The sequence below is a fragment of the Amphiura filiformis genome, chromosome 5, assembly GCF_039555335.1.
Source record: "Amphiura filiformis chromosome 5, Afil_fr2py, whole genome shotgun sequence".
Classification (NCBI taxonomy): domain Eukaryota; kingdom Metazoa; phylum Echinodermata; class Ophiuroidea; order Amphilepidida; family Amphiuridae; genus Amphiura; species Amphiura filiformis.
In genome coordinates, this window is record NC_092632.1 from 70,798,454 (window position 1) to 70,870,542 (window position 72,089).

At 36.7% G+C, this 72,089-nt stretch overlaps 5 protein-coding genes across 5 annotated transcripts; all 5 read right to left on the bottom strand.

The window, feature by feature from the left end:
• Positions 1-23,862: 23,862 nt before the first annotated feature.
• Positions 23,863-26,045, bottom strand: LOC140151958 (allatostatin-A receptor-like). The gene has a single exon (XM_072174261.1). The coding sequence runs from the start codon at positions 25,511-25,513 to the stop codon at positions 24,428-24,430; it is 1,086 nt and encodes a 361-aa protein (XP_072030362.1). The 5' UTR covers positions 25,514-26,045; the 3' UTR covers positions 23,863-24,427.
• Positions 26,046-28,764: 2,719 nt separating this feature from the next.
• On the bottom strand, positions 28,765-32,562 carry LOC140151959 (D-glutamate cyclase, mitochondrial-like). The gene is made up of 6 exons (XM_072174262.1): positions 32,373-32,562; positions 31,998-32,201; positions 31,093-31,347; positions 30,550-30,756; positions 29,882-30,048; positions 28,765-29,388 (listed from the first exon to the last, which is right to left on the bottom strand). Exons 1-6 carry the CDS (start codon positions 32,476-32,478, stop codon positions 29,266-29,268), a joined length of 1,062 nt encoding a protein of 353 aa, XP_072030363.1. The 5' UTR covers positions 32,479-32,562; the 3' UTR covers positions 28,765-29,265.
• A 1,258-nt stretch (positions 32,563-33,820) lies between these two features.
• LOC140152367 (putative hydro-lyase PST_2764) lies at positions 33,821-37,166 on the bottom strand. The gene is made up of 4 exons (XM_072174671.1): positions 36,765-37,166; positions 36,252-36,405; positions 35,194-35,395; positions 33,821-33,976 (listed from the first exon to the last, which is right to left on the bottom strand). The coding sequence occupies exons 1-4, from the start codon at positions 36,892-36,894 to the stop codon at positions 33,821-33,823; spliced, it is 642 nt and encodes a 213-aa protein (XP_072030772.1). The 5' UTR covers positions 36,895-37,166.
• A 6,429-nt stretch (positions 37,167-43,595) lies between these two features.
• Positions 43,596-52,603, bottom strand: LOC140151960 (isatin hydrolase-like). The gene is made up of 3 exons (XM_072174263.1): positions 52,363-52,603; positions 47,930-48,071; positions 43,596-45,294 (listed from the first exon to the last, which is right to left on the bottom strand). Exons 1-3 carry the CDS (start codon positions 52,569-52,571, stop codon positions 44,776-44,778), a joined length of 870 nt encoding a protein of 289 aa, XP_072030364.1. The 5' UTR covers positions 52,572-52,603; the 3' UTR covers positions 43,596-44,775.
• An 8,283-nt stretch (positions 52,604-60,886) lies between these two features.
• Positions 60,887-64,372, bottom strand: LOC140152368 (isatin hydrolase-like). The gene is given in 4 exon segments (XM_072174672.1): positions 60,887-61,297; positions 61,300-61,479; positions 62,563-62,704; positions 64,218-64,372. Coding segments are annotated over 4 exon segments (810 nt in total). The 3' UTR covers positions 60,887-60,964.
• Positions 64,373-72,089: the final 7,717 nt, after the last annotated feature.

The window sequence follows — 72,089 nt, forward strand, 5'->3', positions numbered from 1 at the left end:
ATATCAAATTTTAATAATTTGTCATAAAATTTGTATTATATCGTAATTTCAAAAATGAAAATTATTTGATATCAGAAAGACATTCTTCGTATTCAGAATGCAATTGATATGTCTGATGTGCTCTCATGTCCCACAAAAATACTGTCAAACGCTCATTCCAGATCCCTTAAGGGATCTAAAATGAGCGTTTATTGCGTTTCGATAGTATTTTTTGTGGCACATGAGAGCACCTCAGACCTATCGAATTGTATTCTGAATCTGAAGCATGTCTTTCTGATATCAAATAATTTTCATTTTTGAAAATCACAATATAATACAAATTTTATGACAAATTATAAAAATTGATATTTTTCAATTTTTGATATATAACAGTCCTCAAGTAAATTATATAAATCTAATGATATATTCTTAAAGTGTATGTAGCAGGGGAGGAAAAGCCGACGGTCAATTGAAAATTTTGACCTTTCATATTGAAAATATGGATTTTTTCCCAAAAAGACCTAATTTTTTTTTGTGTTTTGGGAACAAAAATCCATATCTTCAATACGAAAGGTCAAAACTTTCAATTGATCGTCGGCTTTTCAACCCACCTACATACACTTTAAGTATAAATCATCAGATTTATAAAGTTTACTTCAAATACTGTTAAATATCAAAATATCAATTTTAATGATTTGCCATAAAATGTGTATTAAATTGCAATTTCAAAAAATCAAAATTATTTGATATCAGAATGACATTCTTCGTATTCAGAATGCAATTCGATATGTCTGATGTGCTCTAATGTCCCAAAATAAATACTGTCCAAACGTTCATACCCCAGCCCTTAATGGAATACTCTGAAAATGAAATGTAGGCCTACATTATACATATGTATTTAAGTATTTTGATAAAATAGTGTTGAAAACTTCAGTTAAAGAAAACATGTATTTTAGGATATTTGTTCTGATTGTACATTAAGGTGGTACTACACCACTTGATAAATTTGTGACTAATTTTGCATTTTTCTCAAAAAATAATAACACACTGGTAACAAAATGTATACATGTATATTATAGGGGCAAGGAATCCAGATACTACACTGGAATTTCAGTGACTCAAAATAGATAGATAGATAGACAGATAACAATCTTTATTCGGGGTATTTCATTCAGTTTACAAAAACTGGTCTCCCATGAGACCCTGATATTATTATTAATACATTGATTACTGCGAACATCAGAAGACAGTCCGTTCCACACTGAGACACCTCTGTAAGAAAAAGTTCGTTTGCCTGAATTATTATTCCAAGATGGCAAGACAAGTGTATTACAAGATTGACTTCTGGTATTTAACTTCTTGACTCAAGGCAAGTGGTACGTTATTTATGATAAGAAAAGAGGTACCGCTAGAATGTACCTCATTTCTTAACATACATAATGAACCACTTGTCTTGAATCACTGAAATTTCAGTGAAGTAATTGGATTCCTTGCCCCTATAATATACACAATTTTTGTTACCAGTATGCAGTTAATTTTTGAGAAAAATGCAAAATTAGTCAAAACATTTATCAGGGGGTGTAGTACCTCCTTAAGGAATGTGACTATTATGTGTCTATATATATCAGCTCGTAATCGGCGGGGATTGTTAAGTTTTTACTACATGTACTACGCCAAAAAGTAGACGCAAGTTAAGAGTGTTATAGTTGACCGGTCGGGTCTATATTGTGTTTGTTAAAGAAAGAAGACAATGAATGTATTGGGCTTGAATTAATAATTTGCATCATTCTGGGGAGATGTCACAAGACAATGCTCAAAATTAAATATATTGATATTAATCCACGATGTTATTATAAGGCCCGCCGATTACGAGCTAATCAAACTATATGTGGTATACGGTACATGGTATTCAAACTGTAATAATTGTACGTATACATGCATACTTTACAAATTTATGTATGTCAAATGTATGATATAGTGACACCATTTAGCCTGTATTAAAATATTATTTTCATATATATATACATGTATTATGTTGTATTCCACAAGCCACAACAAATTTTGTGTAATACATTTGTATAAGTAGCAGCAAGTACAGTGTAGATCAGTATTGGTAAATTAAAAAATGTTGAAGGCTTCCATTTACATATACAGTTCAACCTCTTACACAGACACCTCTTTTACATTATGCTATGCAGATTACTCTCAGAAAATTTTCAAAGAAAAAATATCACTTTTTTTTTCTTTGTCTGTATTACTAATACATTGGAGCATAACCAGTATTTTGGTTCTATTATAACCAGGACAAATACTCTCAGTTTTAATTTGCTGTAATTTCAGTAATGCAGAATGATATGGCGATTAACACAGGACTTGCCAGAAACAAGATTCTTAGGTACATACTCATATACGGTACATGTCATGTAATTACTTTACCAGATTTTTTGTTTAATTGGTCATTCATGAGACCCATCAGGTTTCGAATTGGATGAAAGAGGTTGGACTGTAGGCCTATATAGCAAATCTATCACTTAAGGGAGTACTACACCCCTGTGGTAAATTTGTGACTATTTTTGCATTTTCTCAAAAAATAATGACACACTGGTAACAAGTTATGTATATTATTGGGGCAAGGAATCCAATTACTACACTGAAATTTCAGTGACTCAAGACAAGCGGTTCAGTATATATGATGGGAAATGAGGTACAGCCTAGCGGTACCTTGTTTTTTTATCATAAATAATGAACCGCTTGTCTTGGGTCACTGAAAACCCAGTGTAGTAATTGGATTCCTTGCCCCTATATAAATATGCATAACTTTTGTTACCACTGTGTTATTAGTATTTGAGAAAAATGCAAAAATAGACACAAATTTATCGAGGGGTGTAGTACCCCATTAATGTTAGTTCTTTTAAAACGAGCACACATTACCTATTCATGTAGATGCTTCCACTATGACCCGGGGGTGCACTTGCAAACGGACATAAGTTGTAAGCATGTGTGTGAATGAAGACATGAATTATGATTGGTTTTGAAAAGCAAAACACAGATTCATGTGGATGCTTGATTTCATAGGGGGTGGGGCATTTGCTAAGGGTGTTTTTAAAATTTCCTAATGAGAGGTGGGCTGATGCCGCTTTTCAGAACCTGACTTTTGTATAGTACTGATAAATTCAGAATTTTTGTTTGTTTTTTTAAATCAGAAAATATGCTAAGGGTTTTTTTGTGTGTGTCAAATCCTTGTTAAGGGTCAATTTGACAATTTTTTTTTTTAAATTCTTGCCAAAAGTCATTTTTGAATGTCAATTCATACAGATGCTTACAACATTTATGATGAGTGCTCCCCCCACGCATCATAACATACTATCGTACCTAATACAATGTACAGAAAACATGTATTTTAGCATGTTTGTTCTGATTGAAATGATATGTTGTGCATTTGTTGATGAAATAGTGTTTGCTTGTAAGAAATTTGATCATACTGAAATTGATACATATGCCATTACCTTGCAAAATTTGTAACAGATGGATGATATGTAATATGTTCTACCCTCTTCCAAAAAAATCCAAAAGCCATTTGGCTAGAGGTACTTACACTAAATATGAAACAAGCAGTACGACAACAATGTGTATGTTTAACAGTGGTGTGGCAGCACCAGGAATTGGGGGGGAGGCAAGTGAATTTCGGGGGAATCAACTAAATTGCTGCAAAATTGGAAATTTTCGTAATTTTGTGTTTTTACTGGGGAAATAGGGGAAAGAGTTCTGCCCCACAGATGTTTAAAGCTCTTATTTTATAATTATATCGACAACATAATTTCTTGCAGCAAGGTGATGTATCCTCACTATAATTTTGTGCAATGACTTAATACCAGTTGAACATTTCATATGTACATAATCCTTAACTGGTACCACTCTAGTATTTTGGAAGCATACAATCAAATTATGTTTTATATCTCCTATCTGTTCATGATTTTCACTTTTATAAAGAAATATTAGTTACCTAATAGTATTTATCATGTTTATGGTGTTGGCTTCTGCTATTCCTTAAGTTTAGATGAGACGACAGCAAATTTTTTTTTTGTACACACAGGCAAGGAACTGGTTAATTTCAGGGGGGGGGGGTGCTGCAAAAAGTGGAAATGTTTGTAATTGTGGGGTTTTGCCTTAAAAATGGGGGTGGAGGGCAAAAAATATTGGGATGGGGGAAATGCTCCCGTAGCCACTGGCTGTCGGGACGGGAAGAGAATATGACCACTTCCTTTCTCAATAGCAATTTGTCCTTTGTCTGATTCAGTATTGAGAATGTGAGATAAGCACCCATTGTGCCAAGTAAAGAACAATTACACACTGTCAGGCAATGTTTGGTATGTCACATGTCAACTCATCTACTGTAAAAGTCAATATTTTCGCGAGAAGATATTTTCGCGATTTTGAAGATTTTGTCAATTGCGCGGGAATTAAATTTCGCGGTTTTGATATTGATACAATAGAAACCTAATGCAAAAGGTTATTTTCGCGAGTTTTTATTTTCGCGATTTTATGTCCACTCGCGAAATTTGCGAAAATAAAAACCTCGCGAAAATCTCTACTTTTACAGTATATTTCCATATTGTTCAGCTCGTCAACTTCCATCGGCGTATTGGGGGTACCTAGCCATGGCAGCACAAAACATCTTACTCTCTAATGGACCACAACTGTGCTCAACACAAACAATTATACTCATTTATCTGCTAACAAGAACTGCTACGAGCAATCTTTTCTACCACCAAGAAATGTAGTAGAACAAGAAAGAAGTATTAATAATGGTGATATTTGAATCAAATGTTTCAAGAAAATGTGACCTAAATCAGGGGTTCTCAATTATATTTGCTTGCAGGCCATGGCGGGCCAAATTGATTTCAAAGATTAATATTTGAGGCAGGGGTAGCGCTAGGCTGCATTTGGGGTCCCGGACTGGCGGACTCACCAAAATACAGTTCGGACCCCCTATTTTTACATTTTCTGCAAGTTCAAGGGTTCCTGCAGATCCCCAGTTTTTCAATCCAGCACTACCGCAGACATACTATTTATGCTGCATTTGTGCAAATGTGACTCACCAAACTCTACTACGGATCTCCTACTTTTTTATTTTCTGCAAGTTCGGGGGTCCCTGCGGACTCTAGTGCTATCCCTGATTTGAGGGCCAATACACTTATTTTTGCTATGTTTACTGTACATGAATGTACATTTCACTTGAGCTGCTCAAGGGCCAATTACTATTAGCCCATGAGCCAGATCTGGCCCGCAGGCCACCTACTGAGAACCTCTGACCTAAATGTAAATGGTACAAGCAGGCCCGTATCCAGGATTTATTTTGGGGGTGGAGTGATTTTGAAAAAGTGGACCTTTTTTCAAAATTTGGACCTCTTTTGACCACTACACTCTCAAATGGGACTTTTTTTGGCCTTTGGTGATTTTTTTTTGGGGGGGGGTCCACAGGGCTGTAGCAAGGTTGAAAAATGCGGGGCAGCCATCACAAATGTGGGGCAGCCAAATTACAAATATATGCCCAAATTGATATAAAGATATAAAGAAAAACATAACAAATTTCTCAAAAAGTGGGGCGGGCATGGCATCCCCGGCCGCCCGCTTGCTACGGCCCTGGGGTCCACCCCTCACCCCCCTGGTTATGGGCCTGAGTATAAGAATTTACTTGTCAATGACTGAGCTCTATGAATTACACTTGTAAGTAAATGAAAGGTACAGGATCACATATGCTCTTATTTGAAAGCAGCAGTGTTTTCCTGACCACCACTGGTGTTTTTTTTACAGATACAATGAGAGGGGACCCAGGGACCACTCCCGGGGGGGTTCTCAGTACAAATGACCATACGGGGACGTGCCGCAAATATGGGTAGCATTTTCAGCCTTTTGGTATATCAATGACCCCTTTTTCAAAGCCTATTTTGGTATATAAATGGGTCCTTTTTTCAAAATTTTCTCAATTTTGTCGGAAAATAGCCCAATTTTTCCGTAATCTAGCCAAAATTTTCAAAATTTTCCCAAAATTTTGGGAAAATTTGTTTAAATTGTTAAATTTGGCCGAAAATTTTGACCTTTGGTATATAAATGGGTCCAAATTTCTTGAAAAATTGGTATATTTATGGGTCCACTTTCAAATTCTCAGCGGCACGTCCCTACCAAAACCAAACTTGAGTACCCCCCCGGGGACCACTCAAGTTTGATAATGTACACTGTACACATGCGTGACCAGAAAAACACAAAAATGGTCTTTTTCTGAGCATGAATACAAATTGCATTTAGGGGGTCAAATCCACCTATTTTCTAGAGAAAAGGTTGTTTGTACATGCATTGATGGGTCATTTGTAATAAGGGATGTCCTGTAATGGTCGTGCCTTTCGGAAAAAATCCTGCTTATAGGCATACTTTTTCGATACATTTGTTCAATTCTGTTTAGGGGGTAACATTTATTGCACAATTTCACTAGATTCCTGTTCAGGGTAATTTTTTTTTTTTTTTTCAAAATCAAATCCTGTTCGGAGTATGTTTTTGAAAATCTGATTGTGCATGTGTATAGGCCTACTATAAAACTTGAATGTCCCCTGTTAGGATCATGCAGATTTGTAGTGAAATATTTACACAGCTTCATCAATCTTTTGATTTTTCCCTCCCCACGGACGTGCATTGGATGATGGATCCTTCTCATAGGCATAGATCCTGGGGGATGGGGGGGGGGGGGATAAATCTCCCCCCAATATTTTGCCAGGGGGGATGGCCCATACAATCACCGGTACCCCCGCCAATGTTGATGCCTGTATGTGGGTTTCTGACCAAATTAACCTCATATTTGGCCATTGTAGCTCCAAAAGTGCAACATTTTTCGCGCTTCACACAAATTTATTCCATTTGCACCATAAATTTATTATGTCACCAAATGGTGCTGAATTCACTATACTTCAAGAAATTTATTCCAACCCCAACCCCCATGTCAAAAAGAAATCTATGCCACTGATCCTTCGATATGGACTTGTCACTATGAATGGAGAATGTAGGCCTACTATTGTTTCACATTCGCAATAAAGAATACAATTTCATAATAGTACATTGTGTTGTGGGTTGTTTGTAATTAGTATGTGTTATGTTCATTGATGCAATTGATTGATCACAATTATTTATAACAAGATTCTGTTATGCAATTTTACATATCGGTGAACTCCCCATATCCTTCATTGCCACAGCTATTCAGGAGTTCACTTTAAAATTAAATTAAGTAGCTGTACCAACAAAAAAATAAGCTTTATGTCTTTACTATTGAGAGCATACGGGGTAACCTCCTGGATTACATCATATCGAAATAATAAAAAGACTTTTGAATCGGGGTTTTTTCGGGGGATTTTAAAAAATATTATTGTATGAATTTTCATGGGGCTGGCAATTATTGTGATACATATTTTCGGAAATACTAGGTCATTGTCATGTTGCACATTGAAGATTTTTAAACAAATTTCGTTATAATATATTTTCCCAAAAAGTGAACTGAATCATTAAGGGATCTAAAATGAGCGTTCATTGCGTTTCGACAGTATTTTTTGTGGGACATGAGAGCACCTCAGACCTATCGAATTGCATTCTGAATACGAAGCATGTCTTTCTGATATCACATAATTTTCATTTTTTGAAAATCACAATATAATACACATTTTATGACAAATTATAAAAATTTGATATTTTTCAAATTTTTGATATATAACAGTCCTCGAAGCAAACTATATAAATCTAATGATATATTCTTAAAGTGTATGTAGCAGGAGGAAAAGCCGACAGTCAATTGAAAATTTTGACCTTTCATATTGAAGATATGGATTTTTCCCAAAAGACCTAAATTTTGTTGGTGTTTTGGGAAAAAAAATCCATATCTTCAATACGAAAGGTCAAAATTTTCAATTGATCGTCGGCTTTTCATCCCATCTACATACACTTTAAGTATTATATCATCAGATTTATAAAGTTTACTTCAAGTACTGTTAAATATCAAAATATCAATTTTAATGATTTGCCATAAAATGTGTATTAAATTGCGAATTTCAAAAATCAAAATTATTTGATATCAGAAGGACATTCTTCGTATTCAGAATGCAATTCGATATGTCTGATGTGCTCTAATGTCCCAAAATAAATACTGTCCAAACGTTCATACCCCAGCCCTTAAAACACCAGATTGATACTGCTTTCAGCTGTATATTGCCATTATCATCAACAGCTGTGGTATAATTGTGAAGCAATTCAGTTTAATTTCAGTAGTCTGGAACCTGGATAGTCATATAGTTTTTGTTACAGCTACTAAACTCATATTGTGATAAAAAGGGCATTGGACATGATATATAATTATGACAATTTTTTGTCAATTTTGTCTCAGTATTTTGAGCCAGATGTTCCCCCCCCCCCCTGTTATTATGCCCCTTGGTGAATTCTCATAAATGGTCTGCCAAAAGGCCCCTGCATCCCCCCTTTTGCAGTGCCAAAATAAATATCTGCTCCACATGCCATATTGTTGGAAGCCCAAACTTATATCGGATAGCAACGTTTGCAAAGTATTTTGTTGTGGGACATGAGAGCACATCAGACACATCAAATTGCATTCTGAATACGAGGAATGTCTGTCCTGATGATATCAAATATTTTTTTTGATTTTTTGAAATTCTTGATATAATACAAATGTTATAGCAAATTATTAAAAATTAATTCTCTCGGAGCCCACAAAAATAATAGTGCAAACGTTGGTATCGGATACCTTAAAAATATCTAATTGTCATGTGGAGCAAGCAGGACATTTTGCATAATTATTTCAACATTCCCTGATATCATCTGTGCCAAAAATTGCTTGCCCCCTCTTTCGTGTCTAAAATCCCCTCCTCCACCCACTTTTTGGGTTCAAGCATTCTGGCACCAAAAAAAAAAAAGGTCAACAATTCACAATTTTAGCATCGAGCAGTCGTGGTAATCGCCTGTGGGACCCCACTTTTGAAAACCTGCACACGACACTGCCTGAACTTGGGGGATGGGGAGGTTTGGCCCCAACTTTTTTCATGCACTGTTACTGAAATGACCGCATCATTCTCACCTCATTTATGCATGTGATTGCGGGTGTGATTGATTGTGTATGTGACCCCTTTTCCCCTGAAAATCTGTTGCCAATTTATCCCTTTTGAAATTCTGGCCGATCAGGATAAATTAAGGCCCCATGTCACAAAATGGGAGATCACACAAAAACAGTCAGATTTCCTAAAATAACGACAAAATCTGTTAAAACAGGCTGCTGAATTCTGCAAAATTGTGATAAATGAGGAGAAATAATGCTAAATATGTGTGATTTACCTTTTCCCCCATGTGACATGGGGCCTGATAATTTGTGGATTTGTTTTTATTGATAAAATTGCAAATTACCACAGACATTCAGTTGTGAATATGCTATTTGAGCTGTGTTGAATTGAGCAATTCACATCGATATTTTTATTTTGAAAAATAATAGGAACAGTCCCTGGCGTATTTTTGCTCCGTGAGATCATTTACTCAAAGTTGTTAGTTGGTTGCTCATCAATCCAGCAGCTGACCATGCACGATCGACTCAACATGCTCAATGTTGCTCAGGGGCGTAGCCAGCACTTTTTCAGAGGGTGGGCGAAAGGGGGAGGCCAGTTTCAAAGTGGGAAAACTTGAACGAAAATGGGCTAAGATGTACAAAAGGCCTAAAAACCGATTTACTACAGGTAACTGATTCATATAATACTATAGTACCACTAGGGTACACACCGGTAAATAGCCTCCATTGACTTTCTGTACAAATAGGGTCCGGGAAAACGTCATTTTCTTGACTTCAGAGCGACTCAGCTCTTCAAAACTTTCTGCAAGTTGAAGGTCAGCTGAAGAGTGAAGACATCCCGCCCAGAGAAATCTTACGGAGTCCAGCGTTTTTTTTCAGAAAATTGCTGACTAGATAACCCTATAATAATCATGATAATATACAGCTTACGCCGGCTCACAAATAGCTTGGTGTTTCTGAAATGTAACACATTTTGAAAGCTTAGCCAAATCTTCATAAAAAGTCGGATCCTGCTCATTTATTACAGACATTTCCCAGGCCTAAATGAGGATTAAATATGAATCAGGGCCTAATTATTTGTTTTTAAGCCTTTCCTAATGTATTATATTCAGTCGTATTGTGACTTTTCAAACAAGGATTATAGGAGATTCCTATTTACTGGTGTGCACTCACTAGCAATTCAACTCGCTGATAAATGTACAGTATAGGCTTATACGGCACCTCGGTTACGTACCATTTGTCTCGAGCTATCTTCAGTAGATAGCACAAATTAACATCAGATTACATCAAAAATCAGCCAGTTGGTCTCACACACCACAAGTATTGGCTATATATGAACGACCATACCATTGAAATAAAAACAGACTTTAAACATACAGGTGCAATCTAATTTTAATTTACGCTCATCCAACGGCTTAGCTACGCGCATGACGTGTACGTGTAGGCCTAGTGGTACATTACTTGCACGCGTCTACTGTAGATGTGTATTGATCATTGATGAAGTAGTGCATTGCTCACATTAATTGTAGGTCTATGTGTGAAATAATATGTTATTTGATATTTAAAATAAACTTGTTAATTAACCATTTACTACTGCTATTAAAAACGGGAATAAAATGCAGTAGACAAAATATTATATAGAATGTCCCACCGTAACATTTGTAGCTGTTCCCCCTGGTAAGTTGTATGTTTCTTGTCAGGGAGAGCTCATACATATGATATACCTCTGCTAACTCAGTGCACACAAGAAATGTCTTTAATGCAGACAGGTGTTGTCAACATGCTTTATACTGTTCAACTTCTGCAAGGATAATCTATTCTAGTGTTCTACTTTAATTATATTAATCCATCTGAAGTGTACTGGAAGATGAGCAATTAACAAAGCCTCAATTGATGTGAATATTTTAATGTCAACAATGTACCCTTTATGACAAGAGTGGTGCCCACAGGGCTAAAAATTTGCGACTTGTCAGGGGGGATGGCTACTTACCAAAAGTGGGTTAACCAAAAGTTTCAAGTTTCTCTTGTGTGGAAGGCAAATAATTAAGTTACAATAAATTACTGATATATGAATGAATGAATGAATGAATGAATGAATGATATATCAAATAAATCGATCTATATAAATAAAATAAAATGAAATAAAATAAATAAATGTTGATAATGATCATTTTGATAAAAGCATCCGTTTATAATGGACATGCCGAAGAAGAAAATAATCGTATCCAACAGCGCGTTCTGAGCAGGTCATAGGCCTACTGGACAATTGGAATGTAACATCATATTTAATATACCAAAAGACGAAAAAGTAGGGAAACATCCACCATCTAGACAACTCATAAAACAAACACCCCCTTGACATACACTCAAACAAACAAATAAACAAACAAACAAAATCGTAATTTTACATTTTGCAGAAGCACAGATAACACAAAATAATGTCAACATGCGAATACGGTTTTTTGTTTGCACCTGAATAGCAATCATAGGGATAGCAATGTTGTTGTGAGCCATCATCAAGCGCGTCGACGTCAGGGCGTGGTATGCGCGTGAAAAAATGGTTTAAGTTTACTCGTACGCATTACACACGTGATACGCGTTTCATTGACAATATTGTCGCCTAACAACAATCAAAACAATCGCAGATAGCAGTTTGATGATACGTATTTTTAAATTACGGCACTTGTTCTGTTCAGCTTCTAGCAAGAGTTGTGAAGACTCTGAGATTTTACCGTGTCGCCTATTTAGGCCTACGCCTTTTTTTTACCAAAAGAAAATGTGTCTTATTACTCTATTTTGTGAAAGGAGGAATTTCTACTTGAAAATGCCTGAGATCTTAAGCACACGCTCTCATTGTCAGTCTCTCTACCGCGCCGTAGGTCAACTCCGTAAAAATAGTAAGTTTCAGTAGGATGATATGCCCCTGTCACATGGGGGGAAATGGGAGATCATTTACCATTTTCCCCCATGTGACATGGGGCCTACATACCTGTATGGGAAACAACAATATTCATATGACATAAAATTATTAAATATTGGGAGTTTTCATTTAAATGCTGAACCGTCTTGATCCTAGCCATTCAGTGATTCGCTCATCCAAACGATCCTAAAATTCATCAAAATTCACATTTTGGTACCTTTGTCATTGTCATAGATTTGCTAACATAGCCTGCGAGTGGTTATGCCGAAAGCCGTGTATTTAAGACAAACTAAGGCCTTCTGTAGGGGAGAGCGGGGAGTGTTCGCCCTAGGGGCAGGTTCGCCCACCCCTTGTTTCTCAGCACTACGGCTATCGGGGGATTTGGTGATGGCAAAATTAGGTGACATATGTCATTATAAACTTCTCATATTAGCTACGCGACATATAGGGACGTGTTCATCGAACTGCAGCCAAAACAAAAAAATTACACCAAAACGTAATTTTTTGTTGAATTAATAATGTTGTATTATCATTGATACATAAATATAGATGGTTTTAATGGAAATCTGTGTTGGGAACACATGGGATTTCTCAAAGATTTAATGCAGTTATAAACTCCTTATTCGATTTGTATTTTGCATACCCTGAAGAAAATACAAAAATGTGCACAAGGGGCACGTTCGCCCCTTTGAGGATGGGGCATGTTCGCCCTATATCTTCCCCGGGCGGACTTACCCCAAACTGGAGGGCGGACCTGCCCCATCAGCGTATTATGCAAAATATTGATTATTATACCGTTAAACAAGGTAAAACTACTGAAAAGCATGTTTTTTAAAGTTATGTGATATCAGTATTACTCATACCACCGTTTAGGTCCTAATCCATAATCTCCCCGAAGTTGTAAACATGATACGTTTAAGCTCACTTAGGACCCCTACATTTTACCATGACCCAACCCCTGCAACAAATTTAGTGACTCCCCAGAAGAGAATGAATGCCCTGTATACTCTTGCTAAATGTTTGCATTGAATATGTTATTGTTATGCAATGTTTAAATCTTTTTTTTTTTTTAGGGTGAACTTACCCCACCATATGGGCGAACCTGCCCCAATATGGGGCAAGTTCGCCACTTTGCAAAACTTTTTTGTTTGCTCTATCCTGTTGCTATTGTAAGGCCTATAGTTTTGGGATTGTGGCCGTATATAGCTAAGACATAGGGCTTTCACATGAGCTAATCAGGTCATCCCTAACCTTAAAATTGACATCGCTAGGCTGGTCAGAAAAAAATAGGGCGAACACTCCCCGCTCTCCCCTAATTTATATACTGACAGTATATAAATTAGTTATACACCAGGCACAAAAAGAAACTCGTCAGTTATATTCATCCTTGCTGTTCAATAACTTGATAATGTTGGATTATTCTGAAATATACATTTTGTTAATTGGACCTTGCTTTCTCATTAATTTTGACACCCTGTTCGTGAAAAACGAACAAGAATTGATCAAGATATGCGGATATGCGCCTCCAAAGCCTCAAACCCCAAAATCAAAAGTTGCATTTTCAACGATTTTCAATGGGAACGCATCGTTGTATTGCACACAAGCACCACGGGCTAATCAATAAAGCACACAGTGTAACAGGCACAATTGAATCGTTAAACTGCAACTTTTCATTTTGGGGTTTGAGAGTTTGGAGGCGCATATCTTGGTCAATTCTTGCTCAATGTTCACGAACAGGGTGTCAAATGAGCCGGGCAAATGAGAAAGCAAAGTCCCATTAACAAAATGTACTAGATTTCGCGGTTCTCGGGTCGGGCGCTTCTCGTGATAGGCCTATTTCTAATTACCCAAACTCGTTACCCATATACCTGCCCTGACTTTTTAAACTACTAAGAAATGCGTCTCTCAATGATCAAGACCCAAGACACAACTTAATCAACTCTGTTTGTTTTAAAGGTGTGATGCTTACTTCGGTAGGCCTACCCATAATCTGGAACCAATCATTCGCCTCTTCCAAGCCCTGCCCTGTTACCACATTTAGAGAAACCGAAATTAATATCTGGACGTGGATATAGGCCGTTACTAAAGTAATGAAATCAATCGCGAGAAACGTGAACGCAAAAACGGTTCATAGGCCTTCCGGAAATAGTCATGTTCTCAAAAAATAGGCCTACATGCACGTGTTTGGTGTGTGCACGTGTTCGGTATCTTAACGTGTTCGGTATCTTATATGTGTTGAAAATAAGGCCTATAATTATTGGTCCGATGAGATGCACCTGTTAGTCACACTGTAATGCTTCAAGTTCCGATGCGCGGACTGTACTCCGCGCACACTCCCGTTGATACTCAGCGACAGCGCAGCGCGAGCACGCGATAGTGCAGCGCGAGCACGCGATAGTGCACCGCGTGAACGCGAAACTCGCGGACCGCGAACGCGATAGCGCGCGGACAGAGGACGGACGGACGGACACGCCGTAATTAGTATTAAGATATTTCAGAATAATCCAAAATTATCAAGTTAGTGAACAGCAAGCATGAATATAACTGACGAGTTTCTTTTTGTGCCTGGTGTATGTTGAATGGGGCTTCAACTACTGCTGTTTTCTTAATTTTTGCCAAAGTTTTCATTAAAAAAATGGCAATTTGAATGACTTATCCTTCACTTTTGGGCAATTTATAAATAATTTTAATTTGTTTACACTTGCGCTGGGATCACTGAATATGAATGGGTCGTTAACATCACACTTTTAGATAAATTATAGTGGTCCATTCTGGTCAAAAGCAAGCCCCGCCCCGCCAAAAAAAATATATCTTAAAAAATTAAGTATTTAAGTCACCTGATTCTGTGGCGAATTCATTCGGTCGCGACGTAGAAATGGGTTGTACACGTCCTGAGAATCAGTAGCGTAGCCAGCGGGGGGGCAGGTGGGGCAGAGTGCCCCCTGACAAAAAATGAAAGAAAAAGTGCCCCTCTGACAAAAAATGAGAGAGAAAATCAGGAGGGCAAAGGAAAAGAAAAGGGGCAAGGAGCCCCTTTTCTAGCAAAATTCAGGGCCAAAATAGTGTAAAATACAAAAATTTTCCGCGCTACGCGCGCAAATTGTAACAATAAAGCCCTTTTTTAGCCGGATAATGGGCGAAAATAGTGTAAAATACCATTTTTTTTGCGCTACGCGCGCACATCATCCCAATAAGGCCCTTTTCGGAAAGCTCGAAGACATACAGTCTCTATGTATTGTATGATGCAACTGCAATTTTTTTTGTCTGTGCCCCCAAAATTTTATTTTGCCCCCCCTGACCAAGAAAGCTGGCTACGCCCCTGCTGAGAATCCAGGCCAGTTGAATTCTGAGTTTAATCTGCCTTTTCTTGGACGTTGAACATGTTGCAATCTAACGACATATAAATTCGATATTCTGCTACTGCAAGCAGTTTTAGAATTTACTCCATTCCAAAGTATCCACCCAGAGCGCAGCATTTGTGTGGTGAACTGGTTATATGGTGACCAAAGGTTTGTTAACGCGGCTGTGTACTCTAGCCATTGTTTCTTTCTCAAAATTGAGGTTTTATGATATGTTTGTACCTTGTTATGTTTTTTATAAATACAAGGAATGAAAATCCAGATTTGTAAACTCCAACTGAAATATTTTAAGGATTTTATTTCACTATTCCACTCGTGTTTGAAATTGAAAAGGAAAGAAAATCTTTGTTGTACCAGCAAGGTACACGCGCGCAACAACTCATCGCGTTGCGTATCGCGCAATTTGTTAACGCACAAATACGCGACGCATACGCGACGCTTATCTACATGCGCGGCGCATCTGATGGAAACACCACGGAAGCACTGATTTCACAAAAACCTAGTGGTCAAATGGCTCCGTTTTAGCTGATAAAATGTGGGTTTTTCAAGTTCTCTCCCCGATTTAAATATCAAGTTATGAATGGATTTCGCTCAAACTTCTCAAGGGGCTGTGGATTTACCCGATGTTCACGTAATATAAGTTTCAAAAACGAAAACTGTCGCATTCTCCTGTGAGATTCGATGAAAGTGCAAAATGTGACCACTTTAAACTTCAACGGCCATTATTTCAATGTTCATTTTCTCGGTAAAATGACGATTTAGGTACACGATAACTCAATAAATACAGCATCTATAGGTAAGCAAATATGATCATCGTAAAAAGCATGATCGACTCAAGAAACGGTTTTCTCATTTTTTATATTTTGGTCTATTTCCGATTTTGGGCATCATTTTGTGCAAATAGGCGTTTTTGAATTTTAAAAAGTTCATTTTGATGCCTTATATGGTCAATATCTCAAAAAATAAGGCCAATATCAAAAAATAAAAAACCGTTTTTGGAATGGAGCCTCAAGATTGAGCTAAAAACAAAATAAAATATTTTGGAAAGAGTTTTTTTTTGTTATGATGTACCTAACAAATATTGCCAAAAACTCACTTTTTTGTGATTTTCTTCAAAATTGTTGTTTTTACCCCAAATCTGTATTTGTATTAAGATTTATTGATGTCTTGCCTTCATAAAAATGTATACTTTTATATGTTTTGCGCGAATAATTACAAAGTTATTGCACTTTTACTACACGCATGTCTGAGAGTACACAGCCACCTTAAGTTAAATTACGTTGATGCAGTACTGTTTTTTGCCTATATTGTGTGTATCAGACTAGAGTGTGGCCGGTAAAATCTGTAAATTATAGGAAAAATGCAACAATAACACTACAACAACAACTGTTAAACTGTTATTTTAAAATTTATTTTTGCAAATATTTTGTCAAGACTCAAATAACACATGTTAGAATGTTTGCAGCAGAGATGCTTTACATCATGGCTATACCAAAATGCGTGATAGCAAGAGAATAATTTTTTGTATACCAGATGCATTGTGGGTAACAGCTCAAAAAGGGTCAACACCAAATTCATCCTGCTGACCTTGATCTATTTAACCTATGTTATGGCGCTATTTTCTTTCTATTTATCAATTATTTAAATACCGTATTCACTCGATAGTTAGCACATGTGCCTTCTATCGAGGGCTTTTGAAAACGTGCAAAAATATTTAAAAAATGAACAGCGCCATGGCACAAAAGTGACAAAAGTGTAAAAGGTTTTGAGCAAATCATCGATACACATAGCTATATTTGAACAATTAAACGTACAAATTGGTGTGTTAACGCGGCTGTGTACTCTAGCCATTGTTTCTTTCTCAAAATTGAGTTTTTATGATATGTTTGTACCTTGTTATGTTTTTTATAAATACAAGGAATGAAAATCCAGATTTGTAAACTCCAACTGCAATATTTTAAGGATTTTATTTCACTATTCCACTCGTGTTTGAAATTGAAAAGGAAAGAAAATCTTTGTTGTACCAGCAAGTTACACGCGCGCAACAACTCATCGCGTTGCGTATCGCGCAATTTGTTAACGCACAAATACGCGACGCATACGCGACGCTTATCTACATGCGCGGCGCATCTTATGGAAACACCACGGAAGCACTGATTTCACAAAAACCTAGTGGTCAAATGGCTCCGTTTTAGCTGATAAAATGTGGGTTTTTTCAAGTTCTTTCCCCGATTTAAATATCAAGTTATGAATGGATTTCGCTCAAACTTCTCAAGGGGCTGTGGATTTACCCGATGTTCACGTAATATAAGTTACAAAAACGAAAACTGTCGCATTCTCCTGTGAGATTCGATGAAAGTGCAAAATGTGACCACTTTAAACTTCACCGGCCATTATTTCAATGTTCATTTTCTCGGTAAAATGACGATTTAGGTACACGATAACTCAATAAATACAGCATCTATAGGTAAGCAAATATGATCATCGTAAAAAGCATGATCGACTCAAGAAACGGTTTTCTCATTTTTTTATATTTTGGTCTATTTCCGATTTTGGGCATCATTTTGTGCAAATAGGCGTTTTTGAATTTTAAAAAGTTCATTTTGATGCCTTATATGGTCAATATCTCAAAAAATAAGGCCAATATCAAAAAAATAAAAAAACCGTTTTTGGAATGGAGCCTCAAGATTGAGCTAAAAACAAAATAAAATATTTTGGAAAGAGTGTTTTTTTGTTATGATGTACCTAACAAATATTGCCAAAAACTCACTTTTTGTGATTTTCTTCAAAATTGTTGTTTTACCCCAAATCTGTATTTATATTAAGATTTATTGATGTCTTGCCTTCATAAAAATGTATACTTTTATATGTTTTGCGCGAATAATTACAAAGTTATTGCACTTTTACTACATGCATGTCTGAGAGTACACAGCCACCTTAACCACATTAGCTCAGTAGGTAAAGCGACAGACTTTGAATCACCTTAAGAAAAGCGGACGGAGCGTGATTTCGAGACTCGTCATAAACTTTTCCGTTGCTTTATTTTTATTTTGAGCATTTTTCTTTTCTTTTCTTTTCTTTTCTTTTCTTTTCTTTTCTTTTCTTTTCTTTTCTTTTCTTTTCTTTTCTTTTCTTTTCTTTTCTTTTCTTTTCTTTTCTTTTCTTTTCTTTTCTTTTCTTTTTTTCTTTTCTTTTTTTCTTTCTTTCTTTTTGTTCTATTCATACTGGGGTCATGGGCTATTTATTCCACAATGTAGTTGGGTATGCCCTCAATGTTAATGAGGTGGTCCTCTTTGCCATTATGCATTACACGCTACAGAAACTCCATATTTTTCAAAGACTCTGATGATGGTTCCCTTCTATCAAATGACTATCATTGAAGAATGAGTTCCGCGGTCTATTTCAAAATACTGACTTCGTTTTACATCAAGAAGGACACAATAACTGCGACTTAAACGTGATATGGACATGCTTATTAACCGCAAAGAAATCTTTTGCATTTTATAATTTTTTTTCTTATCGAGAGTGACATGGTCTTTCAATTCGTGCAGAGTGTCCTTGGCAGACTTGACTATGCTTCAGTGGTCATGAAAGGATTCAATAGATAACCTCTGCCCCACTAATCCCAAGCTATTGTCTGAAATTGCTCCTCGGAAGATGTATCAGGGCTACGACACTCAGCTCATTTGCATGGCAAAATTACCCGTCTCCTCCGCAGCCAATTTGGTTTCGCTCCATCGAAATCAAGCTGGCCACGGAGGAGACTGCCCTCCTTTGTGTTTGTTCATTTGTGTATGGAGAGCCATTATTGGAGTCTATAATGACTTAGGCTACGCTCTCAGCTAGAGTCCGACGCTGCATTGTACTAGAAATACCTTTTCTGTGAAATCGCTATAGAGCCAACCGGGAACACGTATTCGTTTTGAAAATATAGCATTAAAATTAGTATCACCCCTGTGGCCCCCGTGCAGTGGAAAACCTTAATTCTTTCATTAAAAAGAAATCAAAATTAAAAACAACACGGATCTAAAATGGGCACAGCAATTTGTCTCACATATGAGTGAATTTTAAGAAACATACGGGATATGATGACATTGACCTGACGCCATGATAGCAGGATCTATTAGTCGTTTTATATTCAATGTATATACCGTATTTTCATAATACCAATATTTGTCATAATATATAATGAGTAATATTTAGCAACGTAAACGTGCAGTTCATATGCACAAACGAATACTGATCTTTATGATATTCAGGTTTTTGTACATCACATATAACATGTCACATAGGAGGTCATACGTGTTGACCTCAATCTATTGTATTTGTTCAAATGTGTATGGAGAGGAGAAACGCCATTAAAACTCTAGGCCTATCAGTATTAGGGCGTAGTTCAGTGAACTCACCGGATTGCTATTCCAAGTACTTTGATAATACAGATAATATGCATTAATGGGTCGAGGCGATTGCATTGAAAAACCTAATAAATTATTCATAACAGTTACGTAATCAATCGATAGTGCGGACACTTTTCATTTGCAAACCACCAAAATTCGTGATCTTTTAGCGTTGGAAAAGAACCCACGTGAATAGAGTGCCCTCTCAAGAATAGGTTCTCTGTGGATGTATCATAAGAACTCAGTCATGACTCAGTCCTCAAATGATAGTCATATAGACGAATCCAAGTAGCCAAGTCATGGTCAGGATTTGGTCGGACATCTTTGGGTAGCCGCTTGCACCAACCTGGTGTTTTGAGCGTCCGATTGTGCAAATAAAAGCCGCCTAACACCTAGAGAAGATGCAAGGACGAGGAGGATTAATAGAATAATAGCTAATAATATATATAATGGAGATAATTCCGCAGATAATCCCGTCGCATCTATTCATATACATAGTCCTTTTGTTCGCAAATACATCAATGCATAGATACCGCGTATAGTTAATCCGATTATTATGTCACTTCAACAACGAATAGACCATGCTGTGTGTTTTGTCGAAGGGAACTGTATTGTGTTATTCTTTTGTCTACCTGTGTTTTCGCGGTAGGTGTAAAACGGGTGATGGAATGCAGTTTAAAATTTCCGCCAAGGTCGAATCATTTCACATTTTGAGTGCATTGTAGCCGACGGCTACCCAACTAAAGGCTGCTAGTCAGGTGTAGGAATGCGTGTATTTAGATTCGTCTATAGAGGAATCCAAATTCACGCATTACTACACCTGACTAGCAGCCTTTAGTTGGGTCCCCGTCGGCTACAATGCATCCAAAATGTGAAATGATTCGGCCTTGGCGGAAATTTTAAACTGCATTCCATCACCCGTTTTACACCTTCCGCGAAAACACAGGTAGACAAAATAATGATTACAACACAATACAGTTCTAACAGTTGTGCAATAAAAGCCGCCTTACACCTGGAGAAGGTCGAAGAGGGTTAATAGAATAATACAATAGAGATAATTCTGCAGGTAATCCCGTCGCATCTATTCATAGATGTACAAATGGATCAACAAAAGGACTATGTATGAATAAATGCGACAGGATTACCTCTATTGTATATATTATTCTATTAACCCTCCTCGGCTTTGCCTCTTCTCTACGTGTTAGGCGGCTTTTATTTGCACAATCGGGTGCTCAAAACACCAGGTTGGTGCTAGCGGAAACCAAAGATGGCCGACCAAATCCTGACCATGACTTGGCTCGTTGGATTCGTCTATAACGACCAAAAGATAACTGACTGCAATCTAGGTGAAGCTGAGTCCTATCAAAATCAAAAATCAAACAGAAAACAATTTCATGCCTTATTTTAACACCGGGATTTTTTTTCAAATGTATATCCAAGAACTATGTTTTTATTCAACTTTACTGAAATATTTTTTATTTGACCGATAATTTTCAAAGCAAAAGGCGTATTTCTGAATTGTGCAACATATATCGACCGACTTTTAGCACGACTATGGGTAACAATTCGCAAGGGAAATGTTACGTGTAATCCGATTATCACTATGTCAGCTGGATCACGCTTTTGAGTTCTGCACCACGATCGATATGATCGCAACAAAAAGTCTATGGCATGCAACGCACTGCAGGGTTTATTGTTATTTTGTGTCCCAGCTATGTCTGCCATTGAGGTGTAGCATGGGTGTAGGAATGCATGAAATTGGATGTAGGAGTGAAATTTTAAAGTGGATCCAATTATTCGCCAGCAAAGTGTTACGTGTAATCTGATTATCACCATGTCTATTAGACACGCTAAATGAGCGTATTTATTTGCCTTCAAAAAGGTGCGTGATCCAGTTACCAAGGAGTTATGTAACCACTCCACTTTTAATCCAACTGATCTCTAATTGTTCCTTTGGTATAAATAAATAATAAATAAAAGCCCACAAAAAAACCTTCAAGAATTGTCAAATGTAGGCCTATATTCGTAGTTAAAAAAAGACCTGTACATGTAAAACAAACATGGCAGAGAAAAAAATCTAAATAGTGAAATACTGAACAGATTTGAACTTCATCGAGTCTCAAAGTCCGGGGTTTTCCAAACTGAGCTAATGGGGTTCAGACATACATTTGCAGGTTGAATTGTTCGTATATAGGTATGTGTTGAATAAATAACCCATGACCCCAGTATGAATAAAACAAAAAAGAAACAAAATAAAGCAAATAAAAAACAAAAAAGAATCAAAAAAGAAATAATAAAGAAACAAAAAAGAAACAAAATGAAAAACAAAGCAAAAAAATAAAGAAAGAATAAGTAATTGAAAAAAATGAGTGTTAGATTAAATTTATCAAGAAAAGCTCAAACCCCAAAATAAAAATAAAGCAACGGAAAAGTTTACAACGAGCCTCGAACTCCTGCTCAGTTCGCTATTCTTAAGATGATTCAAAGTCTGTCGCTTTACCAACTGAGCTAATGTGGTTAACACACCAATTTGCAGGTTTAATTGTTCGTATATAGCCCTATGTGTATCGATGATTTGCTCAAAACCCTTTACACTTTTGTCACTTTTGTGGATGGCGCTGTTCATTTTTTTTTCCATTTTTGCACGTTTTTAAAAGCCCTCGATAGAAGGCACATGTGCTAACTATCGAGTGAATACGGTATATCGATACGCGGTCTTTCTCTCATCAATCTCGCTGGCCTATGATCCTTTGTAGTCGATAGCCAGCTCTAGAAGGAGACACACCGCAAGCGTACTCAATCCGTAATCTATGTTGTGATACTTTGTTGATATTTGATGATGCGGAATCAAAGATTATTATGAAGTTATATTTTGTTATCCAGCTTTTTCTCTTCGTGTATTCAGCGAGTCTTTCACCAGAATAAATAATTGATAGATCTCGGGTAAGTTTCAAGTTATAGCCAGGATAAAAAAATGTTATTATTGTGATGTACCGTGAGTAACTTAATTTTGATATTTGTTTACATTTAAAAGCTATTTCATGAGAGATGGGAATCCCCTCGCATGTAATCAAGTAGCAAAGTCAGACAGACATATCTATGACTGTTATGTTGTCATTCCATTGCATCGTGTGAAACAACCCTAAATGTGTCTTTTCTAAATGTGAAGTCCCGGTGTGAAGTAGCGAGCTAATGATGTATAACAAGCATGATTTATTTCGTGGCAGAATCATGAATGAGTTCCGCAGGTTAATGCTATGTGCCTTCAAAGAAAGGTACCTGTGAGCCAGTCAATTTGTATCGTCAATAATGTGCAATTTATCCAGCAAATATGAAGGAGATTTGGAGTACGCCAAAAAGGTACAAAAAAACAAAAAAGGGAATATATTTTTATTCAACTGTCAACTTGCTGAAGTCTGGTTTACGAAACAACACATCTGTCAATGTAGGTGTTTTCCGAAAGAAAGTGAACCGTATTAAAACGGTGGAAGCAGCACCGTTTTGGAAATTATCATTTTTGCAAGGATTTTGTACGCAAAGGATATATATTACGCAAGTCAACAGTGGTTTTCGTTGAATAAGTATGAATCAGGATATACACCAGTCGTACAGGACATTGAGTGTAACGGAACATTATAATCAGCAAGAATAAGACTGCCGGATAAGGCCGTATAAAATTAATGTTTTGGTTCTCGTCCAGAGGATTTTCATGAATTGATGAGGGAGGGAGGTGTTTTTTTTTTTTTTTTTCAATGTAAAATTAGCATTGTCAGTAGTTTTCGGTCTTCTCCAACAGTGCTCGAGGAAACGATGAGGCCCTTTTTTTTTTTTTCAAATGTGAGATTCTGAGGATAAACCCCTAGAGTAGGCCTACCACAAAAAGACTTGGAAGTGATGCTTGTTCTCTAATAAACTTATTTATATGTATGAAGATTTCATAAATCATTCCAAAGTCTACAAAATTGAAAAATCTAAAAAAAAAAAAAAAAAATCTGACAAATCCCAGAAATTGAGGAGGGAGGGACGAGAACCAAAATATTAATTTTACACGGCCTAAGTAATTGTAAGTCTTGATTGTTCCTATATTATCTAATATAATACATCTAAAGTGGATTTATCTATTCAAACATCTAGTTATCACCGCCATTATCCCCATAAGTTCGGACATGTTGGAGGGGATTTCCCCAAGAAAAGGGTAAAAGTTGTATTTGATAATCGCTTGACTATTATCAAAAAAAACCAACAACTTCCTAACTGACACTTTCTACGTATCATGATGACAACATACATATAGTAATAAATCTTGCACATCAACTGTTAAGTTTAATCAAACTGTCAAACTAAACTCAGAAACTTATTTCATCATATGAACGTAAAAACAAATTAGTATAGGTATGACCATGATATGATAGATTATCGTATTTACGAGCGTATGTACATTATTATAGTCAATTAGCAGGTAACTCTTCATAGCCACATCGGATTCAACTCGGGACAGCTACTTTTCAAAAATCCTGGACCGTTTACTGCAGCCCAGTCCATATCCAGAGCAGACCATCCAACATTGGTTGTCATGGTTGTTGACATCACGAAATGGTCTGCTAACAATTCGGACAGTTTTATTTAACATTATGCATATTGTACAAACTGACAAAGTGATACATTTTGATCACATACTTAACTGAGTCTTTATCGTAGATAAAGGAATTAATGTTTGATGAGGAACCACCGTTTTCCTGTAATTTCGAGAACATTTAAGAAAAGTATATTTTATTTGGCGACGAAATTCCTTGTAGTTAAAACTGTAAATAATGGGATTCACAACCATGTTCATCAGGACGAGGGTTAAAAATACCGCGTGCATTTCCGACGTAATGTCATACGAATAACCCAAGTTATACAGTAAATAGGTGATAGAAGCTGGAGACCAGCATATAATAAATACCAACGACACCAAAAACAACGTAACCGTCACATTTCTTTTCGCTCGTCTGAAAGGATCTTCTGACCTACCCTGCTCACGTGTCCCATGTCGTCTTTGTAAACGGCGCCAGATGTTATAATAGAAGAATATCATAAGAAACAACGGGATGAGATATGTGACACTAAATTGGATAAGGCCAAAGGTCATTTGAGCTTCTTGATTCTTGAATACTACATAACATTTGTAGGTTTCATCGGCGAGGATCGGTGCGTAGGTCATCTGTAGAAAGCTAAATATGTAGACCAAAACACAGCCCAATATGATGCGCTTTCTGGTAAAGTACTTCCTATGTTTGACCGGATGACATATCGCGAAGAAACGCTCGAGAGATATCAGCACAAGATTCCCTGTAGATGCGTTGTTAAATGACCACAAAAAGAACTCTGTTCCCCACGCACGACACACGAAATCGATCCACAGTTTAGACGCAGACGATTTTGGATTTGGCGCGAATCGTTGCAAGAGAAATACAATAGACGATGTAAAATCTATCATGGATTGATTCAGGATTAGACGGCTGGTCAAAGATGTGAATACCTTTCGTTTGTAGATGAAGATAAAACAAACCAAGCCGTTACCAAGAATTCCTAATATGCCAATAATGATTGGGATGTACAACTGAAAAATTAGGAATGTCGCGTCTGTTGAGACTGCAGGTGTTCCACTTTCGATTCCAGATGTTGATGAAGAATATGTGTTGTTATCTCCAATCGTTGCCACCGCGTTGGCAGTTTTGAGGACACCGGTAAAATCATAAGATATCTCGGACATATTTACGATTAAAAAACAAATGTACACAATCTACTTGCAATTTTAGCATTAATAAACTGGTTTCGGATCATTGCTGTAGAAATCAGATTTGTCCTATTCTGTCCTCTCCTGTTCCTGGTAGGCCAATAAATCATTGTGTTCGACGAAGCTTAAAAACTGTACCACACTATGTCGGAAAGCATACAATCGCGCGGCTTCGTAACTTATTTGTGGACAGAACATCCATTCTCAAAGCCTTATACATCGGAACTTCCGGGCGGAACTTCCAATTTGGCAGGTATCAAAATATTTAAATGTCAGTATATAGGGTGCCAGAAATTGATCAATCGTTAGAAACATTTAATAATGTTAAATTGAAGCAAATTTAGAGCGTCGATGTCAGACTGTAAATACCATGCACACTCCACCACTTATACCAATATCATACACTCGTATCTAGTGCAGTTTCTTACTTCATACATCAACCCAATTAGTCAGGCAAACAGCCGATTTCATACCAATGGGGATAGAGTTGACAAAAGCACCAAATTGGGTATGTGGCTTCCTAATATCGTAGTGCTCAATTTTGAATAGGCCCCAGATGTCCAACTAAACATCTCAAAAAAAGTAACTAACCTCCCTTAAATAATGGCCATTATTGAAAGAGGGGCTATTGTATTACAAATCTGTAATATGCGTTGGAAGTAGAATTTATTTCTGCGCATTTTGACACCTCATTTGATACGATAGCCCAGAAAACAATAAAACACCGGTCAATTTAACTTATGTAGTGATGTCCAGATTTGAAAGTTGCACTTACATACAAATTTTTACAATACAAAAACACCCAGATATCATTACACAGATTTCCTTCCATTACATTGAATACAAAATCAATACAATTTACTGCAACTTTCAAATCTTGGGTTACATTGATTTAAATGTACGCTGTGACGTCAATATTTAGTCAATTGCTGCAAATAAGGTGTCAAAATGTGCAGAAATAAATTCTGCTTCCAACGCATTTTACAGATTTGTAATACAATCACCCGTTTTTGAATAATGGTCATTATTTAAGGGGGTTAGTTACTTTTTTTAGATGTTTATTGGAAACCATAGAACAGAGGGGTCAAAGGTCATTAAGATACATATAAATAAATGTGCTCAGGAAAAGTCAAATTTTGGTCTCTGCAGGCCAGGGGTCAAAATTTGAAAAATGCTCAAATTTGACTATGATAAACATAGTCTCAAATTGGTCCTCTTTACAACTCAATGAATAACTCAATTTCGACAAAAAGTGGATTTTAATCCCCCATTGGAAACAAGCTCTTCATATTTTATGTGAAACCTATCTTTATTTGAATTGCTATGTTACAAGGAATAATGTGAGACCATTTTGAAAAATATCATATTACCCTTGTGGAAGTCAAACCTGACTTTTTTTTTCTTATAACTCGAAAATGGTTAATCACAGATAGGTCAAACTATACTTGAAATTCCCCATATGAACTTTGACCCCTGTTTTAAATGGGTTCCATATTTCCATATTTAAAATAAATCATGACCCAAAGAATCTACGTGCTTTTGTCCACTCTGCCCCCTTAATTTTGTTACACTGCCTGACTAAATAATGAAATCTCAACAGCGCTTCTTTCTAAGACAAATCTCTTTTAATAAAAGAATCAATCGTGCAGCTGCGGACATAAGATGGAGTGGTTAAGTGATAACACTCCACCGGAACATACATTCTTACTTATATCTTAACGGTCGTTATTTACTTTCATGAAAAATGTGCCTCTCATATCCGCATGTGCACTTATGCAATTGAACTTTATTTGTTCAAAGTGACAAGTCATAAGTGGCGCATCAGAATGCATAAAAGGGCGGCGCGAGCTACATGGCGCTTCTAAATTCGTTTTGATATGGATCTGCGATTTCCACGTCACCGTAAGTAACGGCGAAATTCAACCTATGATCTAGTCACGGGGTGTACACATCTCGCAAACGCACATTTCGCTGTAGAAGTGACGTCATAATCGGATTAACTACCATAGCAATAGATGAATAATTTTTTTTATTATATCGCCCTGCACTACAAGCGCGTGAACGTTGTAGCAAGGGCGATATAATTAGAAATTGTATTCATCTATTGCTATGATAGCCTTTGGTCACTTCTGCAGCGAATACGCGCATGGGTATTTGATCTGGGTTTGCCCATCCGGATTGGTACAGATATGGAGCTGGATTAAAAAGGAAAGAAGTAGAGTTTAGACTTTGAACCAAGATAAGGTTTTAGTTATTATCAGCCGCTTTTCCTGTTTTTCCTGTCATAATGATCGATATGATTTTATTAGTGTATAATGAAAATACAAACCAATCATTCTTTTAAGCTCTTTTATGTAACGTTATCTTTAAGCGTATATCCTATGAGAACAGGTGATGGGATAACGGCCATTATACTGTAATGATTTACTCAGGGTGTGGTATATGGATGATGCGTGATTTCCTGATAAATAACTCAGAGAACTGAAAACATGGAGCAAAACGACAATGGAAGTACAATCACAAAATAACACGATTTATTAATAAAACACGAATCCTAACCATACAGAGACTCCCGCTTATATTGAAAGTCATGTCTCTAAACAATGGTCAAGCCGTCTTTGCACAGAAACAAATGTACGTGTTAACTCAACAAGCTCCAAATCATAAGTGAAGGTGCATCGGATAACTGGCCCACGTGCACGCTCATGGCACGCTCCTCTCACATGCCAGTCGACCCAGCAACAGCACCAACCAATCAGGGAACGGCGACGTAAAAGTGCGACGCAAAAGTGCGTCTCAAAATTGTGAACGTAAAACTGCGTCGCACATACGTCGCCGCATCTCTCCGTTCATGATTGCAGAAATGCGTCTACCTTCCGCTGCATAATGCATACCACAAATGCAGACGCATCCACAATGACGAGGAAGAGAATTGATGGGACAATTAATAAGCAATTGGCGTCAATTAATTAACAAAAGGAATAATTTGGGTTTCATTTATGAAAGTCCGAAAATACGCAATCAATCAGGAATGTGCGCCTTGTGCAAGTACAGCAAGTAAACAAGTCAACAAACTCTCCTGGGTCAATGTCCGTTCGTCAGTCGATGGCGACGCAAAACTGCAACACCGAAGTCATTACATTTGATGAAAGTTTCATACACAAGAAAAAGGTAACAGCCTGAAAAAGATAGGGAGACACCCGTAGGCTCAGGGCATTTCAATACTAATAACTAGATCAGAAATGCGTTACGAGCCGCAATGACTCAAGGCCAAAATCACCTTACCCAAATTCACACGAATGCACAACACCAATACACTGTTTGATTAAGTTAACAAAATAAAATTACATCTTTGCTCCCGTATTTAAATTGTTATAAATTACATCAGTGTGTATCATTCCTGATCCTTTTATAGGCATATATAACAGAGCATTGTAGAAGTGGAGTGTTAGAAAGTTTCAAATTAACCCATTTCCACTTCAGTTTTCACAGTGAAAGTCAGAAGAGGTTCGCAAGATATTCGAACAGATTGTTTTTTCAAACATATGACACTATGCACACATTCAACACAATCATTAATAGTTGAACTCATATCATGCTAGGAGAGTGATACCCATGTATAATTTTTTGTAGAACAACGGCAGAAAGATGGGACCATTTATCATTCACATTTTCATAGAGTAAATGAAAAACAAATGTTCACAGTCCCGAAAGGTTTAGATCTAATATTACTTGAGTACACTGTACAAACGCTCAATAGTGGAGCGTGGGTCTTCATATGTCGGTTTATGATCAGTCCCAGTATTACAGATGAGCCCGTAGGTTTGCAGGATTGCCAAAACACTTGCAACCTGTCGAGAAAAAAAGGTACGTACATGGATTTGTTATTTTATTATTTTAAAGGGTTTTTTGTTGTTCCAAAAATAAGGAGCTCATAAAAAGCGTCTTGAACGGTTGGTACTATTTATCTCCATAAATAGATAAAACAGAGGAAGTGGAAATGCACTAAGACTCCAGGTAATAGAAGGAAAAGTTGAAGAGAAAAGGAAGAGAGAATGACAGAAGAAAGTATGGTTTGACAACATCAAAGAATGGACAGGAATGAATCTAGTGCAAGCCAAGCGTGTAGCTCAGAACAGAACAGCTTGGAAGAAGGAGATAAGGACATGAAGGAGATGCAGCCAGATGGCAGCCAATCGTCAGTAGTGACGGCGGCCGAAAAAGAAGAAAAAACTAGGTATGTAGCTGTAGATGGTTTCTCTCACACCTCTGGTAAAGGAACCATCTACTGCTTTGCTGATACAAAACATACTAACAATTCTAGATAATGCTGCCCATACGTACCGTTTTAATACTTGGCAATGCAGCTTTAAAAACTTGAAGTTCACTATCGGATGGTGGGAATCCAACACCGCGTCTTCGATATCGGTCATGTATTGAACAAGTGCCAAGTAAATACAGAGCTATGGTGATAGCGTAGCCATAAACGTCAGATGAACATTGCTGAGATCCTAGATAAGTAATATCAATTTTGATTATTAAATTCAATATTTGGGAAGTTAAGTTTTAGGATATAAAAGGAAAACGATATATTCCTAACATGACGATTAATTTGAAAAACACTTGTTTGATTATAGAACACGGACAAAGAAAGTGATGTATTTCTAACATCAAGATTAATTAGACCCGGCCTCATATAACCATTAAAAACAACTCAGGAACTTTGTAGCGTAGGAACGCACACCCTAGATACTCCACAATTGACCTTCACAGCCAGGACCAGATCCCTGAGTTTCATACGGGTTACAACGAGACAATAATAGCAGGACGTTCCAAGTCGCCATGCCCAGGGGAATTTCAAGCAAGCTCAATTTGTTCATAAGAGCGTACTAAGATTTTAAATCATGGTTCATTGGTAAGAACTATAATATTAACCATGATTTGTTTAAGTAAGTAGGCTACATATTATAATTATTATAGTCCTTCATGAATTTGATCACTTTCACGCATACCTTGGAATGTAAACACGTTGAGATCTTTGGCTGCCGAAAAAAGCTGTTTACACATACGGTTGTCATTATCGCTGGTCTGTATTGGCATCACTAAATGATCGAATCTAGGCGTATTACCATCAGACTGTGTTAGAATATCTCGAGCAGACGACGATGAGTTAGTTGTGTCTGGAAACTGAACTACATTTACAGATTCCTGAAGAAGACCTTTAAGATAAAAATGAAACGTATAGTTATCAAACATAATTAGTAATTTTAGTATACACATATCTGGCATATTTATGATTTTATGCATTTTTATGAAGTATTAAATAATATGAGTAATTTGCGTCACCCATCTAAAGTTGCAATGAGTCGTTTAGATCAGCATTTTGATGAAGCGTACCTTAGATTAGAATTTGAGGAAGCGGCGTACCTCTTTAACTGTTAATAGTACAAGATCAGAATCCTTATATTCTAAATCAGATGGACTCCGGGATGGTAATATCGTAGTTATAGCTTAATTGTGCCTCATACCAATACGTAGATATTGTTATACCTTACCTTTTTGCACAAGTACTTCGACGATCTTGGTTATGTCAAGAAAACTTTCCGTATCTACAACAAGCGTCACTTCTTTGCCAACAGCCTTGAGCATATTTACCATGGCAAGGGTACCCATAAACCCGTTGGTTTCATATCCATTGTCTTTCTTGTGCGGTAAAACAACTGCCACGATGATATACGAAGAATGTGACAAAGTCAGGATATTCTTCATAAAACCATCCTCCTCGGTACCTATAGAGACATTACCTTCTCCTTAAACAACATTAGGAAATGAATTTGGAGAAAACATTCTGTTAATAAAATACTATGCTGAGCCACCAGCCTGGTTGGCTCACGCTCCAGTAATTTCAGATGATTGAGCTCAGTAATACATCAAAGAATGTCTTCCAATTCATGAAAACAAATAGATAATCAGCTTATCGGATTAAAAGCTTAGAGGAAGGTCTTGCTGCTCAGCGAGTGTTTGTAATTATCAGAAGGTTTTCTCCACATTCATTCTCTAATGAAGCGACGAGAAAGCAGTGAATAAGCTAACTTAAACACGATAATTCGTAACTGACAAGGCCTCGATTAACATCAATTATCTTTACAATAACCACATTTTCCAAAACAATAAGGAATTACATTAAGCACAGATATCATAATTATTTCAATTAATCAATCAATACGAACACTCCAACTGCAATTGGAGGTCTTGGGTTCAACCATCTCTAAATTGATTGATTGCTCTTTCAAACCCATAACTCAAATGGCATCCAAGGCATCCATTAACAGCAATCATCCTGTTTGCTAATAATAGGTATTACTTAACATAACAGACATCAAAGCTATCCCTAACACAATTTATTGTAGCTTTTTATACTTTTACTTAATAATGACATACAGATAGAAGTTCAACTTACTAAGAACATTTTGAAGCTGCTTTAGTTTTTGAAGAACAGCCTCAGATACCAAACTAGCCTGATATGGATCATCCACCATGTCGACAACAACAGGTTGCTCGCCATCTGGTGTAATTACTTTAGAGGCTGCAGAGGATTCACTGTCCGACGGAATGTCACTCAGGTACATACAATCTGAATACATTGTGAAGCTTAATGGGTGTTCTGTTCAATAACGAAAAAAAAAATTCTTATGATTCGGAGTTAAGTTGGTAACGACATTCTAGTGTTTTTGGAAGAATTGTTAAACTTCAACAATGTTCAAGACACAAAGACGTTCAGCTCAGTGCTTGACTCACAAAACCAAACGTTGGTATACAAAATATTATTACGTACTTGTGTGTTTCAGTACTTCCTTGATAGTATTGCCACAAGCCCAGAAAACAGGAATCTCGTCTTCCTTCAGTGGAGATGGAGAATCCCCATAGTCGGGTTTGTACATGTCTTTGATACCTAAAGCGTCTGAGAATAAAAATGTAAACAAGTTGTAGTTTATATGCCCGAGAATGATATTAAGAGTTATGAGCTGAATTCAAATAAGTTACAGTGTGTTTTTTTTTATTCATGGAGAGACTAATTGTGGAAGTGATTGAGTATAAAACATAACATAGAATAAATTACTTCAATGTTAAGGCCTAAATGAGATTTTACATGTACCAAATCATCGCACTATCATTCAATGCTGGGGTCACCATTTGGGCAATGAAAGTGACAGCCGTCTGATTTCTTTAGTCCTGTATAACAAAATCGGTTACGACCACAAAGGGCAGCAATATGTTTGATATATTAAATTTTGTTGTTACAAAATTAAGGTGACAATTCTTCAAATAGGGTCAAAAAAGAGCCGAGTTTAAGCTAGTAAAGTACTATTGCTTACTGTATGCCGACTTGCTAGTATAAATATTTTTGATTGAGACAGCGAACGGTGTTGCCATAAATAATGACTGTGTACAGATAAGGAACACCCGGGAAGGAACCATACGTTTTTACCAGCCAACAGAATATGATCGTTTACATCATTCACCAAAAGAGAACAAAAGAGACACATTTCAAATGTACATCACGTCATCATCATCATCAGTCGGCTGCGGAGCAGGCGACTACAAGCTTTCTCCAACTGTTGCGATCTTGGGCTAGCGAAACAATTTTGTTTGGCTGCAGCATCCCTTCAGTATCTCCCAGGAGGTGCTGTACATACTGTAAGTACAGTGTCCGCGGCCGTCCCGGTTTCCTCTTCCCATGTGGTGGAATATAAAGGGCATATTCTTTCACAGGCTCGTCATCTTCAAGACGCAGTATATGGCCGAGAAATTTGAGTTGATGAATCTTGACTCTGGCAACCAGTGGAGTGGTGTTGGTCAGATTGTAGATGGTTTCATTTGGGATCCGATCCACACGCTTGATGTTTAACATGACTCTGTAGCAAGATGTTGCAAAGGCATTGATCTTGTTTTCCATGTCCTTGGTGATTACCCATGACTCGCACCCGTACAGAAGGATAGTGACACAAGTTGTCTCAAACAGCTTGATTTTTGTTCCGATTGGCAGGGATGGGCTTCTCCAAAGGCGTTCCAGTTTCCAGAAAGCGGCCCAGGCTAGTGCTTTTCTTCGTTTTAGGTCTCCAACACTAGAGCCCATCTTGGAACCCAAGTACTTGAAGTCTGTGACATGGTTGATGGTACTACCATAGACTTCAAGTGCTGGCTGGGCGTTACAGTTTGCATTCATATATTCTGTCTTTGGTGCACTGATGACAAGGCCTAGATCTTATACAAGGAAATATACTAACCAAAGCAGCCGATATGAATGGGTGCTCCATGTACATCAGGCAATGGATTAGTTGCTCTAACTGCCACTTGTACTAGATGTCGAGGTATTGGCCTCATGCTCACTACCACTGGACCTTGAAGAGTCCCGATTCGATGACAATGTATATTAGTCTACAATAGTAAAAATTTCACCAACATTAACAGAAGATTACAAACCGATTCAGGGAAGGTCAGGAGCTAAGTGAAATATTAACACACAGGATCAACCTAAGGCGACGAAAAAAAGCGACCAACCCAAATTGCTTGTTTTGGGATTTCTTTTTTTATTTACTATATATATTGCATGTAAACCCAACCATTTCTTTGGCTGAATGTGAATTGAGTTTGGCGGAAATTATACGTTATAAATCAGCTATTTTGGGCAAAACGTTGATTAATTTTGACTGAAACAAACGAGAACGAAGTGAGGAAAAAAAGTTGCAAAAAAGTTGCAAGAAAAGACGAAAAAACAAGGTCCGTTCGAACAAACAACAATTTTTTCCTCGCCTTATAGATAAAATGGTGGATGAAAAATTAACATTCCGTGAATCTTACGTTGGACTGTTCCTATATTTTGGTACTAGTAATGATTAGACAGAAGCGCATACAAATATGCAGCATCTTAGCGATCGTTAAGCAGTATGCAGAGTTTTTATTAGACAATATTCTATTTCTACCAGATATTATACGTAACATATTATCGATTTTACGTCATCAAACATTCGTTAGAACTTAAACATGACTGGAAATAGAATGGCAATAGATTAAATAACGTAGATATGTTACATACAATATTGTACGTCTAATACTCGGAGTCTGCATACTGCTTTATACTGAGTCATAGACAGTCGCAATGAGCGTAATATTTTTCTACAATGGTATCGGATTGATCGGAAAAGCAATTGCCGATATATTGATCAAACGTCGCTGATATTTTTCGAGCCACGAACGAACGCTGATAGTAGCGCTGTATAATCGCTACTGGCGTTTGATTATGAAGTAGTACTACACTGCGACAGCTAGTGATGATATATTGATTATGTCATCAAGTATATCAGATATTTGAGGAAATGTTGAATACATTTGAACATGTTGAAGGGCATATCACAAAACCGTTCTTGACGCCATATGACGATAATAATCATTGTAGAGCATATGGAGTCGATTTAAATGCATGGTACTAAAGTATCCCAAGACTTCTTTCCAGAATTGTAGATTCCTAGAAACGTTTACTCTATAAACGTATCGTTCCCGGGGTATCGTTTAACCCTAAAACCACGGATGTTTCTTAAATGTATTTTACAATCTTATAATTATTAGAATGAAAACTAATACATAAGCTTACATACCGTGTACATACTGACCGTAATGTCTGGATTATCTACATACGCAAGGCGAATACCAGTATCCAGGAGTATCTTGTCGAAGGAAAACGAACAACCCGTGTAGAAGAAAGCATATTCATTCAATACGTCACCAAATGGTAACAGGTCTTTTGCAATATCTACATACTCGCCATATTTCAACACATAATAAGCTGCAAAATCAGTCCTGTGCATAAAGTACATTAGAATATTATGTAATTACTATGTTGGTCTTCTTCAAAAATCCAGCTTTAAGTAAAGAGGGCTTGCAAACTAGGTTTCCAGGAAGCGTGTTGGATCTTAAAAAATAGTAGTTGTGTTCGTCGGGAGCTCCTTGATAAGCACGCATCAGAAACCAGACGTCCAGATCTTATCCTGGGTAACACTGTCTCTAAAACATTATAACGCCTTAAGGGAAGGGGTATGAACGTTTGGACAGTATTTATTGTGTGACATTAGAGCACATCAGACATATCGAATTGCATTCTGAATACGAAGAATGTCCTTCTGATATCAAATAATTTTGATTTTTGAAATTCGCAATGTAATACACATTTTATGGCAAATCATTAAAATTGACATTTTTGATATTTAACAGTACTTGAGGTAAACTTTATAAATCTAATGATTTAAACTTAAAGTGTATGTAGGTGGGATGACAAGCCGACGACCAATTGAAAATTTTGACCTTTCGTATTGAAGATATGGATTTTTTTCCCAAAACACCAAACAAAATAGGTTTTTTTCTTCAATATAAAAGGTCAACATTTTCAATTGATCGTCGGCTTTTCCTCCCAGCTACATACACTTTAAGAATATATCATTAGATTTATAAAATTTATTTCGAGGACTGTTATATATCAAAATTTGAAAATATCAAATTTTAATAATTTGTCATAAAATTTGTATTATATTGGGAATTTCAAAAAATTCAGAATGCAATTCGATACGTCTGAGGTGCTCTCATGTCCCACAAAAAATACTGTCCAAACGCCATAAACGCTCATTCTAGATCCCGTAAAGATAATTATGTAAATATTTACCTGACATCGGAGTCGTCTGCCAAAGGACCAGCAGAAAAATCTCCAGGTTGTGAATGATGCAAAAGAGGCAACGGTCCTTCATTTGCACGGCAAAACTCGACAAAATCATCTGCATATTGAGCATGAACTCCCGCAAGATTAGCTTGGACGTACCCTGAAACAGAAAATAATATTCATGTGATTTCCATAACAGTTCGATTTCAGCCTTTTGTGCGCTTTGTCTCCAGTATTAACGTTTGTTGAAATTGATACCGGAAATAACCTGCGATATAACCTGAATCTGTGTTGCTTTTACAAAATGATGGGGTAAAGAAATTTATTGTTTTAAGCTAATTGATAGCGCGCTCTTCATACAAGTGAAATATACGATGTTAAAAATTGAAATGATTTATATATGTTGTGTTTTAATGTAATGTATATCTAATAATATATAAGGTTTTAGTACGTAATGTGATTATATAAGTACGAGTATAAGACAAACATGACATGACAAACATGACAAAGTCAACGTACCTCTGCAGAGTCCACCGGTTTCTTTCTTGAAGTAGAAACCCCGTCGGAATGCACGCCTTCCTTCAACTGGTAAAGAAGTCTGTAATTGTTCCAGACTCGGAACATCGTTTGTATTACCAGGAGTAGCCATATTAAGTTACAATAAGTTCATCGGGATATAATCAACCCTTTCGACAATGATACTATCTTATCTTAAATATATAGATAGTTGGATATTGGACCAAGGACCTGACACTCAATTCTGGCGATTCACAATGCGATGTGCCGCCAGCGGTTGCTCTTGTTTATCAAATATTTGACTTTCAGTGTCGACATCGCCGTTCTAGCCACCATTGGATTTTCACGCGAGTGTGATAATAATCATGATAATAATGTTGAAAACAGCCCCACTAAGGATTCCGTGTGATCAATAGAAAAAAAAAGTGAATCCGGCAGCATCTGATGGATTATGCGTTAAAGAAGTCAAAAGCAAATGGTCTGATGATGATATTGATCAAGCGATTAATGATCGTAGAAATGCTGTGCAAGGATGCACAGGGAGACCAAACTGATAAAGATAACTGGGGATAATCTTTGGAAATCCTATCAGGATAAGCGCACTCATGTTAAGTCTGATTAGAAAGAGAATTACTGAAATGCGGGTCAATAGATCTATAATCGCCAATAAGGTTGGACCATGTAAGGATTTTTGGAATGTGTTATAAATCCTTCATAGAACTCCACATTCTCCTCTTCCTGACAGTTATTACTAATATTTTTTAAACATTTTAGGTAAAGAATAACAAAAATTTAAATCGTACATTATGGCTTTAAGCGCAATGTAGCAAGGCCCCGGGGAGCAAGGCTAGAAAAATTGTCCCCAGCGTGTTCAAATATAGAGCGAGGCGAGCTTAGCAACTAATAGCAGAGTGTTTCTCGGGTGTGATGCAGGGGTCCGCCTTTTTAATAATATGAGTAGTTCCTTGCACACATTTTTTAATGTTGAAGTGAACATTAAATTTTGGAATTATCTGAAAAATAAACGAAAATGCTTTTGCACTGTAACAAATAATACAATAAAGACAAGTTGTTCGCAATATGAATATCTGCATAATACAGTTCAAAATGGACTGAGATTATGATGTATGCACTCGAGCATTGTCGACAGAGTATAGAGTATACTGTTTTAACTTTTGCGCTTCACATTCTGTTTACAGTCTGCCATTTCAACCATTTAAACATTTTATTCAATCAATCATAACCCATACCGTAAAACCTCGTTTACAAGCATATAGTGTGTTTTTTTTTTTTTTTTAATTAAAACGAGACAGTCGTAAATTTGCCAATACAATAGATTGGTCTTACAATAGTACTTATTTGTACATGCTTGTATCGGTAATTAATTTGCTCAAACTGCATACTAATATAATTTTGTCGATGGATGGCGTCTGGATTAATTTAGCTTTCATCAAAAGCGATATATATGCTTGTAGACGAGGTTTTACGGTATGTAGATATGTCTAACATATTTTTGACCTGACGGAATTTCATTGCAAATTATTGACAACATCATTTAGTTGATCAGGGGCTATATTTTAGACGCGTAGCCATGAATTCTTGATTGGTCGGATCCCCGGGATCGGATCACCACCCTATTACATAAAGAATTTGGCAATTTTAAATATGAAGGTCCAATTCAAACCACTTGGTGTACTTTTTTTGCACTATTAGTGTGTACAATTTTGTTGGAAAAAGTTTGAATTACTTTTTAAATGGACCATTTTCCACTAACATTACTTTTTAAAAACAGATGCCTACCAGTAAATTATTTTGTCCATGCAGTATTAATTCAACCTGCTCATTGCCACAAAATTATGTAAATAATTGTGCTTAAAAATATCCATACCATACAAAATTGATTTATAAGTTCCGTTAATACAACTTAGAGCAGGAATAAATATCAAAGAGTAATTTCAACACAAAACCTGAACGCATATCGCGCATTTATGGAGCCCATAAATTTCAAGTTAAAATCTTGATTTGAAATAAATTCACTTTACTGTAAGTCAAGAGTCATGGGAAAATTCCCTTGTATAAACATTGATAGCGGCCCTAACAAAAGGTTCTCACCCAGGCGGCGGATGACATGATCGAGCCGGCAACCCGTGAAACCGCCCGGCCGTATGGCATTTTCCACGGTTTTAGCTTGTATTTATATTATTTATCAACATAGGCCTATTTGTTTGTGATATTTCAAGTGTTTTAAAATTTCAAAATAATCCCATTCAATTACACGGTTGACGATGAAAATATACTGAATTTAGGGACTGCACGTCATACACCACCTGGTTCTCACCATGGTTGTTCATCACAATATGAACCAAAATATTATTGATAAGGCTGAAAGTCAAGACATGTTATTTGTTCAGACTCCCTGTTCATGGTTTATTATTCATGTTCAAACCAGAAAATAATGTTAAACGAACTGGAAATAGTTTTGTGCAACCTACAAAGAATACGTGTAAAATTGTGGTGACAACATTTTCTTTGATACAATTTCGGTTATGACGGAGGGCATATTATCAGTTTCCCTTCAAAAATGGCGTTGTTTTGTTATCAGTGAATCTATAAGTTAAACAAACTTCGCCAAAAGTATGAATTGTTTTTGTATTATGTGGCCCGAGCAGAACTATAATTACTAGTATTGAGTAGCATTGGTCTACACATGGAAATAGATCTACTATTTCCATGGTCTACACATTAGGCTTACTAATTTGACTAATAAATAGCATCATTATTTTGTAAGTTGATATAATTTTGGTAATGACGGAAGGCATATTATCAGTTTCCCTTCAAATGACATTGTTTTGTTATCAGTGAATCTATAATCTAAACAGTTAAACCTAACTATGAATTGTTTTCGTATTATTTGGCCCGAGTGCTCAGCACTAATTATTACTATACTAGTGATTATTTTGTTCTTTTTTCTTAAGGGGGAATAATACCCTGATTTTCATCTGTACCCCTCTTCTTTTTTTTCTTGCAAATTTATGACGTACATAAATATGTTTATCACCTCATGTCCTGAACTTATATCTACATACAAAGTGATTTTAAACCATTTTAGTAAGTCATTTTAGCCCTATATATTTTTTGTTTACTGTATCCTAGTAACTCAGATCTGTGTTTCATAACAAACCATAATTTATTCTTTTCAACATGTTCAAGTAGGGTACATGAATAGAATACATTAAATCCTTTGTTATACTCTCTATAGAAAATCTAGTGGTGCATGCAAAATACCATGATATAACACTGAATAAATTAAATAAACACTTATACAATGGATGCATAGTCATTAGTCAATTTAATACTATAATGTGTTGTTAGGAGAAGAAGAAAAGGCTATTAGGTCACCGTATGTCAGGTTATAGGTCAATTGGTTCAGGTCAAATTTAAGCATCAATTTTGAATACACATGTGAGAGTCTGTGATATCATAATGAGGCATAATTTTGATATTCTGTCTTTAACTGGATATATATCGAGAAGTGCATGGTGGATATACTAATATACCTTGGGATGTAAATGGTGAGTACAATTTATAATGCCTAGTTGAGATGGATTTCACAAATAAATATAAAATAGTTACCAAAATCACAAAAGTTAAGCTTACGGAAAACTACCCAATATGGTTGTATAGGTGACAAGAAATACAATTTTTTCAACATTGCTGTAGTATGGTTGTGGTAACCTGTTACCTATGGCTTAATTAAGTTTCAGTGAAATAATGTCGCAAGTTAAAAATACAAAATATAGCTCAACATTGAAAATAGAAGCATTTTAACCAGTTCCGTTTTTGATAGTTGTGGAGCACCAAGTTCATGAAGTCATAAAAGAAATCAGGAACCACTTATTCCCATTTTACATATCAACTTTATTTCCCTAATGTGTTAGCAACACATATCCAAAATTTTAACGAAATCCGTTGATAGTAAGCTTTCCAAAATGAAGTGAATTTAAATCATCAGTGATGTACCTCCTTTTGGCTTCTATCTGTAAAAGCATGTAAGCTACATTGATACCGATGCCACCAATAAAACGAGAAGATTTGCCCTTCATTTTGCATACCACTTTGTCCAATTTTTTTGTAATTTCTTCACAAAATGCAAAAAAAATGCAAAAAACAAATCAATGGGTGTAGTACCCCATAAACCAAACTTGGTCGGATCAATCCTGCTGATCCGATCCGTGGCTACGCGCCTGCATTTAGCGTGCCTCCTTGCACGTTTGTGCAGTGAGATTAAATTCCGTGCAGTTAGAATTACAAATCCGTGCTTAAAATATGTCTACGCCATTCAACAAATAGGGACGGTTTAATATAGCACCTTCCGTATGATCCTTCCATGATCTCTCTATGTTTATGTATTGAGTCAAGTTGTTCAAGCTGCGCGCTCTCAACACTTCCCGGACACTTCCCCAGCAAACAAGAAACCTTTTGACATTATTTGCAAGAGTTGCCAGAAAACGTTTAAATGTCGGGTTATATAAAGGGTATATACACATTAAATCTTATAAAAAGGACAGATTTCAAAAGTTGGGCAACAAGTAGGCTATAACTACGTTCTATCGTATTTACCTTGGACCGATTTAATATAAAAATGATATTTATAGGGGAGACTGGGGCATGTCCGCCCTATTTTTTTCAATCTCGCCTAGAGAGGGCAATTCTCATGTTAGAAGGCTATAGTTTTTACACTTTAAAGCTGCACACTGTAGCTAAATACTACAACATTTGTAAGAACGTTGAGCATAAAGTAACGGCAGGAGAAGGAAAAATAAAAATCACGATGCAAGGGCGGACTTGCCCCGTGCTGGGGCAAGTTCGCCCTGATAAAAAGAAAAAGAAAACACCTTTTATCTAACCGTCGTTTTATCTTTTCAGTTTCTGTTTCCGTATCCGTATCCGTTTTTGTAAGTCATTGTTATTCTGAAGTGGTAGCCTCCCAGGTGTGACCAATCTTTTATTCTAGCCTTTGAAGCCCGTGAATTTCAGTTTTCGTTTTGGTAAGTTATGTTAATTTTTGACATAAAACCTTGAGATGAGAGGTTGGGTGCTAATCTAGACAAAAGAAGAGTCTAAATTTTACGATCCTAAATTCGCGGTAAATTGTACGGCTTCAATTGACTTGTGTTTGGTGTATATGCACTTACGCCTAGGCGTAAGTAGGTCGTAAAAAAGTCTTGCATTTAAATATATACAAACCATGTTGCCAAGTTATAAGCAAAAGTCTTTCATATTGGCGATGAAACGAGCGTCTGAAATAGCCAAATATCTCCCAATGAGGCGATTTGGTAATCATGTTTTATATTGAAATACAATACAAAAGAATTCTCGCTATTCGCAATAAGGGTGCCGCCAGCGGTTTGCGATGTAATCGTGATGTATCATGGGAAAAGGTCGACATCCAAGTCGCGCAATACTAATATTACCATGCTATTACATAGGAACACGTGACAATTTTTTTATTAGTTTGTCAAAATAAAGGTGTTACACGCGAATCGATACTCAATAATACTTAATAATGTGATTTGAAATGTGCACAATTAATTTTTTCTCTATCGATTTGCGTGTAATACCGTTATATTGACAAACTAAAAATATTGTCACGTGTTCCTATGTAATAGCATGGTAATATTCGTATTGCGCGGACTTGATGTCGACCTTTTCCCATGATACATCACGATTTTCCCATGATACATCACGATTACATCGCAAAATCGCTGGCGGCGCCCTTATTGCGAATAGCGAGAATTGTATTGAGCAAAGATAATTTATTCTATTCATTCGTAACAATGGCAAGCTAATCTGACACCGGTGTTCCATAATCTTGTCTCTCCAGCCTCTACTGACACAGGCATCCATTCTACTGAAATAAGCTGAATGGTACTTCAAAAGTTAACAATGAAGTCAGATTACAGTAAACTCGTTTTCGTATTGCGTTTTCGTATCTGAACAATAGACTTACGGAAACTGAAAAGATAAAACGACCCTAAGATCACCTATAAGGTTACGTACCTTACACATTGTGTGTATAAAGGCCGCTACAGACTTTTTGGTGGATGTAGAATATTGATGTAACATGTCTTTGCTATTTAATCTACTCATATAAGCTCCAATGAATGTTTGATGGCGTATAATCTATCCACCAGACATATTCTACATAAAATATTATTGATTTTTTTGTCATCAAACATTCGTTAGGACATAAACATTGCTGGAAATGAAAATGGAAATATAGCAAAGACATGTCACATTGAATATTCTACATTGAATACTCAGAGCCTGTAGCGGCCCAAGCACGGTTGTATGATGTATATAGAATTGGCTTCATTATTAACTAAAAGCAAACTATAGATGGCGCTATTTATCCTAAATCATATTTCTTTATTTGCAAGGGTAGGTGATTAATACTGCCATTAAAACAGCTGGAATAGGTGAAAGGAAGCAACAAGGAAATTTTATAAACACATTTTATCAAACCATGAAAGGAATTATTTTTATTAAAAGCTTGAAAGAGTAATTTGCAGTAAATAAATAGCGCCACCAATTTTGTCATTAATAGATAAATTTTATATCCGAAAAAGCTGTAAAAAATGCTACAAAAGTGTATTATTTTGTAAAAGAGGGGAAATTAAAGTAGAGAATGACTCAAAAGCATCTGTATACATTAGAATGATATCACTAAAATTTGGTTGTACATGATGTTTTGTTTGAAAAACTAATAAATGATCCCATCAAACAACCGTGGCAAGTCATTAAAAATAAAATCTTTAATCAAAAGTACGGGATGATTCGTATAAAGAGTGCTTACAGTGGGAGAAGATATTCAGTACGTTGGAGTTTGAATTATGTGCGGTCAAAAATTATATCGAAACTCCTCAATATACACACTAGCCGTTTCGGGAAATTGACCGTACATTGTAAAATGATGTTCGCAAAGCTCGTTACGCTTATGTGTGTAGACCTACATACAGCAATCACATATCTTACAGCTTTACCAGCTATTGTTCCGTTTTAATTTCTCTTTTGTTCAAAAATCAAGGGATTAAAAACAGGAGCAGATCTTGTCTGCAATCATAACGCCGAAAGCTGAATTTATACTTCATCACTGAGCGACAGCGATTAGCCAATGAGCTAGAGCGCTTTTTGTTGTGTTGGGAAAAGCGCCGCTACTCCATTGGTCAAATACCAAACGCTTTTCGCTCAGCAATGGAGTAATACATTCAACATTAGTCTAAGCATTGTGCTAAGCATTTTATCGGCTACATATCCGATATAATTATGTTATATTGTCCACCCCATGACCCCATCTAACTGTCCTTCAGATGGCTTTAGAATAACATTTTAATACATCGTACTTTTCGATTGGTTAAATCCACCTCCGGTATAGACGAATCCAAATCCACGCATTCCTACACCTGACTAGCAGCCTTTAGTTGGGTAGCCGTCGGCTACAATGCACCCAAAATGTGAAATGATTCGGCCTTGGCGGAAATTTTAAACTGCATTCCATCACTCGTTTTACACCTTCCGCGAAAACACAGGTAGACAAAAGATTAAAGTTTACAACACAATAGGCCCTATAGTTCCCTTCGGAAAACACTCAGCTTCTACATGGTCTATTCGCTGTTGAAGTGACATAATAATCGGATTAACTACACCATATCAAACGCTACAAATGGATGTACTTGCGAACAAAAGGACTACATGTATGTATGAATAGATGCGACGGGATTACCTGCGGAATTATCTCTATTGTATATATTATTCTATTAACCCTCCTCGTCCTTGCATCTTCTCTAGGTGTTAGGCGGCTTTTATTTGCACAATGGGGCGCTCCAAACACCAGGTTGGTGCTAGCGGCTACCCAAAGATGGCCGACCAAATCTTGACCATGACTTGGCTCGTTGGATTCGTCTATATGCAAATCTCGGGTCTTGATCTTTTATATTAAGTTCAGTTGATATATTTAATAGGAGCGGCAATAAAATATGCCCATCAAAATGATCAAGCATTTGCTCGACCAATTATTGGTGGCTCCGCTAACCGTCGCGAAAACTCGAGATGGACTACCACTCCCGTCATAGATCTTAAAAGCCGCAACATATATGATTGAACCACTCTCTGGGATGGAGTCCAAGTTGGCGACATTTTCCATACCCGGAATATTATTTGCACCGAGCAGTTTATGAACCGGATACGTTGTCGACAGCCCGTAGTCAAACGAAGGCGTGTCCCCACCAATGACGTGTATATTTCGGTTTTTCAACAACCAATCAACGGTATCCTCGTGCCAACCAGGAAAATGGAACGTAGTGGGATCCATGTGGTCATCGCTGCCGAATACAAGTGTCTTGTTAGGATATTTCTGGGACCATCCAGCGTTCATAAAAACGATTGCACCATCAGGAATTATGTTGTACTTGTTTTCCCAGTCTTGGATATCAGATAAGGCGAGTCTGTAATCGTTATTATTCTCGACCTTCGACTGTAAATATAGTAATTAAAATAGATAAATCAAAACAGTTTTGAAATAATGTGAACATTTTTTCAAATTTTAACACTGTATTCTTTCATTCTGGACCTAATTAAATCCCCCCTTTTTTTTTAAATTTCACATTGTGTGGCAAATATGATTTTGAATTTCCAAATCATTATCCAAACAGATACAATGTTTTAGGACAGACTTGTTGCAGTCTAAAAAATTTTTTAAAAATTATTATTAGACTTAGAACAAATCTTTACTTAGCGTACGGGCGTATTACACCAAACCAAATTAATGTCCATTCTCAGAAAAACTCTTACACCTAAAGTAAGCATTAAAATGAGCAGAAATTTGCATAATTTTGGCTAATTTGGATTGGTCATGATTAGTAATATTAAATCCTGCAAGTGTACCACTGATAGGAGATCGAGAATTTTTTTGCATAATACAGTTCAAAAATGGACTGAGATTATGATGTATGCACTCGAGCAATGTCGCTTCACATTCTGTTTACAGTCTGCCATTTAAACATTTTATTCAATCAATCATGTGTCATGTAGCTATGTCATGATGTGTAACATATTTTTTGACTTGACGGAATTTCATTGCAAATTATTGACCAGGGGCTATTTTAGCGTGCCTCCTTCCACGTTTGTGCAGTGAGATTAAATTCCGTGCAGTTAGAATTACAAATCCGTGCTTAAGATATGTCTACGCCATTCAACAAAATAGGTTTAATATAGCACCTTCCGTATGATCCTTCCATGATCTCTCCATGTTTATGTATTGAATTTGCATAATTTTGGCTCATTTGGATTGGTCATGATTAGTAATATTAAATCCTGCAAGTGTACCACTGATAGGAGATCGAGAATTTTTTTAATGATTTTAAGCAGCATTTTCTATAGAGAAAGACTGGCATCATTTTCAACGGAGAGCCGATTTGGTGATCTGCGACCTTATGCCAATTATAGTTTTCAGCAGAGAATTTCAGCGGTCAGCCAATTTGGCGCAGTTTATGGCGTATACGCAAGTGTGCTTCTGATTGGCTAATTGAATCACGTCATCATCACATCAGCACCACATTCGCTGGTCAAGCTATGTCAGATGTAGCAACGTGTGAATTGAATTCTTTTGGCGCGAGTCAATTAAACGTCATTTTGTACGTAGGAAGTTGCAATTAAAAAAAACTGCGATAATTTAAAATGGCTGCAATTTTGCAATGAAAAGCATACATTGGTATGCATATAAGCCTTAGACAAGAGCCAATTTGTCCTTGAACTATAAAGACCACATTCTTCACAGGCTTATACTCACATATTAACATGTACCTGTACACCCCCCCACACACACACACATTTTGCAATTCCGAATTTGTAATATGTTATAAAAAACAACATTTTGAAAGTATTTGATGACGGAAAAAATATTCAAAGACGGAACCGTTTACAATATAATCACAAAGTTGAACAAAATAGACAATTTTGCTGCACAGCAGTCTCATGTTGTTCCGCCTTTGCATTCAAATGTATAGAAAGACACTTGCTATGTAGAAGGTCACTTCGAGACTTACTGTCTATTAGCTGTTATGGTCGCGCGGAGGTGGTCACGTGCACATTTATAAAAGCGCATTATATATAACCGAAGTACACTGGACGGTGTGCTGAGGCTTGTGGATCAACATCTAGGCGTTGTGCCTGTGCGTAGCGCACTATAAATCACTGCGCTTTTTTAGGCCCGTTTCGTGTAACTCCCCAGCAAACACAAAAACGTTTTAAATAAGTTATATTTTGGCTTTTGGTTTAGGTAAAAACGTTTTAATAACATTAAAATGTCGGGTTATATAAAGGTCATGATAACGTGTTAAAACGTTTTGTATGAAAACACACTACACCAATATTTTTAAATGTTTTCAAAAACTGTTATTGTACACTATTTTTACAAACATATTTGTCAAATATTTTAACAATACTTAAATAACATTCTCTTAAAATATTTGAACCTAGCAAACACAGAAATGTTCTGAAAATGTTGTTTTCAAAACCTTTTAATAACATTTAAATGTCGGGTTATATAAAGGTCTTGAAAACGTTTTTAAAACGTTATTGAAAATATTTTGGGCAAACATTTTTCGCAAAATATGTTTTCAACCCCAAAATAACATTCTGTTTAGAATGTTTTGTATCAAGTTTTCAAGAATATTTTTGGAATGTTATTAAAACGTTTTTATACCCTTTATATAACCCGATATTTAAACGTTTTCTGTAAAACATTTTTGTTTGCTGAGCAGTAGATTATCAAAAATGTTTTTTAAGGTTGTGAAAACGTTTTATACCCTTAATAAACCTTTTATATAACCCGACATTTAAACGTTTTCTTTATAACCTTTTGCGAATGATGTCGAAAACGTTTTGTGTTTGCTGGGTCAGTCGTAAACTTACGACAGTCGTATGTCGTGCTTGAATAGACTATAGCTATATCGCGTGATATGTACATTGTGTCGTGACTGTCGTGGGTTTGCGACCGAGTTTCGAAAACAGGTAACTAAGAACATACTGGTGCCAGTCGTCAGACTATCTTTAGAATTCCTGCTATCTTTTTATATTATTTGGTTCATAATTTGCGAATAACAAATTACCTTCACATTAATTATGACTCCTGGCCCAACGAGCTTCTCTAGCGGGATTTGGTGCACCCTGAGACCACCTTCGCCGAAATGACACGGAGCATCCATATGTGTACCACTATGTTCTGCCATTTCAAAAGCATTGTACTCCAACCTAGAAAAAAAGACATAATTGAATATATGAATACAAAAGCCACCTAAGTCCATACTTTGGCCAATTGAGTTAAGCATGGGAAATTGTTGCTATACATAGGCCTGTCATATGTATGAAAGAACAACTCAAATTCATCCTCCGTGTCTATTGGGCATGTGAAAAATAGCATGTATGAAAGAATCACCCAATTCCATGATTTGAGTCTTGTAACACATTGATTGAAATCCAGTATGTATAAAAGTCCACTTGTAACACATTCATTGCTAGAAAGTGACTTTTGAAAAAAAAGGGTTTAATAAAGGAAAGTGTGTGGTTTATATTACATGGCAGAATGCTTATCAACATTATACATACTTGTGTGCTTTATTTTGTATTATCTTACTAGTGGTAATCTCATTCTAACATTGTTGTCTTTGTATATGATTTTAAAAAAACACCCCCCAAAAAAGTCCAAAATTTAAAATGAACCCCACGAAGTCCCTGAAATGCTAATCGTCATACTTAATACAGGTTAATCCACTCATTTGCACATAAAACTTACCATATTGACCAAGTAAATCTAACTGAAGGAAATAAAATGATACACAGGGTTTTCTCTCAAAATCACTTCCCATGGACTTAGGTGGCTTTTGTATTCATGTATTCAATTGCTTACATATATTCAGCGCCTGCTTGGGGAGAATGAATGCATTTTCCAACCATACCAAATAATAGATCTAACCCAGGATCGCATAAGTTGGAAGAAACTTGTAGCCGCCTACTCAGCAGCCGACTGATGATGATGAAAGTAATTGTTTATCATACTTAAATGGGGGTGTCAACGGGTAAACAATTTCGAAAAAATGTTATGTAAATGAGACTTGACTTGACTTGAGGCTTGACTTGACTTGACTTGACTTGATACAGTTTACGCTTCCGTAGCTTTTACACAGAGATTCGAGACTTGCCTTTTATTATTTCCCTATTTCACGTGCATCAAGGCCGTTTCTATACAGTTGAATGAGCATGAAAAGAACCTTCCGCACGACTATACAGTGCGAACTAAATATCAAATTTGTATAGTCATGAAATGTAATGTTGATATTCGATCCATTAAATGTGTAGATAATTATGTTTGCAGTCCGTGGTGTAAAGGCTGATGTGATGTGCCCTGAGTAATTTAATTTGATGATTTACAAAGTTACATGAGTGATGACAGTTTGGGGGGGGGATTCCCCTCTCAAATTGAGCAAAACAAGTTGAACCATATCTAATTTGGAATATTTGGAAACCCCCCTGAGGTTGTAAAGTGAAGATGCCATCACGGGATTCCCCTCAGGTAATGATGTCATGTGAAAGGTTAATGTTATAATTAAGGCAAGATCAAATTTGGCTATTAATATTTGGGATTTCCCACTGCTTGATATATAAGAAAATGTAAACACAATTATTCACAATTGGAAATTATGAACCAGAATTAATTTAAGTAGTCAATGCACTACTGCCTGCCAGTGTTGTCGGAGAAGATCTAGAATACGTCAAAGAAAGGAATATTAGTCTGGTTCATGCATAGATTATCCAAATATGATGATCTATGGTTTTTGATACAACACAGTCCTGCTTCCTGAAGATATTGTGTTAAAGGTGGAAATAGCACCAAGTTTGGAGAAAGCAGCGCAAGGAGTTAAGTTTGGAGAAAGCAGCGCAAGGAGTTAAGTTTGGAGAAAGCAGCGCAAGGAGTTAAGTTTGGAGAAAGCAGCGCAAGGAGTTAAGTTTGGAGAAAGCAGCACAAGGAGTCCAGAACATTGCAAGAACTTTATGATCACCAAGAAGAAGAATGCTGGCTAAGTACTAAATAGATAAAGAGTGATTATATTTGATTATATTGTGTATGTGCATTTGTTGTCATATATTATACCAATCATAACGTGCTTTCAATTAAAGACTTAGATTTTGTTAGCTTAAGGGCTGGGGTATGAACGTTTGGACAGTATTTATTTTGGGACATTAGAGCACATCAGACATATCGAATTGCATTCTGAATACGAAGAATGTCATTTTGATATCAAATATTTTTGATTTTTTGAAATTCGCAATTTAATACACATTTTATGGCAAATCATTAAAATTGATATTTTTGATATTTAACAGTACTTGAAGTAAACTTTATAAATCTGATGATTTATACTTAAAGTGTATGTGGTGGGATAAAAATGCCGACGATCAATTGAAAATTTTGACTTTCGTATTGAAGATATGGATTTTTTCCCAAAACACCAAACAAAAATAAGGTCTTTTGGGAAAAAATCCATATCTTCAAAAATGAAAGGTCAAAATTTTCAATTGACCGTCGGCTTTTCCTCCCTGCTACATACACTTTAAGAATATATCATTAGATTTATATAATTTACTTCGAGGACTGCTATATATCAAAAATTTGAAAAATATCAAATTTTTATAATTTGTCATAAAATTTGTATTATATTGTGATTTTCAAAAAATGAAAATTATTTGATATCAGAAAGACATGCTTCGTATTCAGAATGCAATTCGATAGTTCTGAGGTGCTCTCATGTCCCACAAAAAATACTGTCGAAACGCAATAAACGCTCATTTTAGATCCCTTAATCAAACAGTGTATGACTCGTAACAATGACCTAGATCTCCGCCAGAATAAGTATAAGGCTTTTTGGGACGCTCTAACGGTTTTAGGGGCTGTACAATAATGATATGTCCGGAGTGGGCCAATTTCCAGTTCTAGGCCTGCCAAAAATGGCTCCCCTTTTCGGCCTGATGAATTTGCGGGAACTCAATTTGCAATGGTCTAGATGTATATGCGAGCGTAGCGAGCATAAAAGATTGCATTTTTGCATTGGCGTTTTCTTAATTTTCCAAATTCTTTACCCCTATTTGACTTGCCAAAAATCTCTTTACCCCTATTTGACTTGCCAAAAATCTCTTTACCCCTATTTGACTTGCCAAAAATCTCTTTACCCCTATTTGACTTGCCAAAAATCTCTTTACCCCTATTTGACTTGCCAAAAATCTCTTTACCCCTATTTGACTTGCCAAAAATCTCTCGTCTCCATTTCGACCTGCTAAAAAATTGCTTGCCCCATTTTCACCCTGCCAAAACAATTGCTTAATCCGTTTCTTTTTGCACGGATCCTTACCGACAGGCCCTATGTCACATGGGAAAACACGGTAAATCGCCCGAAACGACAATTTGCTGGAAATTGCGGGAAATGATGCTAAATTGTGACCGATCACTATGGATCGCGGTAAAGTTTGATGAATCACAGCAAATTGAGGTATATTTGACAAAATTGTTTCAAATTTTGGTCAAACGGCTTAAGGGATCTAGAATGAGCGTTTATGGCGTTTCGACAGTATTTTTTGTGGGACATGAGAGCACCTCAGACATGTCAGACGTATCGAATTGCATTCTGAATACGAAGCATGTCTTTCTGCTATCAAATAATTTTCATTTTTTGAAATTCACGATATAATACAAATTTTATGACAAATTATTAAAATTTGATATTTTTCAAATGTTTGATATATAACAGTCCTCGAAATAAATTTAATGATATAAATATAATGAAATATTCTTAAAGTGTATCCTGGGAGGAAAAGCCGACGATCAATTGAAAATTTTGAAGATATGGATTTTTTCCCCGAAAGACCAATTTTTTTGGTGTTTTGGGAAAAAAATCTATATCTTCAATACGAAAGGTCAAAATTTTCAATTGATCGTCGGCTTTTCATCCCACCTACATACACTTTAAGTATAAATCATCAGATTTATAAAGTTTAATTCAAGTACTGTTAAATATCAAAATATCAATTTTTAATGATTTGCCATAAAATGTGTATTACATTGCGAATTTCAAAAAATCAAAATTATTTGATATCAGAAGGACATTCTTCGTATTCAGAATGCAATTCGATATATCTGATGTGCTCTAATGTCCCACAATAAATACTGTCCAAACGTTCAACCCCCTTCCCTTAAGCATCTTAAGTCGCCAAAAATCACCATGAAATCTCCTAAGAAAGCTTAAAATCTGCAAAATGGCTGGAAATCACAGCAAATTGCTGAAAATGATGCTAAATTTTGATCAACCACAACAAACTGAGGTAAATTTTACAAAATTGTTTCAAATCTTGACCAATCGGCTAAAATCGCCGAAAATCGTCAATAATTTGCTCATAAATTGGCCATATATTTAGCAAAAATAATGTGCGATTTACCGCGTTTTCCCACGTGACATGTGGCCTACCGACCAAACAAAATGTAAACGTCACCTACCAATAGCCATCTTCCGTTAAGCCTCGTTGAAGTATGGTGAAGTTATACTGAGGATATATCGGCCAAGCTATTGCATCCCCGTCTTGTGCATGAGTAAGGTCAAAAACCTCGAGGTCCAATGCATGAATCGCGTTAGAAATCAGAATAACGGAGAACACAGCAATAACAACCGATCTCAACATTTTGTACATCTTGTTTGCAATTCTCATAAGCTATGATGTGCTGAAGACTGTATTCAATCACGATCCTGTATGTAAAGGAAAAATATAATCACGATGGAATACATTTAGATATAAATTCGACACCGATAACATATACAATTTTATGCATATTGTTATGGTCACTAAAAAATGATCCAGGCCAAAATTACCTTCTACCGAGTTCACTCAAAACTGAACACTGAAATCACTGTCTATTTACATCAAACAAACGTATGATTATTTATTAATTAGTGCAGTATGGCTGTCAATCAAAATACAATATCATACAAGAGATAAATTTACAATTACTACAAATATTTACTTTTGCTATGGTAACTATAAACCTGGAGATTCCTGTGACGATTTCAGTTCTTGATCCAAGATCCGGCAATGCCCAAGGGAAACCCTGGGTCTACCACAGCTTCAGTCTCATGTTTTTGTAATCCTAGCTGGTATGCTAGTGCTTCCAAATGGTCTTCTATGTTGAGCGTAAGCTTCGCTCTCGGAGAGCTCTTGAACAAACTTTCTGCTCCACTTGACAAACAGATAGCACACTACCGGTATGTTAGTCCAGCAAAATGCATCAGTTCTTTGATGGAGATATTTCAGTCTGCCACTTTTTGAGTTGACAATACAATCGAGCACTATTGGCTCTACTACCGCCTTTGGCGTATATCATTCTCTACAACACACAAGAACCGCGAACCGAAGACTTCACGCAATTATGGCAACTTTTGTACTACCACTGGCTAATGTATGATTGTTAACTTGCATTTTCCATTGAGTTTCCAGAATATTCCATGTACAAACAAAAGGAGATAAATATCAAGACAAGTGAAAACTAGTATCAGCCGAGGTCCAATAACTGAAAAGGCCCTGTCACCTGTATATTGGCACCCAGCAAACACAAAACGTTTTCAACATCATTTGCAAAAGGTTGCAAAATGTTGCCAGAGGGCGTTTAAATGCCGTTGTTATATCAACCTTGATTCAGGAAATGCAAAATACAAAATATAAGCAATGCAAGAATACAAGGAGGAACAAAAAACCCGGACAAAATCTGGACAAGATGCCCTTAAGATGCATGATCACACCACATATCGATTGGATTGTTTGCTCACATTTATGTATATCAATGGGCGATCAAAAGAAGGCCCATATCAATTTGTAAGCGCTCTTTTTTAAAAGTCATGGTTCATTGAATTTACAACCGTATGACAAAACAGGCGAAAATAGTAACTTTTTGCACAAGATTTTCAATCTAAAGAGAATTGACCATTGCTCATTCTAGTGACGCTAGTATATGGACAATATTAGTGTGCTTCTTCATTTAATGACATAAAATTTGAAAAATATTGTAAGGAACACTTGAGGTTTTGACTTTTAAAATTTACATTTTGGTCAAAAATGTGTTTGGATGGGTAGTTTTCAACAGATTTACCACATTCGCCTTGCTATAACATTGAATTGCGTTATCTGTTGACCTAGTGACGAAAAGTGTTTTTAGGGGGGAGTGTTAGCTTTCGTTTGATATAAAAAAATTCTGATTGGATGAAGGGAACACTTGAGGTTTTGACAAAAACCAATCAAAGAGGCCCATTTTTCAGCTAGAAGCTCCACAGCTCCTACATTGCTATGCACCCAACCGTGTAGTGTAATCAGAGACTGTGGTGGAGACATTCACTGCTTCTTGTTTTCTGCTTGGAAGCTCTTGGACGAAAATGTGTGCTCAGATGTATCGAGGTGGAAACTGTGCGCATGATGGTTTATAAGAGAATCGTTTTTGTATAGAAACCTTTCCATATGATGTGTAAGCGACTGTTGCAAACCCTCTCCGTTTTGTTTGATCACGTGGGTTGTTGGTCACACTTCAAGACAAAAGACTTTGAATAAACATGAATGTACTCGCCAGCGGATTATCTTCTTATCGGGGATTATGTCGGGAGCCAGCGCTAATCTCCTTATCATCTTATTTCAAAAAGCCCCAGACTATAAGTCTCTACCGACTCTCTACCCTTAAAAAAGTAACGTGTCCAATATCCCAATATCCCCGTTACCATCGCATGTAGCTTATCAGGTTATCGGTCACCGAAAAGTTACAGACGTCAATCAATCAATCAATCAATCAATCAATCAATCAATCAGTCAAATTTATTTATTTTCCATCTGTATAATAATTAAATTACAAAATTAAAACAAAACAAAAACAATACGGGGATCTGTAGCCATAATTTGTAATTCAAAGATGAGTATCAATTCAAAGACGAGTATTAACATAGTGTACCATAAAGCAATTGGCAAACATCTATATAAAGCATAAGAGCAATGATGAACAACTTTGAAATAACCTTTTAAGTGGAGGCAATGATTTAACAGAAATATAAGAATAAAATAATGAAGCAAAACAGGCTGTAGGTTCGTCAAAACGTGATATCAATGCCACGAAGACTGATTGGAAAAAAAATTAAAATATGAATATTTATCTGTGTGCTGAGGAGGGCATGTATGGTTACTCCATGGTCACTTTTTGATCCCAAACTGTCAATCATGTTTGTTTCCAATATCTGTGGTTTGTTAGTGCTGCAAAGTAGCCTTTATCAGATCCCTTGATTTGATAGAGAATCCATCAAGCACGGATATTTGTTAATAAATACTACTAAACATATAGCTCATACAAAGATTCTTATCATTTGATTGGACAATTACTATTGAATATTTTTGCTATTTATAGAAAAGGACTATTGCACTCCGCACCAGTGCAATAGTCCATTTTTCCGCGGGCGTATATCGCGAACGGTGACCACCTCGACTCGCCAATAATAGGTGTGGGTGTCGCTTCTAAAATAAATACAGTTTGTAATATTTTGAAATTAGTTTTGTTTTCGTGGTGATTCATAAAATTACGTGGAAGATAAAGAATTTTGTATCAGTTATATTAAGATGTTTTCATTCGTTCAATGGAAAGAATATTTTCATGAGGTGAAATATGAACTATTCCATTCAACTCGACAAAGCCTCGTTGAATGGACAGTCCATATTTCACCGCATGAAAATATTCTTACCTTTGTACTCCTAAACATTCAATACACCTGTCTATGTGTTGTTTGTTGAAACGATAATGTGAAATGATAATGAATGGTACAGCAAAATTGCATTAACCCAATTAATTATAAAGGGTGTCGTATATACACAGTGTGTATTTGTTTGTATTACACACATTAAATATTTATATAGCGCTGCTACATCCGGGTGCTACATTTAGAACGAAGCGCTCAAAAAACAAAGCAAAAGAAGAACATAAAGAATAAATCAGCGAGAACTGCTTGTGTTAGAAAGGCTACAAAATCTAAGGAAACAAATGTGACTTTAGAACCCTTTTGAAAATACCCACTTGTGATTCCCTAATCGTGCCAATACCAATTGGCAATCTATTGCAGGTGCGAGGCGCAACATAGAAGGTCCTGCGTTCAGCTGACATTTGATTGGGTTATATTGTGCTCAGTCAGGAAGGTGGTATCACTGGCAGAACGCAGGCAAACACGCGCAGGGCAGTGTAGGGAAACACAATCAGACAGGCACTCAGGAACACTCTTGGTCGGCTTTAAACACAGAGGAAAGTGATACACTCTTCAACAGGGAGCGGAGCCAGTGCTGCAGTGCAACTGTTTTTAAAGTACGGGCTAGATAGTTTAGATTGATCATTACATGCAGAATTTTGACAAACCTCCATAACAGTAATATCAAACATGATTTTCTGTTATTTTTATTACACTTTATTGTACTGGTTTCATGTACATTTGGTTGTAATTTAAAGCCTTAATGTACGATCTTTTTTTCAGAATAAAACCTTTATTTTGTTCAAAACCGATTTTTAGCATCAACGTACATCTATGAGCAAACTGTCAAATTCGCCCTATTTGTAGTAAAACGGGATGATTTTTTGTTGGTACGACATATTATGATAATTTATGTCGGAACGATCGCAAATCTTAATTTCCTACGAAGCCAGTTTGGTTATGCTCCCTCCAGAGGATGATTTAAGGAAGCCCCATCATGCACTGTAAAAGTGTTATCACTAGAGTTTCAACTGCCACTTTACTTTTCAATTCCCATTGAACTCTGTGCAAAAGATGTTGTTTTAGAATTGCCCTGTGTCATTATTAGTTGGTCGATTTCAGATCTAAAGTGATGTATGCATGAAGGATAATCCACAGCTTCTGTAGATAACATAAAATGTGAAATCGACCAACCTTTAGAAGGTGTTTTTATTGTAAATATATCTGTCCAAATTCAAATTTAACCATGCACGTGTGTATGCAGTGGGCGGGCAGTGGTGTCATGTTCACTCACACAGCTGTGCTAACCGCAAGACTTGCTGGGAAGTGCTTAAATCATCCTCTGGCTCCCTCCTCCACACATGTGGAGGGAGCATAACCAAACTGGCTGCGTAGGAGACTGACTCTGAGGGCGCACTCACCGTCGTAATCCAAAAAATGCGAGATATTTCGAGTGATAGAGGTGAAGTTTATTATGTTGTTTCTTTGCAAATTCCCAATGTTTTTCGCGTCCAAATGTATTGGTAACTTTCACAATGATTGCATATTATCTTTTTGGAACAAAAAAAAAGAAAAATCTAAAAATTTAAAAATATCGTACATTAAGGCTTTAAATACATTTATAAATAATTATGATTATGTATTCTGCACCTCGAACGTGCCTCCTGTGATCGCCAATAAACCACCAATAAAAATCAGTACAATGGAGCCTTCTTTTGACCAATTTATGGTCTCTTTGGAATTAAAAGAGGTACACTCTGTCAGTCCGAAACACCGTCAACCCTTCCCCCAACCCTAAACCTAACCCTAAAAATTCGGACTGAGAGTGGTTCGGACTGACGGTGTTTAAATTTCGGACTGACGGGAGACCCCGATGGATTGCAGACCGACCTCCATCCTATCTTGTTAAAAAGATGTCTACGCCATTGCTTTACATGCTTTAGGTCAAAATGTATCACCAAAATGAGTGATTTTAGTACGTGATAAAAAAAAAAGTCTCGGATAGTATATAGAAGGGACACTCCCTTCATCCGTGTCCACGTCGCGCAGCCTGCTTGGGAACTTGGGCACTGGGTATTTTTTCTTATAGACGAATCCAACGAGCCAAGTCATGGTCATGATTTGGTCGGCCATTATTGGGTCCCCGCAGCACCAAACTGGTGTTGTAACTGCCCAATTGGGTGGATTAAAGCCGCTTAAAATTCGATGTTAGATTCTTTTGTATTCTAAACTGTCATAATTCTTTTGTCTACGTGTAACACGGGTGATAGTATGCAGTCTAAAACCTATACCCTCCAAGGCCGCATCATTTCATATTTAATGTGAGATGGAGCCGAAGGGGACCCAGCTATGGCTGCCATTGAGGTGTAGGAATGCGTGAAATTGGATTCGTCTATAGTCCCTACAGAAGAGGTTTCACATCATAGTATGTGAACCGCATGACCACGGTATTTGAAATAATGAGTCCCGGAACCCCAAATAAATGTGTATTGACTTCACGGTCGATGGAAAGAGATTGATCATTGACAATGGGATGCATACCTAGAGCTGCCTAATGTGCCAATTTTAAGCAAATTAGCATGACGTTGTAAAGTGAAAATATGCGAACACATGGAAACTTTAGGATAGGATATAGAATTAACGCAATTATCGTGCCTTTAATCACTCTTAAAGCCATAATGTATACGATATGTATATAAAGGAGTTTGGTCGGGTTTTTTTTTTCAAACCCGATTGATGACTTTTTATTCCCCTAGAACACCGCTAAGATAGTAAGTGCGTTTTCTTTAATTTTAGATTGCCAATTATAATTACAATCAATTTCCATGATACGTGGGCGAATAATACCAGAATAAAATAATGACACATGTAATTAATAACAATGTCATATTGGATTAACGTTTTGAAACTAAATTGTATATTCTTCACTATATCTAAATTATAAAGATAAGACATACCTGTGGAAAGGGTGCGTTGTAATTCAGAGTTATGCTTGATATCCGTCCAAGTGATAGCTAGCAGCGTACGTAAGCAGGCGCGTGTTGATGGGCCAAACCGTCTGGCGACAGCCTCGAAATTAGTCTCGGTCCCAGCCGATTTGTGCTCCTTCGTCACTAAACAAACCGTCTGGTGACAACCTTATAGTACGTCTTTTCTGATTGGCCAATTATCGTCATAAGAAAATGTTCCGATTGTGAATTGGCTGTCAATTAGTGGGCTTCAACGCATGCAGCGGTTGAGTGACAGCTATGCGGTTGCATAAATCCACACAACGTACGTGAGTACGCGCTGCGAGTCGTTGACATGAAAGGCGAAATCAGACGATTGGCGCCTCACACAGTGTCATCGCCCGATATCTTCATGGAGAAATCGCCATGGTAGGTTGAATCCACCGCCACGCATGGCCATTTTGTTCCGACCTGTTTAATAGTTTTGAGACGGATAATGGGCCGAAGGACATCTGACTAAGACTACTGACAATTGCCCGGTGACTGACCTCGTTGTGTGTGAGTTGAGCATGGTACGCCATAGGTCATATGCTTTTAGACTACCCACGATTGTCCTATACACTGCGCTATATAATTCGGCACATATAAAATCAGAATTATTGTCAGTTTTTGAGTTCAAGACGCAAGCTTCTTTCTCAAGACGCAAGCTAACGACTATCATATCTGTTCAACACATATGTGACGTGTCATGTCAAAAGGAGACACTTTTGGGCAGGTTATCAATTTTGAGGTTTTTACATATCTTAAATTTAGAGATATTTTGCTCCACAACACAATTCTCCCCAATGAAATCGGACATTCCTAGGCGAAGATATTGAGTTCGTAAGTTATTGTATTATAAAATTGGAAATTAAGATATCGGCCTTTAAAAATAATATTGACAATGTTGAGAGTAGGAATTACCTTGAAAAATGTCTCAAAATATACAAGATGCCAGTTATATTCTTGTCTGAAACTATCAGACAATATTTTCAACATTAATAACATCACAAATTGGCAACAAACCCAAATTGTGAAAAATCACCCCGGGCAGATTTTTGGCTATTTCTCCATTTACGATCCTGCCCAAAAGTGTCTGCTTTTGACATGACACGTCACATATATTCAAGTGCAAGGAACCACATCAGGTTTCTTTAGACGAAATCATTTACGGGAGATCCAAAGATTTTCATCTGAATATCAAAATCGTGCATAGCACATTCACGTGTATCGATCCCGGGTATTGATTTTAGTATCTCTGGTGTACCAAGTAATTATTAGCCAGGCGATGTCGGTGTGCCTCAGTGGCTGCTAAGCTAGCGTATATTTTGTGTTTGCGGTATCTACAAATAGTGAGGGGCCTACGATGTTTAGTGTCACTTACACAAGTCACGTCCTCACACTGTGTCACGTCCTATAGCCAATCAGCGATCGTCATTTCGGGGTTGTCGCCAGACGTTTTGTTTAGTGCGGAGGAACACAAACCGGCTGGGACCGAGACAAGCCAGAAACCCCACAGCGCGTACTCGTGCGCATGTGTGGATTTATATCGCCACAATGCTGTGAATCAACCACTGTTGCTTGACAGCTGATGAAACAAGGGAAAATGTGGTGTTCGGTTCGGGCCAACCAGAAAGGACGTACTTAGAGGTTGTCGCAATTGCATTTATAGTAATAGGGTGTTAGTACCAGTTCGCCTAAAAAGCTATCCTATTCGCTGTCGAAGTGACGTAATAATCGGATTAACTACCATAGCAACGTTTCTGGCTACATTCATACAGTCGCACAATTTTCGTACTTAATAGCAACTGGAAAATTGAAAAAACTGGACAAGATCGACAATTATACATTACGAATCAATATACTCTGGATGCTATAATTGCGAGGTAATGTTATATACAAGGAAACTATATTAAGCCCAAAATTACAGAAAAAGAGAACGATCAATGCAATTTTAACAATGATTTGAAGATAAATCAGATGAAAGTATATAGTCAATAATTTACTGCTCCAGTTTCTCAGATCTCTTTGGGCATATTTAATAATACCAGGTCGCGAAAATATAACGTTATGGCTTGGTCAAACGGTTGTAAGTTTCGTATGTTTGTCCCCCTTATTCAATTATCATAGCATAGGTATTATCAAACGATGTAATATATATGGAAGAGCATAAACTATTTCAGCTACAACAGGGTTCATATTTTGTTACGGTAGTTCACCAGATTTTTCACAAAAATGGGCTAGAACAGCTCTACACCATGACCCCCTCCAAACACGCCTTAAGATAACTTTTGAATGGGATTTTGAAATAGCCTCTGGTTATAGCTCGGGTCCTTATTTTTGAAAAGTTTAGTTGATATCAGTAGAGGCAATAAAATATGCCCATCAAAATGATCAAGCATTTGCTCGACCAATTATTGGTGGCCCCGCTAACCGTCGCGAAAACTCGAGATGGACTGCCACTCCCGTCGTATATCTTAAAAGCCGCAACATATATGATTGAACCACTCTCTGGGATGGAGTCCAAGTTGGCAACATTTTCCATACCCGGAATATTATATTCACCGAGCAGTTGATGAACCGGAAACGTTGTCGTCTGCCCGTAGTCAAACGAAGGCGTATCCCCACCAATGACGTGTATATTGCGGTTTTTCAACAACCAATCAACAGTATCCTCGTGCCATCCAGGATAATTGAACGTAGTGGTATCTTTATGGTCCTCACTCCCGAATACAAGTGTCTTGTTGGGATATTTCTTGACCATCCAGCGTTCATAAAAACGACCGCACCATCAGGAATTTTGTTGTACTTGTTTTCCCAGTCTTGGATATCAGATACGGCGACTCTGTAGTTGTTGTTATTCTCAACCTTCGACTGTAAATATGGTAATAAAACAAAAAGGTTTTGAGAAAATTATGAAAAATGTTATAATATTGTTAGAAACGTAACGTACTCACCCGCAGTGATGTCTTTATTGTGCAAAATGCGGCTCAAGTAATAATAATATTGGAACCCAACACTAGTCTCGTACCCAGATTCGTGGCTGCAAATACTCATCCACTGAATCTGCTAGGTGTGTATGGGAGCTCGAGCTCGTCGCTGATTTTAAAACTGGTATTTTTGACGATCAGTGGCGTAGCCAAAAAGGGGATGGACCGGTTCCCTCGGTCCCGACGACATGTTGGTACATTCCAATGCCAGTAAAAGAAGTCTCTGATTTATGTTATGTTATGTCTGTTTAAAACCGATTTTCCTTTAATTTGGCACTTTTGTATTCATATTATATCATTTTTTTGCACAATTCTGGGAGTTGAATTTACAACAATTTAGGGATAATTGGAATAACTGGTGCTACATAATTATAAAAAGACTAGATTTCGCGGTTCTCGGGTTGTGCGGTTCTCGTAATAGGCCTATCTCTAATTAGTATTATGATACAGAGGGGTTCGGAATTCAAGAATTGTTTGATTTGCCAATAAATGGTTCGGAATTCAAGTCTTTAGTCATAATTTTCTTTGGGAATTCCGGCTGGTATTTATTGGTATAAACCAATTGGTTAAAACCTACCTGTAAGTAGCCCGACCAGTAGACCTTTTTTTTAAAAATCTGTAGATCATCCAGCATACACTATGATAAAATACTAAAAAGTAATTCATACTCGTAAAATCATCCTGCTTTTTTGCGGACGGCGCCTTTAGTGGCCTTTTGTGGTCAATCCTTCTTGGTGATCAGAGCCGGTATGCGAAACTCGGTAGTAAACTTACGACAGTCGTATGTCATACTGTATATTAATCTAAAAATACGTACATCACGTGATGTGTCCAATGCGTAGGACACTGTCGTAAAGTTTGCGACAAGTTTCGTGAACAGGTATACTTTGAACAAACAGGTCCCATTCGTCAGACTACCTTTAAAATCTTTTATTATTTGGTTTTTAAATTGCTAATATCGAGTTACCTTCACATTAATTATGACTCCTGGTCCAGCAAGTTTCTTAAGCGGGATTTCGTGCACTTTGAGAGCACCTTGGGCAAAATGACACGGAGCATCCATATGTGTACCACTATGCTCTGCCATTTCAAAAGAATTGTACTCCAACCTAGAAAAAAAAAAGGCATTATAAAAGTAAAATTATTGGTCCAATAATTTGTAAACATGATTATGATGAGATTTTCTTCCGAGGCGACAACATGTTTCATTGTCCTTGTTTGACCAACCGCGCTGTGCTTTCCGACCGCAACCCCAGTTTGTTTTAACTGTATACCCTGATAATCTCAACATTTTTGCACATCTTCACTTTTTTCGTAGTAAATCGTAGTGAATAATTATTGTATGCTCTTTATACATCAAAACAAATGGAAAAAGAGACCAGGTCAGCAATGATCATACAGCGCCTGCTTGGGGGAGAGTAAATGCATATTCCAACCAGACTAGGTAATATCTCTGGCCCACACACAGGAAAAAAGGTGTTGAGGTGATCTTTTAAAAGAGTCTACATTATTTATGTAGACGACTCCCAATTTAAATCAACCTGACACTAATAAGAGCATACTGCAATTACTGTTCATTTTCCTATACACAATACACAGTGCTCTCACCATTGACGTGTGACCTCTACAAACAGTGTATGTTAGAGGTATAGGGCATTGCCTAGTTAATGTCACTGTGTGAAAAATAACCGGCCAATATTTTTTGTACTCTCTGAAATTCTAGAAAATATAGTTTTGTAACATGTCCTAAATTTTTAGCTAATTTAGATAGATGTTTGGAAATATTCGCACTTTGGTGTTTTAGTAAGGCAGGGCACGGCATGGCCTGCAAAATTCCCTGTGTAAATCGAATGCAACTTTTAGTGACTATCACTCACTTGTGGACCACTCTCTTCCGAAGGGCATTAAAGCTAAACCACTTGACGGATATTTTTGTACTTGCTGTCAATCAAGAATAATGTATGCATTACATGTAGGCTAAAAACTGAGTAGGTGGGACATCTACAAATGTTCGTACCTCCCTGATACTGCAGATATGTGCAGTCCACCATTCAATGTGGAGGAAGGACTGGACTTTATCGATAGATTTTGCTGGAGTAATTTCCTGTTAACCAGGTTGATGTACTGCAAAGGTCGAATCATTTTTGCTGTGCAGCATAACTGCACTATTGAGTCTACCCACTTGACTATACCCACCACTCCTTCCAGAGTCCAATATAGGGAACTCTCTTTGGAGTCGTCTCGAGGATAAACTCCTGACACCTAAAAAGCATTTGCATGACTCTTTATTAGATTCCACTTATCTGGCGCTTTGAGGGGACCACCATCCGGAACTCACTGCGAGAGTCGTCTCCAGGACGAACTCTTGACAGCTAAGGAAGCATTTAACCGACTCCCTATTAGATTCCACTTAAGCCCAAAGAGACAAAAATCATAAAAGGTACATACGAGGGTCATTCAAAAAGTTCTACCTCCATCGTCATATCTCTGTTATCTATACGTGCCAGGCAATTGAAATTACCCATGATTATACTCTTAAATCGCTGAAGCCAAAATGTCTTGCCCCAATCTCTTTGCCCCACAGGGTAAATGATAATTATTCACACAAAATCAATTACCTACCAAAGCTTTTCCCCGGTTAAGTCGTCTGTAAACCCTCGCTGAAGTATGGTGAAGTTATACTGAGGTAGTGTTGGCCAATGTATTGCATCTTCGTTTTGCGCATGAGTAAGGTCAATAATTTCGTGGTCCAATGCATGAATCGTGTTAGAAAACATAATAATGGAGAACACCGCAATAGCTACCACTCTCAACTTTTTGTACAGCTTGTTTGCAATCTCTCATAAACTATGCTTTGCCGAAGTCTGTATTCAATCACGTTCCTGTATGCAAAGGAAAAATAATGTAATCACTAATGACACATGATGCAGTCATGTCTACAGTAGAATTCATCTCGACCTTTGCAGGACTTAAACCCCATTAAAAGCTATTAAACCAAGATAACACTCATTGAAGCAGCTCAACTGATTAAATCAGATCTTCTCTGGTTGTGCACAAGTGTCTGTTTTACATGTGCGACATCGCAATAAAGCTGGTATTATAGCTTCAGTTGGGTAACCGATTATAAAGGAAACGAAAGGAAACAATGGTATGTGTACCTTTGTTCACGAAATGAGACAAAGACCTGCTTTTTGTTAACCAGCATTCTTCAAAATGAGCAACATAATGATTGTTGACTTAACACGGTTTGGAAATAATTTCTTCATATTTTTGGTGTTATCTGTCGTTTACATATCCTTCCTAAAACACAAAAGTGCGACCCTCTCCAAACATCTAAATTAGCTGAAAATTTAGGACATGTTACAAAATTATATTTTCTAGAACCTATTTAGAATAGTTTAAATGTAGCTTGTACCGTTTTTTTTGTGGCATCCTTCAGAACGGAGCGGTCCGTTACCAATATAGCTCAATATTTTCGGTCAAATCTCCATTCAATTAACACGGGGAGTTGGCTAGCTATGCTTTGCCCTCACTCATATTTTACAAAAGTGCGACCATTTCTGAACATCTAACCTAGCTGTAATTTTAGGTCATGTTAGAGAAACATATTTGCTAGAAGTTTGGAGAATAAATTAAATATTGGCTGGTTATTTTTCACACAGTGATGTTAACTAGGCAAGTGTCCATTCTTCCATCATATATCATTTGTAGAGGTCACGCGTCAATGGTGAGAGCACTGTGTATTGTGTATAGGAAAACGGACAGTAACTGCAGTATGATTCATTAGGATATGAGTCCTACCAGGGAAGTACCACTAATAGACAACTTTTATGTTATTTTATGACGGTAAAGGTTAAAGAGAAAACAGCATGTCATGTCATTGGCAGTACTCCCATTTACTTCCATGTTTTGGAACTAAGCACTATGCCACTATTTAAATGTATTATTATTTTACCAAGTTTAAGCCCAATTGACCAGCAGTATGATTATGAGTGACACTGTTTCCCCCTGTTTACCCATATGCCCTCTGACCTCAGTTTGATGACCTTTAACCTCAGATGAACAGTGAAATCTTGTTTGTTTTAAATGATCTTCCCGTAGGAACTCGACAACGACCCATAATAGGAGCGGGTTAACGGCTCGCACTATTCCCATCCCCGGTCTACGCCAAGCTGGCCCAAGTAGGCCACTTTCGACAAACTTTTACGTCTTTCAGGAAGTGCAATTTCGTAAGACTTGCATCTTGGCAATCCTTTTTTGGGCGGTACAATATTTGCTCTAGCCTTTTGGGTAACGAGAAAGGTTTAACTGATTCCAATAAATGCTTGCTTTCCTCCTTTTAGCTTGCAAAAAAATCTTTGCCCCTTCCCTATATTTAATATTCATTACCCGGCGGTGCACATAATTATTGAGCCACCCTAATACTGTAATTAGTTAAATGAATGTTTCAGTGTAGAAATAGCGGCGTCGCTTTTCAACATATTTTACGTGTTAAGTTGTTAAGTTGTTGTTAAGTTAAGTTAAGTTAAGTTAAGAGGCTATTTGGTGGTCTGCGCCCATTACGCTGAAAAATTGTACTTTTTACGATAAACAAAACTGACCTGAATCAAATGTTTACCTGAACTCAACTCCATTGGAATGTACAGAATAAACAAGATCCATCTCGGAAGAAGTTTTATATCATGTGTGAAATATTGCATTGAAACAATAATCTATATAGAGTCCCGGTTCCCTATAATAAATCCACATGCATTGACTTCCCAAAGAACACTGAAGAAGTCGATGGAAAGAGATTGATCATTTACAATGGTACGGTATACCTAGCAGGTTCCTAGAACTGACTAAAGTGGATTTGGGCATAAAGTTGTCCACATGGACAAACTGAAATATGTAACACAATGGCAACATAAGATAAACGAGGGTCATGCAAAAAGTTGTACCTCCATCACCACATCTCTGTTATCCTATGTGCCAGGGTATTGAAATTACCCATGATCATACTCTAAAATCTAGGCTACAAACTAGAAGTTATTTGATGAAAATGTGATTTTTGGTTGTTAAGTTATGTTGGTTATTGAAGCAAATACAGATTTAGTACATCGGAAACGGTTAAATAAAATCGGTAGCTAAAGTTGAGTAATCATCATACCGTATTGTAGCTTTGGATTATATCCATATTAACAATGTTTTCAAAATGTGGTTGTCTAAATGCTTACTCAGGATAAATATTTTGGTCCTATTTGAGTTCCCTGACATGCCTTGGTACTTCAAAACAAAATAAAACATGTTTTATAAAACATAGAAGGGTTCTACAGACACACAAATGTTGGTGAAATTTTCCAGATTCCGACTAGACTACGTTTAAGGGTAATTCGTAAATACGTCCTATTTTAAGCAATGGATGTATCTTGACGTTAATTAATTCATGAATGGGACAGATTGCGAATTATAATTCTTTACAAAATGTCCACCAAATTCCATGATAAGTGGGCGAATAATACTCGGAATAAAGTAATAATTCATACAGTAAAACAGTCTTACTATAGGAAAGCTCAAAATGGAAACTGTATATTCTTTGGTACAATATCTATAGTATATCAGTGGCGTACCGTGGCCGCTCCTACCCCGGGGGCTGCAGAAAAGATACATCTTGCCGCCCCCTTCATCAACAGTCTGAAAAGGTTTACCCATTTTTTCCAGCCAGCACGGCACTCAAGTCGTCCCTTCTTTTTTGCCACCCCCCTGATTAACCCCCCTTGGGGCTCTCGCCCCAAAGCCTCCCCCAAAAAAAAAAAAAATACGCGCATGTATAATGATAAGATAATAAAAATATCTGACATACCTGTTAAAGAGATGAGTTGTGATCTCGGGTTATGCTTGATATCCGTCCTAGTGGTAGCAGCGTAAGCAGATGCGTGTTGATGGGGCAAGCAGGTTATCAGGGTGTGGGCGATTCCATTTATAGTAATTGGGTGTTAGTTGAAGCAACTAATATTTGGTGATTGGTTGCCGACCTGCGCTACTGCGGTATTTTCTGTCTAGTTGTCAGAATTTTAGACGCGAACTAGTCTTTTTTTATTATCTCTGTCCTTCATTATAATGGATCTTCTTGGGTATCAAACAACAGTCGATGTTTGTGCTGGATGACATCTTGCTTTTGTTGGCGCCCTCTTACGAGAGGGTCCCTTATTTGGCTTGGAATTGGATTTTGCTTCAAATTTTGGTTTTGCTATTATTATACAAATATTGAATGTTTATGAGTTCAATGGCAAGAATATTTTCATGTGGTGAAATATGGACTGTTCCATTCAACGAGTCTTTGCCGAGCTGAATGGAACAGTTCATATTTCACCGAATGGAAATATTATTTCCATTGAACGAATAAAACATTCAATATTTATTTTATATAACTCATATTATAAGTTCCCTTTCTTCTTCTTAATTTTATAAATCACCAGGGAAAAAAATAAATTAAAACATATCTAATTGCATATTTATTTTAGAAGCAACACTCGCACCTATAATTGGCGAGTCAAGGTGGAAACCTCGCTCTATGCACTCTCGCGTCTTTCAGCGTTGCTATGGTAGCTCCACGTCAGTGCGCGAGTGCAATAGTCCTATGCAGCTGACCGCTAAAAATAGCAGAATTAATCAATAGTAATTGGCCAATCAAATGACAAGAAACTTATAGTTATATAAAAAGATTGGCTTTGTATATAGGCAATAGGCAATAACTTCTGGGTGGTCAACTAAAGATTAAAGGTTAAGGTCAAAGTCAATACGCCTCAATAATACTCAACCTTTTTCGCCAGCCCATAGGGCTGGTACCTAATTCTGAGATGGGGTTTGTGTACACTAAAGATTAGCTAAGATTATAGCCTTCCTCTATTGGTATGAATTTTTTTTTTCTCGTGGTGGAAATGTTTTTGATGTCTGCTAATTCGATTTGCAAGGAAAAGAAAGTATGTTTTGCCGTTTCAACGAACGAAAACGATTGAGTATTGCCAAAGTTATGTTTGAATTAATTATGACTTAAAAAGTTATCATAGGTTAGGCCTACACATATAAACATAAACTTGTTCAGCAATCAGCATATCAAAAAAATGACATGGTCAAAGCGGGGGAATGATCACGAGGTCATATCAGTGGACTACTGAGCATAGCATGATGTTTGGTTGCCTGTGAGTGCATAATTGATATGTTGATAACAGATCTAATCAGATCTAATAATGTTGTAGAATCAAAATCTTCATATATGGACCACATTGAAGTCAAAGTAATTATCTATCCTATCCTGTATCGTTTTATGGATAAAATTGACTCAAAATGTTATTGATGATATTATTGCTATCTTTAACATCAGTTTTGTCTTTTCAACGGAAAAATCCGATTGAAAATAAAGTTTTTAGGGCTAGCTATAATATTGAACAATATATCCCATATTTTGACATGCACTTATAGAAAATAAATAAATTATTGTCTTACTTTATAAATTATAAATACTGTAAAATGACACATAACTAAAGTGAGGCCAATTTCTATCTTTTTTATTTGATTCATAAAATTACATTCAACAAAATGATTGAAGACTGAGAAAACACACAATGCAGACTATTACAGAATGGAGTAGGTTAGATGCCATGTCCATAGCTTTGCAGGAGTTTCGGACTAACAATCAACACATTCAAAAAATACAGTTTAAAAGTGAAGATTGTAGCGAATGATCAGTCCTTTATCATGTGCTTACTGCTTGCCACTATCTACTTTATAGTAAACTATACATTGCGAAATAATATAAAATTATTTTAAAATAAAATGTGCATGTAAGTTGAGTTAACATAGCGAATTAACTAACAACTGCAGTGTATTTCTTGATTTTAATAATAAGCATGGGTAAAAAGCAGTAAAGACAAAAATACAGAACAATTTGGAGTAATGAATTAAAGAGTTGACAGGAGTTGTAGGAGTTTTTTGCTGTTTCAGTGTGCATGTTCTCACCATTGATGGTTTGGTGAACTGTCATGTAACATGGATGTAAGCGTGATCCTAAAAATGCCTTTCACGGTGACCCAAACTATTTACAAGACCTCTTCTGCATTGAGGCTGGCCTTCCCTTTTAAAGGGAATTTTTATTGCTACATTAAATCTACAGGATTTATTGCTGAAAAAGTGGTTTCAATATTCAGTGTTTGGTAATACAGTTATTCTAAAATTTAAAACGCACGAAATCACTATTTACCATGTCTCTCTTTATTTTAACATACATTGAGGTAACAGTGGCTTACATTTACCCGATCGTACATTCATGGCCTATATTATAACAGAGACTGGTTACAAGAAACATTCTAAACATACCGTATAAGGTCATTTTCACAGTAAAGGGTGTAACTTTTGATTTTTAGGGTCAAAATTTCAAACCACTTACATATGTTTCTGTTTACTGAAATTATGAATAGAAGCAACTTAAATTCCAGTAAAATAATGTTTCAAGGCTTAAACCTTTTGATTTCTGATAAAAAATTTGACATTTCCATAACATTTTGGTTAAAATATGAGAAAAAATGTATTTTACATAAGCTCAGAAAATTATGACATGAAAGCTGGAATACATGTGAAATCCCATTCCAAAGTAAGTCAACAGATATAAGTTAAATTTTATACCATGTTTTGCTATGTTTTTAATTGCAGTTTTGAAAATTTTTAACATCAAGTGTCATTTGCAATGGAAATTTCCCAACCTTAAACATATTTTTAAAGTTTTAATTGGGTTCCTAAAATAATTTGAATGTCTAACTTCATGTACAAATACTACTTGATGAAAGGAACCCCCCAGCCAAGTTTCACAGAAATTGGAGTTATTTTTTAGAATTGGCAATTCAAGCCATTTGTGTTTCGGAGGCTTCAGTTAACAACACAGGTGATCATAAAAGTAAAATATTTGGCTAACTACTACAAGTTGACATGAAAAAATAAAGGTTAAAAATATCACAATTACCAATTTCCATGCTTTGTATTGAATTTCAGTTGTGACAAAAATTAAATTATCACAGCAAGTCATTTTTTTTGTTTCGGAGGCTTCATGTTAACAATGGTTAAACATTGCAGAAGTAGTTTTTTTTTTTTAAACAACACTGTTGGGATCATCTAAGCTGTTATTTTCTTGTGTGTATTGAATCAATGATTCTATGTGGCAGATATTGTAGATTTATCACATGTTAATTTTTTCACCCATTTGTTAAGTATGGTGTTAACTTGCATGTGAAGCCTCCGAAACAGGCTTTTTGGGGTATCCGTATATTTTTCAAACATTAACCATAATATCAATTTTTTTTAAATTTATGACATTCTGCACATATTATCAAGTAACAATTACAATGCAGATATCAGTATGAAACACACCAATTTAGATATGCATAGATGATAATTAACCTTATTGTTGTTTCGGAGGCTTCATTTGTTTCGGAGGCTTCAATTGTTAACGGAAAGTTTGTATTGGGTCCCATTTTCAAACGGTGATATATATCTCCACGATTTAAAAACAAGTGACTTGAGGATCTACTTTGCTACATTTTGATAAATAGATTGGATGAGCTCTTTTATTTATATTTGCCCAAGCTTGCTGAACAGTTTGTTTCGGAGGCTTCAAAAAAGTTAACGGAAAATCGGCTCTTTGAAGTCAAGATTTTATAAAAAATTTAAAAGCTTGGAAATCGGCTAATTTTTGTTACCCATTTCAAGTTAAGATATCAACTGTTATGAATCAAAGAGAAGTGAAGAAATAACCAAGAATTATGAACCAAAGCTATAGAGGGTATTCATTACTACGTCATTGGTGTGATTGCTCATGCATACAATTCCTCCACATAGGCTGTTTAGCTTATTCATGAAAGTGGCCTCTTGACATGATATAACAGTAACCTTTATGTCATTAGTGAGGCCCACTTACAATGTTCAACACAAAGTGAACAATGCTATAACTTGGAGGACAAACAAACGAATACCGCCAAATTCGACTGACGTGTGTACAACGTGGGAAGCTATGGGGAAATTGAAGACTCGCTCTCTGATCATGCATGTGTTTATGGTTCGGTTAGCGGTTACTTAGCAACTCTCGTTCCGCTTGGGTTTATTGCATACACTCTATTCAGCATCGAAGTGGTTACGTAATTCTCTTGGTTACCGGATCACGCTATTTTGATATGCCTTCAAGTGCCATATACTTTGTGTGGTGATTGTTTCGATCGTGGTTCATAACTCAAGCGCGTGATCCCGTTGACATAGTAACATTACGTAACTTCGATACTGAATACCCATCAAGTTTGTTAACAATTGTTAACGGAAAATGAAGCCTCCGAAACGACAAATATCGAAGTCCGGTTCTCAAAAATACAGGGCTGTTCACAATTAAATCTAATGCGGCAGTGTTTACTGAAGATATGACCGTACTTTCAGGATAAGAAAAATTATCCATGAACTAACTGATGAAAACACAGG

Coding starts and splice junctions, on each gene's coding strand:
- LOC140151958 (XM_072174261.1), bottom strand. CDS start 25,513: ATGTCCGAGATATCTTATGATTTTACCGGTGTCCTCAAAACTGCCAAC.
- LOC140151959 (XM_072174262.1), bottom strand. CDS start 32,478: ATGTACAAACCCGACTATGGGGATTCTCCATCTCCACTGAAGGAAGAC. Junction 31,348..31,997: donor GCAGCTTCAAAATGTTCTTA/GTAAGTTGAACT, acceptor ATGTTGTTTAAG/GAGAAGGTAATGTCTCTATA. Junction 30,757..31,092: donor CGAAGTACTTGTGCAAAAAG/GTAAGGTATAAC, acceptor TTTATCTTAAAG/GTCTTCTTCAGGAATCTGTA.
- LOC140152367 (XM_072174671.1), bottom strand. CDS start 36,894: ATGGCTACTCCTGGTAATACAAACGATGTTCCGAGTCTGGAACAATTA. Junction 36,406..36,764: donor AACCGGTGGACTCTGCAGAG/GTACGTTGACTT, acceptor TTTCTGTTTCAG/GGTACGTCCAAGCTAATCTT. Junction 33,977..35,193: donor TTACGGTCAGTATGTACACG/GTATGTAAGCTT, acceptor TTACTATTGTAG/ACTAATATACATTGTCATCG.
- LOC140151960 (XM_072174263.1), bottom strand. CDS start 52,571: ATGAGAATTGCAAACAAGATGTACAAAATGTTGAGATCGGTTGTTATT. Junction 48,072..52,362: donor TTAACGGAAGATGGCTATTG/GTAGGTGACGTT, acceptor CTTTTTTTCTAG/GTTGGAGTACAATGCTTTTG. Junction 45,295..47,929: donor GAGTCATAATTAATGTGAAG/GTAATTTGTTAT, acceptor CTATATTTACAG/TCGAAGGTCGAGAATAATAA.